General features: G+C 34.3%; 1 protein-coding gene across 1 annotated transcript; it reads right to left on the reverse strand.

Annotated features, from left to right (window-relative positions):
- Positions 1 to 719: 719 nt before the first annotated feature.
- LOC114896261 (60S ribosomal protein L36a-like) lies at positions 720 to 13137 on the reverse strand. The gene is made up of 4 exons (XM_029224227.1): positions 13069 to 13137; positions 6237 to 6346; positions 1110 to 1190; positions 720 to 1008 (listed from the first exon to the last, which is right to left on the reverse strand). The coding sequence occupies exons 1-4, from the start codon at positions 13135 to 13137 to the stop codon at positions 732 to 734; spliced, it is 537 nt and encodes a 178-aa protein (XP_029080060.1). The 3' UTR covers positions 720 to 731.
- Positions 13138 to 72089: the final 58952 nt, after the last annotated feature.

Raw genomic sequence — 72089 nt, forward strand, 5'->3', positions numbered from 1 at the left:
TGAAAATAGTGACTGAAGCTGAAAACATGTGGTTTTTGAACATATTTTTTATATTTCATGTATTTTAAAATTTCCCAGATTTTGAAGATAAGAATTCTTATAAGACCTCATTTAATGCATCTTAGGAAATGCTTTTGTTTTTTTAAAAAAAATCACAAGTAAAACATATAATTGTCAAACAAATTTCTCTCTATGACAACATGATAGGCTTTGTTGATAGCAAGAAAGAGAGAATATGATACATCTTGTCTCCGATAAAGCAGCTCCGTCTCTTCCAAATGTCACTTTTTAAAAAATTATCAGCACTGAATATGTTTTACATAATATGGTTGTGTAGGTATTCTACTAGTCAGGAACTTAAATTCAGTGATCAGCAATCTGTAATTAGTATTGTTTCAGGGGAAGTTTTCCAGTTCTTCTGCCAATCTTTGCCTGATACAATCTAACATTTTTAGCAATAACTTATAAAGTAGAACTGCAACTTAGTTGGCTAAAATTTGAGAAATTATAAAATAGTGTTGGAATAAAAACAATTTTGAGAAATCCCTTTCATAATCAATGCAGCCACAATCTCCCCTGAGAATCTATTTTGACCTACAATTCTAGATGAGGGGTCTCTCCTAATGTGTTCATCAGAAACCATGCATTACCCTCTATCTCAGTATTTTATTTTTTCTGAAGGAAGCAATCTCAAATTTTTATTGTCTTCATAATAAAACAAAATATGAAGCTCAGAACTGGATCACTTGGTGCTTTCTCTTCTTATCTCCTCCCAGCTCAAAATGCTTGCATCTCTTAATAGCCAGCATTCTCTTAGATCTGCAGTTGGGTTCAACACATTCAAACCTCAGCACAGTCTTCTTTGTAGTTTTAGCCTTTTTCTGGAAAATCAGCTTAGTCTGCCCACCATAGTCACTCTGCTTCCTGTCATAAAGCCGCTTTCCCCAGGCATACAGAGACTCCTTGCCCTTCTTGTATTGTGTCACTTTGTGGGGTTGGTGCTTGCCCTACTAAGTCTTGTTTACAAATCAGAGGCATGAAGGAACAGCACAGAAGCGAGCTGTAACAGATTCATTTCTGTCTGAGCTCAGGGAGTTTTAAGTTCCTTAAGCTCCTTACAGAAAGTCCAGCAGGTTTTAGGAATATTCACCGTGTTTGTGAGAGCACCATCAACACGGAAAGAGAGAGACCTGGAGGTAAACTGAAGTACCTCAGTATTTTATACACTAGCAGTTCACTTGTCTGTCCCCTTCTTTTGAGTGACAGCTCCTGGAAAGTGGGTAATGTCTTACATATCTGAATCTCCAACAACTTATATGTTTGAACTTAATAATTTTATATTGAATTAATGAAACATGCCAAATTTTCATATAATGTTTACCCAGAGGTGTTTATTAGTTTCAGCGGAGGAAGTAATTTAATGAAGGTTAAAGTTTGGAACACTCATGATTTTTATCAGGTCATTAAAAATGAGGTTTCATAGAAATGCAGAGCAATAGGTACGTGGATATGAATTTTCTGAGTTAGAAATCTCTAAAAAGTGAGGGTACATTATCCATTTATGTAGTTGACAAATATTTATTAGACACCTTCCTATGCCAGCCTCTTTCCAAAATGGTAGGGGACAATGTAGAAACAACAGTTGTCCTGTGATCACAATTTTTATGTTTGAATAGGCAAGAAAGACAATAACAATGTAAAGCACTAAATGGATAGTACTCCAGAAAGTGTTAGAAACTCAAAAAAAACTTGATTTTATTTTAGATTGAGTAGTCAGGATATTCTCTATATCACTGACATCTAAGAAGAAATATAAATCAAAGAGAAAGTTGTACAAACATCTCACGAGAGAACATTCTAAGAAGAGGAAACAGAAAATACCAAAAACCTGAGGTGAGAGAATGCCTCACATATTTAAAAAAGAGTAAGGCATCTGACACAGCAAGGAATGGTGACCTCAGAAAAAGTGGGAAGACATTTGATTAGAGATAGCAGGCTCTACAGTAGTTGACCACTTACAGGGATGGGGGAGGAAAACATTTTCTTCAACCCTTTTATGGTCCTTGTCTGGGACTGAAGATTAAACTGACAAAGACAGAACAAGAGAAAAGCATACAAATTTAATTGAAATTTTACATGTACATGGGAAACTTCACAGGAGAATAAGGACTTGGGGAAGTGACCAGAACAAGAAGTGTTTATTCCTTTTAGACAAATAAACAAACAAACAAAAAAAATTAGCTTGTGCAGAACTGAAAGGCAAAGGGGCAGTAAATGGTGAAGAAGTAACTGGGAAGATAAGGGTTATTTAACAAAATTTGTTTGTATAGATTTCTCATCCCCAAATTCCCTTTCCCTGGTGGCAGAATATATTCCTCCTCAGTATAGGGAAGGTTCTATGACCTGTTTCTCAGAAAAAGTGTGAGGGGAGGGAAGTCAGCGACCTTCCTGCTTCTGGCATTTTCTGAAATTCCTTCCGCTCAAGATATTCAAGGTGCCAACATGCCATATTTTAGGGAGGTGTGTTCCGAACCTTATCATAGATCATGTAAGCATTTGGGTTTGAATCTAAGAATAGTGTGAAATTTGTCATTGAGGTTTCTGAGCAACACTTTGACATGCTCTACCTTATGATTTTGAAAAGTCTTTACTGTTTTGTGGGAAATGTACATCTCCAAGAGAGGAATCAGGGAGACCAATCAGGAGATGTTTACCAGAGTCCAGGTGGCTGGACATGAATAGCAAAGGTGAAAGGGATGGGAAACAGCCAGATTCTATATGGTTTATGTTGGTAGAGCTGAATAAATTCTGATTGATTGGATAAGAATGTAAACAAGTAAATCACCGATGATCCCAGATACCTCGGGCTGAAACAACTGGAAACTGTTGTTTCCATTCCCTTTATTAGTATCATTCTGACTAATAAAGTTACAAACTTAGAGCTGAAGACAAAAATTTATTTAGTTTAATAACAGGAAATGTTTATTTTAATTTCTTACTCTAATTTCAATATCTAGAAATAAATTATATTATTAACTTCCTGTGGAAAGTTATTATGTGATAAATCTAAATTTTAAAACTTGGCAAATTTTAATACTGCAAATGATTTAAAGAAAAGTGTCCATCTAATATTTTATAATGCAATAAATAAGCTAACACTATTTATCTTTGAATCTTATGATTTGTGATAACTATATATATATATATTATTTTTTTTGATCTTTGCCCACAGTTTCTGACACACAGCTCCAAAAACTTTTGTCATTTTCTATATAAGAGATATAGGGCATCATTTGTTAGAATATTAATTTTTCTTCTCAGTCCTGAAATAGCTCCAGATCAGGCTGATTTTTATACCTATTTTTATTTTTATCAAAATTTCTGATTTTCTTTGCTCACAGTTCAGTGATGAAATTAGTCTCACTTCTTATTTTTGTGGTGAACTTTCTTCCTTACTTTATTATTCTTCCTATTCATAATCATGTACTGTTTGGGGAGCCAAATTTTACCTAGAATCCCACCTTCAACTTCCCAGTTTTCAGTGTTCTGTACTTTGAGTTAAGAAGCTTTTAAAGTGAAAACAATTATCTATGATACCTTATGGTATCAGTAAAATTTGTATTTAAATTTCTTTGGTTTTAGTTGTGGATGATAAGCACACACCTGCACCTACACACATGTATGCACACATGAACACATGCACACAGAATCATAGGTAAGAAAGTGGAGGTACAATATGATTTTACTATTAGATTATCTAGTTTGTACCACTTAAATATGTATACATCATATATAAAATATATATGTGTATATAAAACATAAAGTAAATATATATTTTATAATGTATTTTTAACAATCAAAGTAATTTTTCACCTTGAAATCTCTTTTTAACTCCAGACAGTAACATTTGTCAGGAATTTGGGGTACTTGTTTAATAAAGATTTTGTATGTTTCAAAGATCTTACTTTCATGAGTAAGATATTTTCCTGAGGGAGTACTTTATCTAAGTTATATACACTGCCACCTTTATTAGGTTGGTCTTACCTTAGGTATGGTTAGGGAATCATTTCTGTGCAAATAGCAAGGATTTCCCTCTAGGTCTATGCTTTTATCAGTGTATAAGAAGGATTCATTTCCAAAATTAATACACTGCTAAGGTATACCTGAAACCCTAGAGAAGGTGAAGTGTCTGTTATAGCACAGAAGTGGTATTCAAACAGAACCTTACTTGACTGATAACAATCCTAGATTTCTGCTTTGCCTTCCAGAAAGTTCAGAATTCCATTAAATGCTGAAATGCAATAACAAACTCAGGCAGATGTGCCATACACCTAATTCTTCTCTTTGTTCTTTAGATTTGGGTCTCTGTAATTTTTAAAAAATATTCTTATTTTTTAAAAAAATTAGTATTGACAGACGTTTCAAATTGAAACTTGGTAGAATATAAATCATAGTTTTTTAATGATAAAAATATTATTTTACTTTCAGCAAAAAGTCTTTCATGTTGTTTTGGCCTTGATTAAGTACTAATAAACATTATTTTGGACTGTTAATACCATTATCTAGTCAGAGGCTAATATTTGTGCATTATTTAATAAGAAAGCAAAAGACTATTGAAGCCCATGGTTTCCACCTCATGCTGTAGAGAACTATAAGTAGCATCATTCTATCATTATCACTAAAAGAAGCTTGGCTAACTTCAAATTCATACCTTTTTGCGAATGCATTAGAACACTGTGGTCACAGAGCACAAGTAATGCCCCCAAATCTAAGGAGAGACAGTGTTTTCAGGGAGAGAGGAGCCAAGATCTTGCACTTTTCTTTGAATATAAAATATGTATACATATAGCTGACTCACTTTGTTGTACAACAGAAACTAACACAACATTGTAAAGCAATTATACTCCAGTAAATATATATAAAAAAAAAAAGAATATGTAGAAATATAAATAAATTAATTAATTAAATTAAATGAGACACCAATATGAACAGTTTAAGTAGAATAGTCAACAAACTGGTGAAGGCTGTGTGTGGACTGGTGAGATAGTGTGAAAGTTGGAGGAATCTACCATCTTGCAGTCTATTTCTCCAGAAACCCTACAAGGCATTCAGAGAAGGAATCTAATAGAGCCCTAAGAAGTGTCTATTATGGTGCAGACCTGGGGAGAGGAGCAGCACCCATGCAGAATGGGCGAGAAACACTGCTTAAATTCTTATCTGCAATCTCCACTGTGGAATAAAAGTTTTAACCTGACATAGGACATGCAATGGCACTCATGTTCTTAAACATTGTTAAACATTTGTTACAACAAGTGGAAGGAAAAAGAAAGTTGTAAAAATCCATTCTTGACAGAGGAACAGTGTTACATGATGAGCCTATAACTGTAATCAGGTAGGGGCAAACAAACTGAGGAAGGCATACCTCCAAGTCCCAGACACATGGTACAGGTCTAAGATTGAGCCAGAATAACTGATTGCACATACTAAGAAGCCTCCCATAATAAGTAACAACAGAATACTGATGAGGGAGGGATGGGAGAGGAATAATAGTATGCAGGGAGACTGATTCTGAGGCACAGAAGAAAGGAAAATCCTAAAACTAATAATTCAACAGGAATTGATCCAATAAGCCTCACTCCACTGTAGAAACAAAGTAATTCTACAGGAATTTGAAAATTTTGGCACACTGTGGGTAACCATACCAACAACAAATCTTAAGGTTAGTCCATATCTTAACCAGATTAATCATAACCTCCAAGACTAAAATTTTAGCCAAAGGAAAATGTGTTTATTTTCAGGCAAAAACTCTGTTTTACTGTTCTACAGAAAATATTAAGAAGTATATGAAAAGAAAAGAAAAATGGCCACAACTTCAAGAAAAAAGGTAATCATTATTATAGGTCAATACAAATTAAGATAGGACACAGAACTTGGAACTTTTTAACAGGGCATTTAAAACAAATGTGGTGAGGAATGAAGTCAGTAAGATGGCAGACTAGGAGATTTCAGCACTTGTCCTGTTGCAGAAACATCAATTAGAACAACTATCCACAAGTGAGAATATCATTACAAAAGCTACAGAATCCAGGTGAGTGATTACAGCAACTAGGTAGAGAACAGAAGTAAGAAAAGATGCACTGAAGAGGGTGGAAAGGATAGTTTCACTATCTCCCAATCCTGGGGAGGGTAGCACTAAGGTATTCTTGGCATTTGCGGTAAAAGACTGAAGTGAGTACCTGACTTCACTGTGATCCACGGCATCTGGTCTGGTCTGGTGAACTCCAGTCACAGGCCAGCATCCATAGCCCCAGTTCAGCAAACTGGAAGACAGAATAGTGGAGATTCCCTAAACTGAACAGAAAAAAAAAAGTGAATTTAAAAATTTAGGAGACCACAGGGGCAACATCATGTGTACTAACATTTGCATTTTAAGGGTTCCAGAGGAGACAAGACATAGAAAGAGGCAGAGAACTTAACTGAAGAAGTAATAGCTGAAAACTTTCCTAACACTGGAAAGAAAGCAGACATCTAGGTCCAGGAAGCATAGAAACTGCTAAACAAAATCAATCAAAGAGGTCCACATAAAGACATACTGTAATTAAAATGGCAAAATATAAAGATCAACAGAGAATCTTAAAAGCAGCAAGGAAAAAGCATCTAGTTATGTACAAGGGAACTCCCATAAGATTATCAGCTGACATTTTCAGCAAAAACTTTGCAGGTCAGAGGGGAGTGGCTCAGTATATTCAAAGTGATGAAAGGAAGAAACCTACAACCAAGAATACCCTACACAACCAGGCTATGATTCAGATCTGAAGAAGAAATAAAGATAAACAATTTTACAGACTAGAAAAATATAGAAGTGTACAGCACCACAAAACCAGCTTTACAATAGATGTTAAAGGGACTTCTTTAAGGGGAAAAGAAGAGACCAAAGCTAGAAATATAAAAATTAGAAAAGAAAAATATAATTAGTGAAGGCAAACATGCAGTAAAAGTTGTGGGTCAACCACTTATAAATGTAGTTGGAAAGTTAAATGACAAAAGTAGTAAAACCATCTATATATATAATAAGTAGTTAAGATACACACATGTAAAATATCATGCCCAAAACATTAAATAACAAGGGGAGTCAAAATGCAGGGTTGTTAGAATGCATTTGAACTTAAGAGATCATCATCTTAAAGTAATAATTTTACACACACACACACACACACACACACACACATACTCCACAGTTAGAGAGAAAGCGAGTTATATATGAACCTCACAAACCAAAACCTTTTAATGGATACACACATCATAAAAGAGAAACGAATCCAAACATGATACCAAACCACAAGGGAAGACAAGAAGGAAGAAAAATGAAAAAGAAAAAAAAAGAAAAGAAAAAAGGAAATACAAAACTAATTCACAAAGTGTCAATAAAAAGATACCTATCAATAATTACTTTTAATGTAAATGAACTAAATGTTCCAATAAATAAAAATGGAGTGGTTGAATAGGTAAAGAAAATAAGATCTGCATATGTTGTCTGTAAGAGACTCACAAAGACTGAAAGTGAGGGGTTAGGAAGAAAGCTTCCTTGCAACTGGAAACAAAAAGAAAGCTGAGGTAGCAATAATTATACAGACAAAACAGACTTTAAAATGGAGAGTATAACCAGGGATAAAGAATGACATTACATAATGATAAAGGGATCAATCCAAGAAGAAAATATAACATTTGTAAGTATATATGCACCCAAAATAAGAGCAACTAGATACATAAAGCAAACATTTACAGATATAAAGGGAGAAATTGAAAGTAACACAATAATAGAGCAGGACTTTAACAGACCACTGATATCCATAGACAGATAATCCAGACAGAAAATCAAAAAGTATACGTGAGCCATAAATGACACAGTAGATCAGAAGGAATTAGCAGATAATAGAATTTAATCCAAAAGCAGCAAAATACACCTTTTCAAGTATACATGGAATGTTCCCCAGGATAGATCACAAGCTAGAACACAAAACAAGGTTCAATAAATTTTAGGTTGAATTCATGTCAAGCATCTTTTCGGACCACAGTGCTATATAATACTAGAAATAAACTACAAGAAAAAAACTGCAAAAAACAAAAACATGTGGAGGCTAAACAATATGCTGTTGAACAACCAATGGGTCACTCGGGAAATCTAAGAAGAAATAAAAAATAATAACTGGAGAAAAATGAAAACAGAAGCACAATGATCCAAAATCTATGGAACACAGTAAAATCAGTTCTAAGAGGCAAGGATATAGAATTACAAGCCTACCTCAGGAAACAAGAAAAATCTCAAATAAATAACCTAACCTTAAACCTAAATAAACTAGAGAAAGAAGTCCAAATTAAACACAAATTTAGTAGAAAGAAAGACATAATAAAAAACGGAGCACAAATAAATGAAACAGAGACAAAAAAGCAATAGAAAGTATCAATAAAACTAGGAAATTGTTCTTTGAAAAGATAAACAAAATTGATAAAACCTGAGCCAGATTCATCAGTAAAAGAGAGGACATAATTATATAGAATCAGAAATGTAAGAGAAGTTACAACTGACACCACAGCAATACAAAGGATCATAAGAGATCACTAAAAACAATATATGTCAATAAAATGGACAACCTAGGAAATGGATAAATTCCTAGGAATGTCCAATCTCACATGACTGCATCAGGAAAAAACAGAAAATATGAACAGACCATTTATGACTAATGAAATTAAATCAGTACTAAACAAACCCCCAACAAACAAAAGTCCTAGGCCTGATGACTTCACAGGTGAATTCCACCAAACATTTAAAGAAGAGTTAACAACTATCCTTCTCAAACTATCCCACCTCCAAAAAAAAAAAAAAAAAAACAGAAAGGAAAGGAACACTTCCAGACTTATTCTGCAAGTTCTGCAAGGCCAGCATCATCTTGAATACCAAAACCAGAAAATTACACCTCAAAAAATGAAAAAAAAAATATAGGCCAATATCACAGATGCCAACAGGTACAAAAATCCTCAACAAAATGTTAACAAATTAAATTCAACAATTACTAAAGTATGATCCATCATAATCAAATAGAATATTTCTTATGGATGCAAGGATAGTTCATTACACACAAATCAATCTGATACACCACATGAACAAAATGAAGACCAAAAATGATATGATCTTTTCATGGATGCAGAAAAAGCTTTAGACAAGTTCAATATCTATTTATTATAAAATCTCTTAACAAAGTAGTGGTAGAGAGAACATACCACAACACAATAAAGGACATATATGAGAAACCTATAGCCAACATCATACTCAACAGTGAAAAGCTGAAAGCACTTCCTCTAATATCAAATATAAGACAAGTTTGCCCACTCTTGCCACTTCTATTCAACATCATATTAGAAGTCCTAGCCACCACAATCAGACAAGAAAAAGAAATAAAAGTAATCCAAATTGGAAAGGAAGATTTAAAACTGTCACTGTTTGTAGATGACATGATACTGTATAGAGAAAATCTTAAAGACACCATCAAAAGTCTGTTAGAACTAATAAATGAATTCAGTAGAGTTACAGAGCAAGAGAAATTTAGAAAATGGTTCCATTTACAAATGCATCAAAAAGAATAAAATACCTAGGAATAAATCTAACCAAGAAGGTAAAACAGATGTACTTGGAAAATTATAAGACACTGATGAAGGAAATAGAAGATGACACAAAAATGAAGAGATATATTGTGCCTCATGTATAAAAAGAATTAACATTGTTAAAATGAGCATATTACCTAAGGTAATCTAGAGATTCTATGCAATGCCTATCAAAATACCAATGGTGTTTTTCACAAAGCTAGTACAAAAATTCTAAAGTTTGTATGGAACCACAAATACCATAAATAGTCAAAACAGTCTTGAGAAAGAATAAAGATGGAGAAATCATGCTCCCTGCTTTGAAACTATACTACAGTTACAGTAATCCAAACAACTTGTTAATGGCACAAAAAAAGACACATAGATCAATAGAACAGAATGGAAAGCCTACCCACACTTATATGGTCAATTAATCTCCCAGTAAGATAGGCAAGAATGTACAATAGGGAGAAAACAGCCTCTTCAACAAATAGTGTTGGGAAAACTTGAGAGCTACATGTAAAAGAATCAAACTGGCCTACTTTCTCACACTGTATACAAAAATAACTCAAAATGACTTAAAGACTTAAATGTAAGACCTGAAGCCATAAAACTCCCAGAAGAATCATAAGTAGCATGCTCTTTGACATTGGTTTTAGCAATATTTTTTTGGCTATGTCTCTTCAGACAAGGGAAACAAAGTCAAAAGTAAACAAATGAGACTACAGCAAAGATTTATGCAGCAAAGGAAACTATCAATGAAACAAAAAAGTGACCTACTGAATGGCAAAATACATTTACAAATGATATGTCTGATAAGGAAATATTCAAAATATACAAAGAACTCATACAATTCAACATCAAAGCAAACAACCTGATTAAAAAATGGAGAACTTGAATATACATTTTTTCAAAGAAGACAAACAGGTTGTCAACAGACACATGAAAAGATGGTAAACATCATGAATCATCAGGGATTTTAAAACCAAAACTACAATGAGATATCACCTTACACCTGTCAGAATGTCTATTATCAAAAATACAAGAAATTACAAGTGTTGGCAGGGATGTGAAGAAAAGGTTACCCTGTGCACTGTTTGTAGGAACGTAAATTTGTGCAACCACTGTGGAAAACAATACAGAGGTTCCTCAAAAAGTTAAAAATAGAACTACTATATGTTCCACTTCTGAGTATTTTTCTGAAGAAAACAAAAATACTAAATTGAAAACATATCTACATCCCTATGTTCATTGTAGCATTATTTACAATACTCAATATATGGAAGAAGCCAAAGTTTCCACTGATATTGAGTAGATAAATATGATGAGGTATATAAATAAAATATAATATTACTCAGCTGTAAAAAGAATGAAAATGCCATGGATGGCCCTAGAAGATACTACGCTAAGTGAAATAAGCCAGACAGAGAATGAAGAATACCATATGATTTCACATATATGTAGAATCTAAATACAAGACAAATGTACAAATATAACAAAACAGAAACAGATTCATAGATACAGAGAACAAACTGGTGGATTTCAAAGGGAGGCGGGTGAGGATATGAATAAATTAGGTGACGGAGATTAAAAGGTACAAAATTCTAGTTATAAAATAAATAATTCATGGTGATGTAACATACAACACAGTGAATATAGTCAATAATATTATAATAATTTTGTATGGTAACAGGTTGTATGTAGACTTATTTGGTGATTATTTTGTAATATAGAAAAATATTGAATCACTATGCTATATACCTGAAATGAAAATGATATTGTAGGTCACTTACATGTCAATTAAAAGAGGACAGAAGTTACTTAAAAAAAGAAATTGAGATCTATGAACCCTCTGATGAAGATTTTAAAATAGTCACTCAGTAACCTTTAATTTTCAACCTTTTGTAGCTCTCTTGACTCAATTAACATAGGTGTTGGTGGTGTTTTTGAAGTGTCTTGCTGGAGTCGTGGGAAGTCTAGGGATACTGTGGTGGAAGAGGCCATGAGAGTGTTGGAAATAGTCATTATACATGAGATTGTAGTGGTGTTGTAGTGGAAGAACTGCAGGTGAGTACAGTGGATGTGTGACCAAAAATGTTAAGTGAAACCACTGGTGTAACCAGAAAAGCAGATGTTCAGCAGAAATCATGGGTGGACATGTAAGTACACAAAATCAGAAAGTCATAGGGAATAGACAAGGGCGAGCAGTATAATTGGGGAGTATTTCTAGGCAGGGTTTCTGTCTGGTTCTGACTGCACATTTTGCCTGCTGTAATGGGGAAACATGATGCAAAGCTGCAGTCAGCAGAGGACATACAGTTTGACAGACATCTTGGTATAGGAAATATCAGCAGAAGAACAAAGGATTCCAGTGGAATCTCTTATTTCATTAGGGCAGTACATTTAATCCATTGTTCCTGGATAGTCTCAGTCCCCATTGTGTTGTCTCACTGAGTTTGCTGTGAACTCAGTAGTAAGGCCATCTGGGTGAGTGGCTAGGTCTCTGACTGGTGATATGTCTCTGGGGAGTTATCTCTGGTGTAGGGACATAAGTCATCTTCATTGATGAACTCTTAGGCTGGGGTGATGCTGCCTGGAAGAGCATTCTCTCCAGTGATGAGTCCATCTCACTCAGCGGTGAGGATCTCTAAAGCATTGGCCCCTTAGGGGGTGGGGTCCTCTCATGGAGTTATCCAGTTGGGGTAGTGGTCATGGGCTGAGGGTAAGCTTGTCTTATGTAACTTGAAGTCATTTCTGAGGACATAAATTTTTTAGAGCTTCCTGTAGTCATCAGCGGCAAATTTATCAAAGGGATGGGTGACTGCCCTTTCACCCTCCAATGAGCTCATTAGAAGCATATATTCAGATTCTGGGTACATGTATCCAGGCTAAGGGAGACCTCATGGATGCTATTTAGACATCTCTTGGACAAGACTGTGAGGACGATGGATAAATCATGGGAACAAAGTACCTGTAACTAGCTGAGTTTTATGTATGGGCAATCAGGGTGCCAGTTAGTTTGTAGAAATATTTGATGTAAAGAAATTGGGGGTGCCAAGTATCATTTAAACAGCATGTCCAGAAGAAGCCCTGTGTGTGAAGTGATTTAATCCTTTTGCCACTCAGACTTAGTGGCACACCTTCCTGAGCCCTTCCAACAGGGCTTTGCCAACATTTCCTGCTTTTCTACCCTGTAGTGCAATTGCATTCTGAAGTGGCATTATTCCAACGCTGATCCTGGGTGATGGTTAGTCCCAAGGGATCTACCAGTAACTCAATCACCCAGGCAGCACACATCAGTAAGAATAGCCATAGCTGTACAGAGCACTGCCATTAGATGAGCTTAGGCCAGGCTCCTTCTAGATGAGTTACGTGTATGTTGACTAGTGACTGAGTGTGATTGTTCCTGGCAAGAAAGTCATGGGTTACCTCATCCAGCATGGGGTAAGGATAAGACTTGTACTTTTCTTGCCATGCTCTCATCTTCAATATGCTCATGTCTACCAATAGTTTCTTTCCCTCTTTTAGACACCCAAACTGTGCAACTCGTTGGTCTTGAGGCAATGGTTTCCACTTCCCATAAATTAGTAGAGAGATTTAGTTTCATTAGCCAGTCCTTGTAGCCACTACACTGAAGACAAGCAGTTACCATAGAGGTGGCTCCTTTTGGAGAGTCCTTAAAATTGCCAAGGTTTCCAAAGACATGTTTTTGGACTAACGTGTAGGCTTTGGTACTGAGGGACATTCAATGATGAGAAGATAGTATTGGACTATCTGGTCTGATCAGGTGACCAGTGTGAAGTAGTTTGTAAAATGATCCAAAAATCATAAGAAGGGTAAGTCAAATCAGAGAATAAAATAAAAACAACATTGCCTTGGATAGTAAAAGCTTAAGGTTTGCCAGAGATGACAAAAAGTAGAATTTTAGGGGGTGTGTAATAGATGTTATGTGTGGTATGAAGGCCCTGGGGGACAAGAATTAAGCAGGAGCAAACTGGGGCAAAAGTTTGGTCCAGGGGCTTCCCTGGCGGCGCAGTGGTTGAGAATCTGCCTGCCAATGCAGGGGACACGGGTTCGAGCCCTGGTCTGGGGAGATCCCACAGGCCGCGGAGCAACTAGGCCTGTGAGCCACAACTACTGAGCCTGCGTATCTGGAGCCTGTGCTCCGCAACAAAAGAGGTCGTGATAGTGAGAGGCCCACACACCACGATGAAGAGTGGCCCTCGCTTGCCGCAACTAGAAAAAGCCCTCGCACAGAAACGAAGACCCAACACAGCCAAAAATAAATAAATAAGTTATAGTATCTTTGATTGATAGTCCAGCCTCACCCTTGGGAAAAAAAAAAAAAAAAGTTTGGTCCATTTTGAGGTCCCCTTGGTGGAAAGTAATTTAAGTAGTGTGTCTTTAAGAAGGCCATTATGATGCTCAATGAGGCCAGCCATCTGGGGGCTGTAGCTGAAATTAAAGTTCCAAAGAGAGTCCACTGTTGAGTCTTCTGAGATGAAGTGCGTACCTTGGTCAAAATCTGATCTCCAATATCTGGAGATCAAAAGAAAGAGAATAAATTTAATAAGAACAGAGATTTACTGTTTTGAAGAGGAATTCCAAGTGCGAGTTTCCAAAAAAGAGTTCTGTGTAGGTATTGATTATTACGCTGGTCAGCAGTGTACCTGGAATCCAGCAGGGGGAGAGTGGATCAATGAAGTCAATCTTCTGGTGGGAGTATGGTCAGTCTACCCAGGGAATGTGTCCCCATTTGGGTACCCTCTGTTGTTTGGTTTGGGAGCAGAGAGTACATTCCTCTATCACAACTTTGGTTGCTACAGAGGAGAGAGGGATGCCCTTCACAGGAGCCCAAATTGTTAAGGCATGGATTCTCCTGTGACCTGTGACCCAGAGGTTGTGTGGGCCAATTTAATGACCTGGTGGGAAGGGTCAGGACCTTTAGGAGCTTGTACCAGGCAGAGTGTGGAGGGCTTAGTGAGCGAGTTTGCAATGTTGTTGAAAATAAGGTTAATAAGAGCAGAAGTTTGGGTAACAAACTAGGAATCAGGGACTCTGCTAGTTCCTTCCTTATATAGGCACCTCAAATGGGCTTGCCTTGTATGAGAAAATTGTCCTTCAGCCATTGGTTAAATAAACTGCAAGGCCCTTAGCAATAGCCTAGGAGTTTGTGAAAATGTGGATCCGTGAAAGGCCTCTTTTAATGGCCTCCTTGAGGACTAGTAAACAGCTACAAGTTCCACCAATCAGCCAGAGTCAAGAGTGTCCTCTTCAACTAAACATTCCACCTGAGCTCAGGTGGAATGCTGTGGCCCTCCAAGGAGCTGCCAGAGAAAGGAACATTTACTCCCTGACCAGCTCAAACAGTTGGCACCAAGGCACTCCTCAAATATCCAGAGGAGAAGAAAGCAGGGGTGCTGATATCAATTCTCCAAGGCTCTCAGCAGGGGACTGAACATGGGGGAAGCCACAGTCTCTGTAATTGGAGAGGCCTTCAGTGTTAGATTTAGCCTTCTTCCATTTTGCCAAAGATGCACCAGTGGCTGTGCTGACCTTCTGTGCTGAGGCATCTCTAACATAGAGCATTATAGGAACTTAGGTATGGGGCAGTATTGTGTGGGGTCTGGTTAGGGCCTTGATTTGTAGAAGACTCACATAAGATGCCAAAAGTTGGAGCTCAAGGGAATATACTGGGCTGCCACAGGGTGTAGGCACTTAGTCCTAAACCACATAGGAAGCCAGGTAGATTCATGTTTGGTCCAGAGAGTCCAGGGAGGTACAGCTGGGTGTGGCCAGGGCTCAATTCTCAATGTGGAGCCAGGTGAGACTAAAGGTAAGTCTTGTTGGACTGTCTATTTGCAGCTTCTAAAGAGCACTGTTGGGCCTTGCCCCAATGGGAGGTTGCAGACATGCATGTGGTTTCATGGGCAAGGAATTAGTGAGACATGAAGGGTGTGCTGCCTTCATAATATGAAAAGGCCTAGTATGTGTGGTGCCCACTGAGTGTAGTGTAGTATAGTGGGTTTGATAGTGAAAAGTTGATGTTGGTGGCTGGGGGGATCTCTTGGTCCTTGGAGGGTCAGGTGATGCTCAGAAAGGTGGCAGATGAAGCTGGGCCTTGGATCTTGTCAAGGGGGATTGGCTAACCACATTGGTGAACATGATGTGTGAAGGTGTGCAAATCTGCCTGTACTGCTTCCTCAGAGATCCCTCTGCATAATGCCATCAATATATTGTCAAAAATGGCAATTTTCTGATTGTAAAGTGTTTATATCAAGGCAACAGATATTACGTGTGATTGCAGTGCTGTTTAAGTATCCCATTGGGAACCATTTAAATGTGCACCAAACCCCTTCAAAAGTGAAAGCAAATCGGACCTGTGATTTCTCCACGATGGGAACAGCATAGAACATACTAGCTAGGTCAGTGACTGTGAAGTCTCCTTGGGCCAGTTTTGTGTCCTCAATCTATTCTATAATTTTAGATATTGGAACCTTAATAGCAGGAACTGTACATTGAAGTTTCTATAGTCAGTGAGGAAATGCCTCTAGTTGGTGGCTGGCTTAAGTTTTGGGCAAATGGGACTTTTGAAAGGGGACATTGTGGGTTTAATCACTCTTGTCCCAAGCATATCTTTAAACACAGGTGTAGACCTTCAGTGCCTTATTTAAGTCAGTATTAGGGGGTATTTATCATCTTGGCCAGAGGAGGAAGAGTCACCTTTGTCCATCTGCAAGGCCCACCATGAAGGCCAAGCACTTGGTCTTGTTCAATTCAGGATGGTGTCACACAAATGCATCTATGATCTATGCCTATATGATAAAGAGAAAGCCAAGTCAATCACCACCAGCAGAGGCTGTTTAATGAAAGCATGTGCCCAGGTCCTACCCCTCTCTATGTCTACACTCTGCCTTGACCTCCCTGTGTAGACCCTTGAGGTATGTGGCTCCTTGAGGCCTCTTGGGGCCTTGTACTTTATTCAGGACCTGTGAGTAATAAACTTCCCTATTTCAATTTCTCCTGTGGTCTTCAGTTGAATAATTGCTCACCATTCAGCACCCTGTGTTCCACTAAACAAAAACTAGTGAATATTACAAAAAATAAACAGATATAGAGAAAATACTAGCAGTTACCATGGGGAGAGGTGTGGAGGAGAGGGGCAAAAGAAGAATAGGGAATTAAGAGGTACAAACTACTATGTATAAAATAAATAAGCTATAAGGATATATTGTACATCCCAGAGAATATAGCTAATATTTTACAGTAATATAAATGGAGTATAACCTTTAAAAATTGTGAATCTCTATGCTGTACATCTAAAACATATAATATAGTACATCAACTATACCTCAAAAAAAAAAAAAGTTAAACTACAACAACAACAGCCAAATGTTAATTTGGCAGTCATAACAGTGGTATGTAGTTTGATTAGATCAGCCACAATCTTTGTTCTTTGTTATGTCCCTTTGTCTCATAAGAAAACAAAATTTGCCTGGAATGCTACTTTTGATAACAGACTGTGTGAGTTTCCATGCCTTTAAGTGATCTGTATTTACTTTTGAAATCGTTTTTTCACCTTAGCTCAAGAAATAATTGTTTCACAGTGACCTATGATTCTATCTGACTGGGTGTTTTAAAACTTCTTGAAATTTTTGACAGACTTCCCAAATACCAAATTCTAATTAAAGTTCTTTTGACCTCCAGCTAACTTTGGGGTGCTTCAAAGGGCCCTTGGAAAATCCCAAAGAGAGATCCTAAACTAATTGGGTTCGTATGTTAAATGATATGGGAAACACTATCCAATCTCGCTGTTGCCTATGTCAGATGGAATCATCAGGCTTTCCCCAAATTTATCACAGCCACCAAACAGATAAGGGAAAGGATTTTGGGTTCTTCTGCTGTCTAGTCTTTCACCTTACTCTATGTTCAAAAAATCCCCTGTGGGAATACTCCCATCTCTATGCCCTCAGGTTCTGATGCCCATGGCATTTTCCAAAGCACCCAACTCCAATTCCTCCAAGAGTCCCTTTTTGCACCTCCAGGACCCTCTTGATTCCAGGCCTTGGCAGCCCATACCTTTTCTAGAGACTACCTATTGGGCTGGCCACTTCCAAGCAGCCCACATCCTAGGCTTTATAGATGCTCAATCTCGAGAAATACAACCCAACATCAGGAAATTTTTAAAAAATTTTTTTTTCTTTTTTTTTTTTTTTTTTTTGCTGTACGCAGGCCTCTCACTGTTGTGGCCTCTCCCATTGCGGAGCACAGGCTCCAGACGCACAGGCTCAGTGGCCATGGCTCATGGGCCCAGCTGCTCCGCGGCATATGGGATCCTCCTGGACCAGGGCACAAACCCGCGTGCCCTGCATCGGCAGGCAGACTCTCAACCACTGAACCACCAGGGAAGCCCCAGGAAAATTTTTATAGGACATAAGCATTATAGATAACAGATCGACCTCACAGAAAGTCTTGGCAACACACTGGCACTGGTTCAAACGTTCACTAATGGGGACCTCTTGCACAAGGGAGGGGGGTGACCGGAGGTGTCTGCTTAAGCGATGGGAGAGTAGAAGATGCTCAAAATCCCATTAGGTGAGAAAGAAATTCAGAGGACACTCTAGCCCCCTTCTGACAAAAGCCTCCTGGTAAAACGTCTCTGGGATGCTGGTGGACCAGGTGGTCCTTGATGTGGCAGGTAAGAAAATCATTTTTTTAATTGATATGGGAGCCAGTTACTCTGTCCTGATTTCTCACACTGGGTCTCTTTCTTTCAAAACCTGTACTGTGACTGATGTTGATGGAAAGCCTCACACCTGTTACTTCACTGGAACTCTCACTTGTCAATTTGAACAGCATTTGATCTCACATGCCGTTTTAGTTGTGCCTAAGTGTCCTACCCCATTTCTGGGGAGAGACCTTCTGGGCTCCCTTGGAGCCGTATCATGGTTAGGAGGCCCCAAGCAGCCCCTTTTCTTGACTCTGGACTCTGACTAAGACAAAGCAGCTGGAAGGACAAGGGCCTATTCCTAGCCATATTCTACATGCAGTAAACCCTGCAGTTTGGGACAAAGGAATCCCTGGGAAGGCTTTCACATGCCCAACGTGTAAAAATTAGCCTTAAGCCAGAAGTCGCTTATCCTAAGAAGAGAAAATACCCCATAAAGTTGGAAGCAAATAAATGTTGGCAACCCCTCATAGATAAATTCTTAAAACATGGCCTCTTAGTGACCTGACAGTCTCCATGCAATACCCTTATTCTGCCAGTTGTTAAGCTAAACGGGGAATATTGAATGGTACAAGATCTTAGAGTAGTATATGAGGCAGTGGTCCCTGTACATCCCCTTGTGGCCAATCCTTATATTAGTCCAGATTCCTGGAGATGCCAAATGGTTTACTGTGCTTGACCTCAAGGATGACTTCTTTTGCATCCCAGTTCATCCCTCATTTCAGCATCTGTTTGCCTTTGAGTGGACTAACCTCTACTCGGGCCAGATGCAAGAATATACCTGGAGAGTATTGCCTCAGGTGTTTTGGGAAAGTCCACAATTGTTCGCCCAGGCCCTAGGAAAATAACTAAGGGAAATACACTTAAAAGAAGGGGCCATTCTACAGTATGTAGATGACATATTAATATGTAGTCCCACCATGGAGGCCTCAGATCAGAATACCATTGAAGACATTAATTTCCTTGGTGCCTAAGGCTACAGGATCTCCCAGAAAGAAAGAAAAAAAAAAAGCACAAATCTCAAAGCAAAAAGTTAAATATCTGGGATAAATTATAAACCCTGGAAGCAGACAGTTTTCTCCAGATAGAAAACAAGCTATATTAGGTCTAAACACCCCAAAGACAAAAAAAAAAAAAAAAAAAAAAAAATCTTTGTACTTTCTTATGCATGGCAAGATTTTGCAGAATTTGGATTCCAGGATTCAGACTAATGGCAAAGCCTTTATATGAAGCTACTAAAGTCCTAGATACAGAGCCATTACTTTGGAATGGGGAACAAGAAAGGGCTTTTAATAATATCAAACAGGTGCTCACCAGAGCTCCTGCTTTGGGTCTCTGCAATTAAAAAGAAAAAAAATTATCTTGTATGTGGCTGAAAAATAGAGGGCAGCTCTGGGGGTCCTTGTGCAAAAGCTAGGAAAAGTTCCTCAGCCTTAGTCTATTTTTCCAAACAACTAGATTCCTTGGCTCGAGGTTGGCCTGGCTGCCTCTGGGCAGTAGCTGCCACTACTTTATTAGTGGAAGAAGCTAAAAAGCTTACCTTTGGACAGTCACTAGAAGTCCAGACCCTTCATCAAGTACAAGGGATTCTGGAGATTGAAGGCCACCGTTGGCTAACTGGAGGCCACCTAACTAAGTAAGAAACTTTACCCCTTGACTCCCAAGAGGTAACCCTCAAAACTTTCCACACCTTCAACCCAGCTATACTAACGCCTGTGGAAAGCCCAGAACAAACACATTCCTGCCTTGAAACCCTTGACCAGGTTTATGCCTGTAGGCCTGATCTAACAGACCAGGCCATAGAAAACCCTGAGGAAGAATGGTTTACTGATGGCAGTAGTTTTCTTAAAGATGGAGTCATGAGGGCAGGGTATGTTATTGTGAGCACTTAGAGTGTTATAGAAGCAAAACCTTTGCCACCTAACAATTCAGCCCAGAAGACTCAGCTAATAGCCTTAACTTGGACCTTAATCTTGGGGGAAGGAAAAATTATAAATATGTAAATTCTTGAAATATACCTTCCTTGTTTTATATGCCCATGCAGCTATCTGGAAAGAAAGAGGACTGTGAATACAAAAAATTCCCCTGTAAAATATGGGGCTGAGGTTTTACATCTCATAGAAGTGGCTCAAAAACCAAAACTAGTAGCAGTCGTTCACTGTCACGGGCACCAAAAGGAAAATTCTCAAATTATCCAAGGGAACAACAGGGCAGATTTGGAAGCAAAGGAAGCAGCTGTAATGCCCATACCAGGTAGAAACCAACACTGAGAAAATTCGACTACAAACCACTTGGCTTCAGCAAACAATTAACCACCAATCCTTGCTATTCAATATGGGCACGGAAACTGAAAACTGGTTCTCTAGTTTTTCCTCTTGGATTCCATGAGGTATAAAAAACTTTCAGGAAGGAGATTTTTATTTTCTTATAACCCTTTTCTTTTCAGTCATACTGATTTATGCCATATTTTGTCTAGTGCTCCATTGTCTTCCCTACTATTGTGAACCTGTGACTCAGACTTTTTGGTCCAAGAAGGAGAAATGGGGAAAACAGGTTCAGGCCTTCCATTCTAAAAATAGAGAAACATGTTAAACTTTAACCCTGATATTAACAAAAATATACACCCAAGGAGAATGGCTTTTTGGCAGGGGCAACGTCACCTCCCTTGTCTGGTCAACAGTTAAGGAAGTCCAAATTTAACCTGGTTCTTTCCCTTTCTAGGTCCTTTAATGGCTATTGTTGTTCTCCTTTTTAACCCTTGTTTGTTTAAGCTTTTGATTGAGTTTGTGTCTTCTAGCCTACAACAATTAGAAGTAAGGCTCATGATGGAGTAAGGAATTCAGCCCATCCAGTGGAAAGTGGCCCAGATCCCTACAGGCCCTTGCAACAGTCAGCAAGTGATGTCTACACCTCTAGGGCAGGCTAGGATCTGCGGTACCTGTCCAGCAGGAAGAATTTTCAGAAGAAGAGAACTTCGGCCCCTTACCCCTTAAGAACAATGGTGTAGAGTCTCTCAGGGGGAATGAGACTGGCCTGGGACCTGGGACACTTTGCTGCAGTTCTGCAAAGCTTGTACCTGGACATAACTCTCCTTGAGCTACAAAATACAAAGAAACTATATGGGACTAAAAACAGCTGTGTGCATACACAGTTGGGGCAAATTCTGGACCCATAAGATACAAAAAAAACAGAGTAAAACAAAAAAACAACTGCCATTTCTGAAGAGCTGGGAGAAAAAACAGGGTTTTGGGAGCAAAAGCAGGGAACTGAGCATGCCCCTGCACACACAACCACCTAAGGGATGGGCAAAACTCCTAAGCCACCCCTCCAGCCCGACCCCTGGACACACCCCTACACTCATCCCATATAAGGAACAAGCTTGCCCACCTCCACAAGCAAGCAAGCCAGGGAACCTGTTGTTTGCTCTCTCCCACTCCCTCCCTGCTGCAGCAGGGACCCCAATAAATCCTTGCCTGAATTTCTTGTCTGGCCTCTAGTCAATTCCTATTGATTGGGGAAGGCCAAGAACCCTGTGGGTATCACTAATATGCTGAGTTTTAAGGAAAAGACCTAAAACAGTTAGGGGGTATTGCCTGAATTTTCCCTTATGCTTAATTTTTTAAAGAATATGGCATGGTTTTGGAATGCTGATGAAAAATATGAGGCTTTAAAATAGTTCACTTACTTCCCCTGAGGGATAAGATTAACACTATTCAATTATTAAATTTTCTTTAAAATTATTATTTTTTATGAATAAACACGAGTTTAAAAAGCTGAATTAAACTCCAGCCGTACTCTATGTAGTGGGGAAACAAATTGAGGTATTTGCATTCAGACAAAACTTTGAACTTTAGCTCTACCACTTACTATCTTCTGACTTTAAGCTTATTAAATATCTTCTGTTGAAGGTTGGTATCTGTGGAATAATTTTAATAATTTACAACTTATTTCAATTCTCCCTCAATTCTTCAAAGTAGTTTAACCGAAGTAAGCAGTTGTTTTAAACATCAGGCAATTACAAAGGGAAAGAAGCCTATTAATCAGGATAATAGACTCAAAAGAAAAAAAAAATAGAAATGACCAGATTCTCCAGACCCTTTTTCTTATTCCACTACCCTAATCCCAGGTTAGAAGATTCCTCTGGAATAGGAGGATAGACCAAAATTCCTTTGGGATGAATAGTTCTTAAAACAGGTGTTTCTTAATGATTCCTCCCAGGCTGGATGTATCTGCTTGTATTTGCATCTTTTGTTTCATGGCAAATATTACTGTCGAAAAGTCTTTAAAATTATATACAAAATTACCTATGTGTGACTAAAATTATATTTATTTCCTAAATGTTTTTCCCAACTTCTAAGATCAGATATTCATAAACATAACTTTAAGAAATGATCTACCTCATCCTTCACGAGTCTCTATTTCGTCATATATGAGAAAGGAAACCATCATTTATCTTCTTTCAGGAGTTTGTGTGAAGAAGAAATATTACAGGGGAAATGAAACTTACAGAGTCTTCTAGACTTCTGCATATTTTGAATCATTATCCCTAGGGCAGTCTGGAGAATTTCATGTCCTAAGCTTCTGGTTTTTGTTTGTTTGTTTTAATATATATACACATTTGGAAACTGTTGCTATATACCAAAGATATGTGCTTCTATAATTACACGAAATTTCACTTTCCTAGATGATTTTATAATGATAAATAAAGGTCTAACTCCTCTTTGATCCTTCTTTAAATTCACTTCTAAATTCTTTTGTTTTTCCCTGTGAGCTCATCATATGTGAGAGGATGGAAGACTACAATACATGGGCATGTGCTCTTTTCTATTTCAAATAGCAAGTTTAATAAGAAAAAATAATGTAATTTTTAATATTCTATAGCAACTTTTACATTATATGCAAAGGGGTACCTGATTAATCATATACTATGTAATAATACAATGGCTTTGTTACAAACATTTCTAGAAAACTTACATAAGTGGCTTGTGCTTACTTAAAATTTTAATTGATGTAAGTGAATTCATCCCTTAAGGCATGTTAAGAGATTCTCGTTAATTTGCAGTTAAATCTGGGCTAGTAAAACATATAGCCACTTATAGTACAGTAAGTACAGTAAGTATAAAATGACATAAGACACTGAAAATCTGATTTCAATATATTTTTGTATCCCATTTCATGTGTAATCACAAATACTATTTATATTTACTGAGTTTGCAGTCATCACTAGTTCAGTCATTTTATAATGATATTTCCATGATTTTTGTATGATTATGGAATGCATAACTAAAATAATGTACTATTTAAAAAATCCAAGTATTGTTCTCTGTGTGTGTGTCCACACACAAACACACACACACGTGCAGATACTTTTGTAACTGCACAGGAGTTCTCTGATATATTCTTTACAAATGCACACATGGGGAAATTGACTAAAATACATATTAAAGTATGAAGTGTAATTTATGTTGTGTATGAACTATAATTTTATTTTTAATTGAAGGGGAATATTATAATTGGGTTTTTGTAAAAGCAGCCCTTAAAGTAGCATCTGAGTGTGTGGTTTCTATTTGGGTGGTGATCATAGAAATCATAGTAACAGAACAGGGAAGTGAGAAAAAGACAACTATCCATCAGAAATTGTTAAGAAATTGATTATTCTGTAGGCAACTGGGGCTCCATCTCACTGGGTACTCTGTAGAAGGCCATGTAGAGTGTACTCAGAATTGTTCCACTGAGGGTTAAAGAAGTTGGGACTGTGATTCACCAACTCTAGAACCTAACTGGCTGAAGGTTGCTCCTGGAATGTTAAATCTTTGCACTTTTATCACTGGGTGGACCAGAAAAGCTCCTGCAGCCAGAGGAAGTCCCTAGGCAGAGAGACAATAAGGTGGGCCAAGGGAAATTGGTGAGACATCAATGGCATCTGCAAAAGATATCACCTCTTGACCCACTCAGCTCCACTTGCATCCCACGTTAGATTAATAACATCCTTTCACTGATTCTACACGTTGATGCCTGACCATGATTTCTAATAAAAATAATTATAACAAGGTTAGCAGGGAAAATGACATTCCCGCTCACAGCTTGTGTTCAGCCCAGATTTGATAATCATCACTTCTCTTTCTCATATACGTTCTAGGTCATCCTTATCATTTTCCTGCATGCCTGGTTATCTAAGTTGCTTATTTGTTAGGGTCAATCATACCTCTAACTATGGAGTGTCTGAGACTGCTGGATATGATGCCCTTGCCATGCTGTGGTGTTGCCCCAGGCATGTACCAATAAGTATTCCAGTGAAGCCTTGGAGCCACAGACTTCCTTTACACTGCTTCCACTATGTAACAGCAGTACTGACTCTTCATGATATCCAGGATTGACAAGTCCTACCAGCTCTATAGCTCCTCCATTTTCCTGCTGACTTCAGCATTAGGAGACCCAAATGATCAGTTATCAGTCCTAAATCTAGATCTAGGTTCTGTGGAACACACCCTGTGTCCTCTGGAGGAAATATTCCACCTCTAGTTATCTAGACCCCTAAAACTACAGAGACTGATTTGCAAGGGAAACATACATTTCCAAATAAGTCAGTACAGATTTGGTGAGAGTGACCAGTTTTATTTTCACTATTTGGTTTCTGAACAAAGGCAGAAAATCAAATAAACACTAACTAAGACTATTAGTTTAATGTAGACATTGCATTTGGGCACAACTGCTATAATGTTCCTAGATATCCTCAAATCGGAATTTTAACTGATCCTTTAAAAGGGCATTCTAATGGTTTATCATGAATGTAGCTTCTGAGTAATATATAATAGGGCAGGTGAATCCTTTATTGCAGTGTACATTCTTCTACCTCCTACATGACAATGTCAGCCTCTTGGTCTGAGATGTTGTTCCACAGGATAACATTTTAGTTAATCAAACATTCTCTGATCTTTCTAAATGTAGTAGTGGTAGAACAAATGTTGCCAAGGAAAGAGAAATGCATAACTATAACACATACTGATCCCAGTCAAGACAAATCATTAACATCTCAAGTTGGAAGTGGTCTTACATATAAAAAATCACTTTCCACAAAGTGCCTGGTGGATTTCCTCAATGGATTGTGTGCTTTTTAGAGCTCAGCATTGGTCTCTGCTGCAGGTGAGTTAGACACTGAGCACCAGTAGTAGCTGGATCATCTCCGAAAAGGGAGAACCCATGCTGTTGAGCCCATGCATAGTCTCCATCCCTGCCATCATGACCACTTTATTCATGGACCCATTGTGCAGACACTGAAGTGATTGAAGCCTGCCTTGCACTGGAAAGGTCATTTTGCGCACCTGAAGATTAATTAAGCACCTCCTATGGAGTAATTGCTATCTGGAGGGCATTCAAGGTAGACACAAAATTCTGCATGCTTTTCCCCCTCCTATAGGTCCTGATCTCATCTAGTAAAGACAACACATCTGAAACGGCGGCTGCAATTGGGATTAACAGTTGAATATAGTGGTCCACAATTCATCCTCTTTGATCTTTATAGTTTTTGGAAGGTCCATTTCTGGGAATGAAATTGGTTTTTGACAGAGATCTTCTTTATACATCCTTTAAGTTTTGATATTGATAAATGGCATTGTTTCTGATCTAGTATTGTGAACTGAAGAAAGAGACCAATTGTTAGGAGATTCCATGGGTTTTCCTGCACATTAATATTCTTACTCCACAGAAAGTGCAACTGCAAGGATTTTCTGTTGCTTACCTGAATATTCTTTTCACAAGTCCTTGACTTTTTTAGTTGTTAACTATACAAGCCATACAACTTTCTTATTTTAACATCATTTACTTTGACCCTAGAAGCATCTTGCTTTCAAGCTTAACCACTACCCATTACCAGTCATCACACAACTTCAGAAATAAAAAGTTTTAACAGTGATTACAGACCCTTGCAGGCACCCCTACAACCATTATATTCCTCTTCTGCACCATCAGGAGAAACTTTATACTGAATTTTGTAGTAGTTTTCCCCTTGAAGTCTTTATTTTACTCTGTTTCTAGAAAATATGTTACTAAGCTTTGCATTTTTTACATAAATACAAACATAGTGTATGTATTTTTCTGTTACTTGATCTTAACCTCTTTTGTTGGAGATTTATTATATTATAAAAATGTAGCACAACTGACTTCAACTTTCTATCGGTTTTCACTTTTGTTCCAAGTCTACATTTTTCTCACCTAGAGCTTGTACTATGTTTATTTTTATTCTTCCAGTTTTCTTGAGATACAATAGACATACAGCACTGTATAAGTTTAAGGTGTAAGCATCATTCCTTGACTTACATACAGCATGAAATGATTACCCCAATAAGTTTAGTGAGCATCCATTGTCTCATATAGATACAAAATAAAAGAAATATTGCTTGTGATAAGAACACTTAGGATTTAATCTCTTTAAAAAATTATTATTATTATCTTTATTAAAGTATGGTTGATTTACATTAGTTTCAGGTATACAACACAATGATACAATATTTTATAGAATATAGCCCATTTAAAGTTATTATAAAATATTGGCTATATTCTATGTGCTGTACAATGTATCCTTGTATCTTACTTTATACATCATATTTCGTACCTCTTAATCCCCTACCCTATTTTGCTCCTTTCCCCATCCCTTTCTCCACTGGTAAACAATAGTTTATTCTGTATATCCAAGAGTCTGTTCCTGTTTCAGTATACTTGTTTTAGATTCCACATATACAGGATAATTTACAGTACTTGTCTCTCTCTGTATGACTTATTTTACTAAGCATAATACCCTCCAGCTCTTTCTATGTTGTTGCAAATGGCAAGATTTTATTCTATTTTTATCCCTAAGAAATATATATACTACATATTTAACCATTCATATCTGGATAGCTACTTAGGTTGCTTCCATATCTTGGCTGTTGTAAATAATGATAGTATGAACATTGGGGTGCATGTATCTTTTAAATTTAGTAGTTTTTTTAAAATTCAAACCTAAACCCAGGGGTGGAATTACTGGATCATATGGTAGTTCTATTTTTAACTTTTTAAGGAACCTCCATACTGTTCTCCATAGTGGCTGCACCAATTTACATTCCCACCAACAGCGTAGGAGGGTTTCCTTTTCTCCACATCCTCTCCAACTTTTGTTATTTGTAGACTTTTTCATGATAGCCATTTCTAACAGCTGTGAGGTGATATCTCTATGTGGTTTTATTTTGCATTTCCCTGATAATTAATAATGTTGAGCATCATTTCACATGTCCGTTGGCCATATGTATGTCTTTGGAAAAAAGTCTGTTCAGGGCTTCTGCCCATTTTTAAAATTGGATTATTTTTTTTTTGATATTGAGTTATATGAACTCTTTATATATTTTGGATATTAAGTCCTTATTGGACATATAATTTGCAAATATTTTCTCCCATTCAGTAGGTTTTTTTTTCATTTTGTAGGTGAGTTCCATTGTGCAAAAGATTTCAAGTTTAATTAGACTCCATTTGCTTATTTTTGCTCTTGTTTCCTTTGCCTGTGGAGATAGATCCCAAAAGAAATATTGCTGTGACTTATGTCGAAGAGATTTCTGCCTATGTTTTCTTTTATGAGTTTTGTGCCTCTGGTCTTCCACTTAGGGCATTAATTCATTTTGAATTCATTTGTTCATATGGTGTGATAAAATGATCTAATTTCACTGTTTTACATGTAGCTGTCCAGTTTTCACAGCACCACTTATTGAAGAGACTGTCTTTTTTCCATTGTATATTGTTGCCTCCTTTGTCATAGATTAATTGACCATATGTACGTGGGTTTATTTATGGGCTTTCTATACTTTTCCATTGATCTGTGTGTCTGCTTTTGTGCCAATAATAACTACTTTGATTGTTGTAGCTTTGTAGTATAGTCGGAAGTCAGAGAGCATGATTCTTCCAGTTCTGTCCCCCTTTCTCAGTATCATTTTGGTCATTTGGGGTCTTCTGTGGTTCCATATACATTTTAGGACTATTTGTTCTAGTTCTGTGAAAAATGCTATGGGTATTTTGTTAGGGATTGCATTAAATTTGTAGACTGCTTAGGGTAGAATGGGCATTTTAATAATATTAATACTTCTAATCCATGAACATGAGGTATCTTTCCATTTCTTTGTATCATCTTCAATTTCCTTTACCAATGTTTTATAGTTTTCATAGTATAGGTCTTTCATCTTCTTGGTTAAGTTTATTTCTAGGTACTTTATTATTTTGTTTGTTTTTGTTTGTTTGTTTGTTTTTTGCAGTACACGGGCCTCTCACTGTTGTGGCTTCTTCCGTTGCAGAGCACAGGCTCCAGACGCGCAGGCTCAGTGGCCATGGCTTATGGGCCTAGCCGCTCTGCGGCATGTGGGATCTTCCTGGACTGGGGCACGAACCAGTGTCCCCTGCATCAGCAGGCAGATGCTCAACCACTGCACCACCAGGGAAGCCCTATTTCGAGGTATTTTATTATTTTTGATGCAATTTTAAATTGGATTGTTTTCTTGCTTTTCCTTTCTGATCATTCATTATTAGTGTATAAAAGCAACAGATTTCTGTTTATTAATCTTATATTGTGCAAATTTACTGAATTCATTTATTAGTAGGATAATTTTTTGGTGAAGTCTTTAGGGTTTTTATATACAGTATTTTGTCACCTGCAAATACTGACAGTTTTACCTCTTTCTTTCCAATCTGGATGACTTTTATTTCTTTTTCTTCTCTGCCTTGGACTTCCATACTATGTTACATAGAAATGGTGTGAGTGGGCATCCTTGTCTTATTCCTGATTTTAGAGGAAATCTTTCCACTTTACATAATTGAGTTTGATGTTAACTGTGAGTGTGTTATAATTGGTCTTTATTATGATGAGATATGTTCCCTCTACACCAACTTTGATGAGAGTTTTTATTAATAATGGATGTTGAATTTTGTCAAATGCTGTTTCTGCATCTATTGAGATGATCATGTTATTTTTTTCTTTCCTATTGTTAATATGATATATCACATTGATTGATTTGTGGATATTGAACCATCCTTGCATCTCTGGAATAAATCTCACTGGACCATGGTGTAAGATATTGTTGATATATTGTTGAATTTGGTTTGTTAATATTTTGTTGAATGTTTTTAAAACCTTTTTTTTCTTAGAGATAATGGCCTTTTCTTTTTTGTGTGTTGTCTGTCTGGTTTTGGTATCTGGGTAATGGTGGCTACATAGAATAAACTTGAGAATGTTCCTTCCTCTTCAATATTTTTGGATAGTTTGAGAATGATAAATATTAGTTCTTCTTTATATGGTTGATAGAATTTCCCTGTGAAGCCATCTGAACCTGGAATTCTTTTAGCTGGGAGATTTTTTATTACTGATTAAATTTTACTACTAGTAATCAGTCTGTTCAGATTATCTAGTTCTTCCTGATTCAGTCTTGCCAAGTTGTATGATTTTAGGAATTCACTTATTTCTTCTAGATTGTCCCAGTTGTTGGCATATATCCATTCCTACTGTTCTCTTATGATTTTTTGTACCTCTGTAATGTTGATTGTAATTTCTTCTCTTTTATTTCTTATTTTATTTTGGTCTTCCCTTTTTTTCTTAATGAGCCTGGCTAAAGGCTTATCAATTTTCTTTATCTTTTCATAAAAGCAACTCTTATTTGTATTCCTTTCTTCTTTCTTTTTTTTCTATCTCTATTTTACTTATTTCCATTCTGATCTTTACTGTTTTCTTCCTTCTGCTGGTTTTGGGCTTTGTTTGTTCTTTTTCTAATTTTTTTACATAGTAGTTTAGGTTGTTTGAGATTTTTCTTATTTCTTGAGATTGGCCTGTAACACTGTAAAATTTCCTCCTTTTTTCTGTGTTCCATAGATTTTGGAAAGTTGTGTTTTAATTTCATTTGTCTCAAGGCATTTTGTAATTTCCTCTTTGATTCTTCATTGACCCATTGTTTTTTTAATAATATATTGTTTAGTCTCCATGTGTTCTTGTTTTTCCTATTTTTCTTCCTGTAATTGATTTCTGATTTCATACCATTCTCATTACAAAAGATGCTTGATATAATTTCTATCCTGTTAAATTTGTTAAGATTTGTTTTGTCACCTAGCATGTCATCTCTCCTAGAGAATGTGTCATGTGCACTTGTAAAGAACGTATATTCTGCTGCTTCGGGGTGGAATGTTTTCTCCATATCTATAAAGACTGTCTTGCCTAATGTGTCTCTTAAATTCAGTGTTCCCTTATTGTTTTTCTGTCTGGATGATCTGTCCATTGATGTAAATGGGATGTTAAATACCCCTACTGTTATTGTGTTACTGTCAATTTCTCCCTTTATATCTGTTAATATTGGGTTTATGTATTAGGTGCTCCAATTTTGGATGCATATGTATTGACAATTGTTATTATCTTCTTATTGGATTGATTATTTTATCATTATGAAATATCCTTTATTGTCTCCTGTCATAGTCTTTTTTAAACATTTTTTTTGTTGACATAAGTATTGCTATTCCAGCTTTTTTTTTTTTTTTTCATTTTCACGGAATACCTTTTTCTAACCCCTCCCTTTCAGTCTGAGTGAGTCTCTTGTAGGCCACATATATAAGCCTTTTTTCTTTTAACCCATTCATTAAAAAATCCATATTAATAAAAAGAAATAGCCTTTCTGTGTCTTTTTATTAAAGCATTTAGGTGATTTACATTAAAGGTAGTTGTTGATAAATATATTTATGACCATTTGTTTATTGCTGTCTTGTTGTTTTTTAGTTTTTTTGGTTGTTGCTCTTTTCTTCTTTTGTGCTCTTCCCATTTGATTTAATAACTCTCTTTAGTGTTATATTTTTATTCCTTCTTCTTTTTTTGTGTGTGTATCTATTATAGGTTTATGGTTTGTGGTTAACATGAGGTTCATACATAAATACAGATACAATTATAAATATAAATATGTTAATGATCTCATAAGTTCAAATGCATTCTAACAAACCTGAATTTTTATTCCCCTTCCCACATCACTATTTTTGACATCATATTTCACATATCCTTCTTTTGTATATCCTTTACTACTTATTGTGGATATAGATGATTTTATTACTTTTGTCTTTTAACTTTCACAGTAACATTATAAGTGTTTTGTCTACTATCTTTATATTTTTCTTTACCAGTGAGATTTTTCCTTTCATAACTTTTATATTTCAAGTTATGCTTTTTCTTTTCTGTTTAGAGAAGTCCTTAGTGGATGTCTAAGTTTCCTCCTGTCTCTCTGGGATCAACAAGTGTGTCTGGCCCAGGAACATTTATTGCTGATTGTGCACTGGGTCTTGGAAACTGAGATTTTACATGTGTCCTTTAAGGCAAAAGTGTGTTTCTTTCAGCCCTCTATCTCTTTTGTATACAATCCCTATGGCCTTCAATGACAGACATTCTAAGTATTCATCTTCCCAGTGCAGAACCCTTGAGCTGGGGAACCCAGTGTGAGCCTTGGACCTCTTGTTTCTTGGGGATACTCTTCTGTAATTGTAATTACCCTCAGATATGTGGTTTACCTACACAGGGATGTGGACTTTTGACTATCCTTGGCCTTTACCCTTCCTACCCATCTCATTGTGTTTCCTTCTTTGTATTTTTAGTTGTGGAAAATATTTTCTGCTAGTTTTCAAGTATTTCTCACTGATGGTTGTTCTGTAAATAGTTTTAATTTTTGTGTGCTCATGGGAGAAAGTGAGTTCAGAGTCTTCCTACTCTGCCAGCCTGGCCACTTCTTTTTACAGTGTTTCTTGGCATCTAATAGAAAATGTCCTCTTGCCTTCTTTTTTTTTTCTCTAGTGTGGTTTATCCTTGACTATCAGCTGTTGCAACAAAAATTGTTGCAATATTAATTAAGATTGCATGAAATCTATAGACAAATTTAGAGGAAATTTTACTCAGTTTCCAATGTGTAAATAGATGTGTGTTTGTATATGTGTGTGTATATATATATGTATATGTATATATATATACACACATGTATGCTTTTATTAATTAATTAACTTACTAATAAGAAAATCATTTGTTTTGCAGTTTATTTTACAATATGGTTTTATAATATAAAGCTAATTGATAAAAGATTTATAATATTAATATCATAATCAATATTATTTTATAAAATACTAATAACCTGTTATATGTGATATTAATATACCCTTTCAAATAAATGTTTATAATTTATTAAAAAATCATTTTATGGATTTATTTTTGTGTTGTCTTTTTTAGTAAGTATAAATGATAATTTTAAAAATCACTTTAACTGAATAATTGTTTCTTGTGGATAAAACACAGTAGAGTTTACAAAATATTTTTTATTCATCAAAATTTCTAAAATTCTTTAACTCTAATAATTTATCTGTGGCTTTTTTGCACATTTCTAAACACACAATATGATAACCAATTAATTTATCCCCTTGAGAAGAAGTGGTCATATTGAACACCTTAGGTTGTTCTTGATATTAAGAAATGCTTTCAAAATTTGACCATTTTGTCTGATATTGTCTTAAGGATTTATTTTCTGTCTCTTTGTAAAGGGAATTTATCAAGATAAGTTTTTTTTTTTAATTCCTAACTTACAAAACTTTCTTCCTTTTTAGAAAATTTTGAATTAATCTAAATTTTAATTTTTTTTCTGGAACTATAGGAAATAAATAATATAGTTTTCTCCTTTAATTTATTAGTGTTAAATCATATAATCTGATTTTCTTATGTAGGCACATTTATTAATGTTGGTATAAACTCAAACTTCCAATGAAAATATAGTATATCAAGTGCATTTTTCCCACCAGTGTATTTGTAAACATAAAATGTTACTGCTGAATGGAGTTATATGGGGATACTTTTCTGGAAATTTATTAATAATTTTAGTTTTGTGATCAGTAATATTTAGTTATTGTTTTATGTTTTTAAGTGATAACTTTAAGTGATAACTAGAAAATTTTAGAATAAATACAAAGGATTTTTATTTCCTTCTGCAGGTTCTTCTAGTGGTTCTCTTTATGTGATTATCATTCAGCTTATTTTTATTTTCTACTTGAATAAAAGTTACTCTGGCAATAAAGGCAAGTGAGATAGAATAAGGAACTTTTTAATTTAGTTACTTGTCCTCCCCTGACTGGAATTAAAAAAAAAAAATTCCCATTTTGTTTCAACTATTTTAAATTGTGTTATTTATCTTCCCCCTAGTTTTATTGAAGCAGAATTGACAAAAATTGTATATATTTAAAATGTGCTACTGAATGATTTGATATGCATTTGTGTTGTGAAATAGCCATCATGACCAAGTTAGTAAACATATGTGTTACCTCACATAATTACCATTTTCTTCCTTCCTTTCTTTCTTCCTTTCTTTCTTTCTTTCTTTCTTTCAGAACACTTAAGATCTAAGATCTACTCTCTAGCAAATTTAAATATACAACAGTGTTAACTATGGTCACATTTTTGTACATTTGATCTCTAAAACTTAGGCATCTTTCATAAGTAAACACGTTCTTTGACCAAAATTTTCTTATCTATCCCTCCCTCCAGTTCTTGGTAAGCACCATTTTACTGTCTGTTTCCATGGGTTTGATTATTTTAGATTCCACATATAAGTAATATCATGCAGTATTTGTTTTTTAATTTGTGGTCCTTTTCTTGCATATTCTTAGTAAGCAGGTGCTTCAATTCCTTTAAAGATAGTATTTATTAAGATTGAAAATATTTGAAAGAGTCTATATAATTATTAATGTGTATCTCTCTGTCTTTATCACTCTCTCTATATATATGTATATATACTTTATATATATACTTTGTACCCCATCAAAATAAATATGTCTTTCTATATATAAGTATACATTCATATAAAAGCTTATTATACTAATATCTGTTGATATAATTAGCCATATGCATGAATGCACATACATCCCTTTAAAAATATTAACAACAGGAAGAGAACATTCAGTACAGTATCAATTAGGTACCATATTCTCTTCTGAATTTGAGGTTAATCATTTATGGCAAGACATATGATACTTGAAAATATGTTTATAGAATAAGCAATAAATATTGTACCTCTGTTAAAGTGTCTTTTGCCAATTACTAAAACATAACTGTTACAAAGTTAAACGTAAACTGTAAATCTAATAATATTTTAAATTTAGATACATTTCAATTTTATAATTTGGGTTTTATATTATCAAATATATTTTCATGATTGCACTGCTTTACTGAGATATAACTTTCATGTGATACAACTTTAAGAGTGATTGATGCAGTAGTGAAATTATTTAAACATCTAACATTGACATTTAAATGAAAAATAAAATTACATATATGTAGTTTATAGATGACTGGATAGGTTATGTAGAAAAACCTATAGAATCTACAAAAATGCTAGATTTAATAAGTAAATTTTTCAAGACAAGAAAGTAGTTAAATTTTTAAAAATCAACTCTATTTTTACATCATAGATATAAGCAATTGGCAAATAAAATTACCAAAACAATCCATCAAAATAGCATCAAACTGTAAAATTGCCCTTACTTTTCTTCTTCTCAAATGGTAAATTCATTATGTTGAGCAGAACATGTGGGAGTCCATCGTAGTGGTGGTGGAAGGGAGCCATGATGACTTCAGGAGTGTTGTCAGAGCTGAGGCTGAATCAGGAAGCCTCTCCAGGGAGAGGAAATTGTGGTCTATCGTGGAATATTAGAGTCTGACTGGTATAAGGAAGGTTTCCCACTCTGGAGTGAAAGAGCCCAAGTAGGGAGAGAAGAGTGTCCATATGGGATGGAACAGCTTGTAGAGAAATAAGGATGTACATGTAAAGTCAAAATCACTGGATACTCAATGCAAAAACCATAAAAATTCAACCACTATCTCAATTGAAACACATACAAAAATTGAAGTGGGTCATGGACATAAACCTAAAACTATGAATCACAAGGTTTCTGAAGAAAATATAAATGTCTTTGTAACCTTGAGGAAGGCAAAATTTTCATGGACATAACACCAATGTATTAATCATAAAGGAAACAAAATTATAAACTGAAACTTTCTCTTTATTTTTCTTCTAGATTGATTATGGTTTTAACTTTCACATTTTAAAATTAATTTTTGAATATACTATGAGGTAGAGTCAATATTTATGTTTCTTTCAGTAAGAATATCCAGTTGTTCCAGCACAGTCTGGACATTATTTTGTACATTGAATTGCATTGGTGTCTTTGTTGACAATTGAGTGAGCTCATATGTGTGTGTCTGTTTCCATACTCACTATTCTATTCTGACACTATTATTTCAATGCTTCTTGTAATTTCATAGTAAGTCTTAGAATGAGGCAGTATAAATACTCTTATTTCAAGTTAATATAGACCCGTTGCATTTCCATATACATTTTAGGACCATTTTGTCAATTAAAATAAGTAGTGCTTGACATTTTTATTGGAATGACATTAAACATATGTTAATTTGGAAAGAATTTAAACCTTAACAATATGGTCTCTTCCAATTCACATGAATGAGGTATTTATTCATTTATTTAGGTTTTCTTTATTTTTTCCTAGTGTCCATGACTCTTATGTCTCATGGTTCCTCCTGTCTAATCTCCTGCTTCATTCTTTCTTTTGCTTTATAGATTTTATTTTCTTCCTTCGTTTGGTTTCTTTGCATTTTCCATATATATTAGTTTCCTGTTGATGCTGTTACAAACCACAATCATAGTGACTTAAAAGAGAACAAAGTCTTATCTTATAATTCAGTAAGTCAGTAGTCAAAAATTAATCTCTCTTCCCATCATCTTTGTTTGTTATTTTATCTCCTTCTCTGACTCTGAACTTCCTGCCCGCCTCTTACAAAGGCCCTTGTGATTATGTAGGGTCTATTCAGATAATTCAGGACAATTTCATCTCAAGGCCTTCAATGTAATCATATCTGCATGGTGTCTTTTTCCATCTGAAGTAACTGATCCATAGGTTTTGAGAATCAGGATGTGAATATCTTTGGTGGGCCATTATTCTGTCTACCACACCAACCAGTGTTTCCTGACTGTAGCAGGAAGTGGGGTTGAAGTAATAAAAATGATCCATATAATAAAGGAGCCTTATAAATACTATTCAGGAAATCTGACTATCCAAAGAAATGAGTCACAATTCAAAATTTTTAATAAAGGGAATGATGTATTTGTATATGAGGTTTAGCAAGAGCACATTTTCCAGTGTGGCAAATGATCTAGCAAGAGAAATATTACAGGCAAAGGAGCAGTTAGGAGACCACTGTAGTGATAAAACAAGAGACCTGTGTTCTGTTACAATAGTCACAATCCAGATGGAGAAAAGTAGACAGAATAAAGACAATGAAAGGTCTTGACAAGTCAACTGTCCTGGTCTATTAGACATTCATTTAATTTGAGAAAAACCTTTATTCTACTGCTTGAATTTTTGATATTATGAATCAAAGGAGTAAAAGCATAAAACAATCCTACAATCCTCAATGTGTATAAATTTTGCAGTGCACCCCTATCTTCTTTCTCCTATTCATTATAGCATAGAATCAGCTATACGTAAACCCTGACACCTACCTCTAACTTGACAGATTACTAATAAATGGGCATGTGGTTTCAGTTAAAAAATGAATAATGCTCTAGTCTAGTCTATATGTACTTATAATCAACAATGATGTCTAGTACAATTTAAAGTTTAATAGGATAGAACTCACACAAAGTGTTCTTACCACAGTAAAATAAAATATAATTTAATTTAAAAATAGTTTTCTGTGAGTGGCAAACACTAAATAGAAGAGTAAACAATGAAATTATGAGATAGTAAGTAGATATTAGAGAAGAAACTAAGGGTTTCCTGTTTATATTTTTATTCTTTAGGACAGCAGACTTAATTTGTTCTTAGTAACAAGGCACTTCTGATTTCCTTCTATCAGCTTTAAATTTACTGGAAAGTCAACCACTAAGTTTAGCAATTAGTTCACTTTCAGTTCTCATTTCTTTGTTTCTGGTGTTTTTGTTTCTGAGTGTGTGTGTGTGTTCCCATAGATATTTTAGTGTGAATTTGAGAAAACCTGAAAGTTGCATCAGGGGCTAGATATTGTTTTAAAATAGAAATGCCTCTTCTTTTTTATGTCAGGTAGAACATTCTTTTCAAGTTACATTTCATTTAGATCAGAGATTCATTATGGAAACAATTCTTTATAACACTTTATTTCATAATTCTTATTGGAAAGCCAAAAATATTCCTCCCAGTGTCCTCGGGAAAAAGACCTGTTAATGTTTTCTTGACTAATGTTAATGTTCAAGCATCCTAAGCTTACAAATTAAGGCTTAATAACCCCCCTTTGTCAGCAGCTAAACTAGAGATTCCAAGGTGTTCACCAGAAATTTCAAATTGTTAATCATATATCCAAATCCACAATAATCCAGCAAAATGCCAACTTTTGCAAATTAACTCTTTGCAATTTTCCTAAGTAGCTAATGGATCCTCATCCGGCTTTACATATTGCTGTCCACTAATGGTCATAGCCAAAAGAAATGAGGCATGAGCTGGACAAAAGTTGATAAGAAGCGTACAGTAAAAGGACAACACTATTTTTTTCCTATTTATCAAATTTGTTTTTTCTCATCTTTCATTATAAATTTATTAGTAAAACATGGAAAGGAAAACATTCTCTACAAGCTAATTTCAGTGTACAAACAACTTGCAAATATCAATATCTACATAAAAAGTTATACTGTCAAAGTTATAAAGGACATTATTTTACTTTCATTTAGGATAAATTTGCATTTTTAGTTAAAAATTAAGAAAATAGCATCATTGTACAACACTGATAAAAAAGGTCAAATTTCTGGTTTATAATCTCATGGAGCATAATGCAGTCTGATTTATGGAAATTCTTAGCAAATTGCTACACTGTTGTGTTAGTACTAACATCACCCCAATTAATAAACTTGACAAAAGTTAATGGTATCAGCAAATAAGATCATTTTGTTTACAAGAAACTTAATAGAGGATGGTAAAAGAGTTTTGCCAGCACTTTTAGCTTCTTTATGTGATCCTGGAGGATATTTCCATATTACTTTCCATACAAACTCATTAAATGATAGTTTTATTCTCAAAATATCATTATTATAAGATAGGTTAATTATATTCATACTAATTAAACTATATGCTGGTCAAACTATTCATTGTATACTACTTTACACTGAGGCTAATAACTGAAATAGTCTATATAATATCTTCATAGTATCATATTTCATACTCAGAAACCTCAATAAATAGTTCTCATAAATAAACCTATAGATTCTACTGGAAAACCACAGGTTATCTTTCATTTCTATCTATAAAATAGGAAAATAACAGACACAAAAAGATGCTCAAAATCATTAAAAATCAGAGAAATGCAAATAAAAATCACAGTGAGCTATCACCTCACACCTGTCAGAATGGCTATCATCAAGCAGAACACAAATAACAAATGTTGGCAAGGATGTGGAGAAAAGAGAAAAAGAGAACACTTGTACACTGTTGGTGGGAATGTAAATTAGTGCAACCCCTGTGGGAAACAGTATGGAGGTTTCCCAAAAAACTAAAAATAGAACTACCATGGGATCCAACAAATCCACTCTGGGTATTTATCTGAAAAACATGAAAACATTAATTTGGAAAGATAAATGTATCCCAATGTTCACAGCAGCATTATTTACAATAGCCAAGACATGGAAGCAACCTAAGTGTCCATCAACAGATGAATGGATAAAGAAGATGTGATATATATATATTATATATATATGTATATATATATATATATACTACTCAGCCATAAAAAATAATAAAATTTTGCCATTTGCAGCAACATGGATACATGGATGAACTTGGAGGGTATTATGTTAAGTGCAATAAGTCAGATAGAGAAAGACAAATACTGCATGTTATCACTTATCTGTGGAATCTAAAAGAAATAACAAATGAATAAATATAACAAAACAGAAAGAGACTCACAGATATAGAGAAAAAACTAGTGGTTACCAGTGGGGAGAGGAAAGTGAGCAGGGACAAGAAAGGTGTAGGGGATTAAGATTGTAATAAGTACAAACTATTATGTATAGAATAAATAAACTACAAGAATATATATAGTACAATACAGGGAATACAATCAATATTTTATAATAACTATAAATGGAGTATAACCTTTAAAAATTGTGAATCAGTATGTTGTACACGTGAAACTTATATGATATTATACATCAACTATAACTCAACAAAAAATTAAATAAATAAAAACATAAATAAAATTATCTATCATGTAAAATATATTTGCATATTGCCATGGGTCATCTAATACAGTAAATATTCTTATTATCTAAAAAGCTGATTATAAAGAAAAAAATCCAGATTATTAATAAGTATACCTGTACTTTAGTTTTGGTCAATTATCAACATTTAGCAAATCATTTAATCTTCCCTGAGAACATTTTACTTATCTGTAGGATGAGAAGGGTATATACAGATCATGACCTCTAAGTTATCACTTTTATTTTGCAATTATGTTAGGTCTGATTTTGTAAAAACCTTTACCTTAATTAACTGTGATGCTCACTGAAGACATTACACATAAAAATTTCCACATATGTTTCTAAGGTATAGGGATTTTCATACATTTCAGAAATTATTTCAATATCTGTTATAAAAATAAGATAAATACTTATTTTTATTGGGTACCCACTAACTTTCAGTAACTGAAAAGGATGTACATATATTAAACAATTTAAAGCTCAACACATATAATTGTTCCTCTTTTATTATTTGAGGAAATGAGAGCTAAGAATATTTTACTATTTTCTGTGGTAAGGCAGCAAGTAAAAATTTGAAGTTTTATTTATCCAACTCCTTAATTGCAGTGCTACATTGTTTTCCAAAACTGAGGAAGGGAGACAGATGTTTGTTCATTGATACAACACAAAAGTTTGATTTATTAAGTTCTTCATGAAGCAGTTTATTGTTTCAGGTTTTCTTAAGAATTGGAGATTTCCCTATAAATAATCTAAAATTCTATAATTACTTTTCTTAAATTTTAATTATCAACAATAAAAGTGAATTATTAACAATTTGTTATGTGAAATCCAAATGGATCCATGAGAATTTTAAAGTTCAAATGCCTGTTTAAAACTTATTGCTTACTGCTGAATTGCTCTATAATTCAATCTAATTAGATTTAACAGGTAGAAAAGCTTTTAGTCAGAAAAAAAGAAAATGGGTGAAGTATTTCTGAAACATCATTATTAATGTCAGAGGTAAAAATTTATTTAGTATAGATCTCACTTCTTCTAAGTCAGAAGTAAGTACAAAATTTATTTAATATTGAGATCTCACTTCTAAGAGGTAATTGTAATAATAGAAGAAAAAGGAGAGGAAAACTATTTTTAGAACTCATTTGTTATTTATTTTCTAGAAAGTTGTTTAAAAGTCTCCTACTCTGAATAACGCAAATAATAATGTATGTATTCATTATTCTAGTTTGAAATGAATTAATTTATACTTTGTCTGTAATTACTTTATGATTGATGAGATTTTTTATGTTATTTGATAATTTATTATTCATCACCAAAGATTGAGAAGTATAAAAGTTAATAAAATTTTGCCTAAAATATTTATGTATATTACTGACTCAATCGACAAGCATTGTAAATTTGAGTAACTCTTAAACTGAAGTTAAAAGCAAGAGCACAATGACATTAAAAATTGTGTGACATAACTTCAATTTACTTGATTACTGTTAAAAGTTAAATTCTAGGGGCTTCCTGGTGGAGCAATGGTTAGGAATCCACTTGCCAATGCAGGGGACATGGGTTTGAGCCCTGCTCCAGGATGATTCCACATGCCACAGAGTAACTAAACTCGTGTGCCACAACTACTGAGCCTGTGTGCCACAACTACTGAAGCCTGCACACCTAGAGACCACGTTCCACAGCAAGAGAAGCCACCACAATGAGAAGCCCTTGCACCGCAATGAAGAGTAGCCCCTGCTCGCTGCAACTAGAGAAAGCCTGCATGCAGCAACAAAGACCCAATGCAGTGAAAAATAAATAAATAAATAAATAAATAAATAAATAAATAATTAATTTGTTTTTGAAAAGTTAAATTCTATTTTTTAAGGAAGTAGTCATGAACTGCTGATTATCATTCTAATGAGGAATTTGTGTCAATTTCCCTAAACTTTAAATGTTCTATGAAAACTATAAAACATGATATATGGGACTCTGAAAATAATAATATTGATCATATTAAAAGAGTTTATATGCTCTAGTGTTATCATTAAAAAAGTCATTCCAACTTAATAAATATGCAGACTACAAAAACAGAACATTTTCATTTACTGAAATTATTCATTATAACCAATGAATGTAAAATTGTGTTTTTTTTATATGTGGTTCCATTAACAAATTGTGCTTGGTTATAAAGTACAAAAATCTCATTTTGAATATTAGTGAAAATTAAATATATAATCCTATCAGAAACTTTTGGGAATTTGGAAGGGTCCATTCTCCAACTCAAATTACATATAACAAATATGTTTCAATGTTTATTCCAGAACAGTTTATTACTATAACCATTTCACTTATGGGAGCAACAATTTTATTAACTACCTATTCTACTTTTGTAAAGACCATGTTGAATATCCTTTACTTAAGTCTGTGCTTATCTTTAGTTATCTCTTAGGATAACTCATAGGAAGAGTTATTGTTTAACATCTGCATATTCAAGGCTTTCAGGACACACTACTAAATTGTCTTCAGAAATGTCAATGTACTCTTTTCACAACTACAAGCCTTGTCTCATCTGATCTTAGACTACGCTACCTCACAACACTGGCTTTCTTTTAGTCCAATTGACATACTAGGCACCCATTTCCTTTGTAAGCCATTCACACATGTCACTCTTGCTACATGGAGTGCTGGTTCCTCAAATCGCTCCATTGCTAATTTCTACTTTTTATGCAGATATTTATTTAAATATACATTCCCAGAGAAGCCCGTGATGGTCTTTCAACTCTCCAAGTTATATGGTAGTATGGTACTCTGTGCTTCTCAACACTTACATTTCTAAATGTAAATATGTATAACTAAAAAGCTTTTGATAGTATTGTGTTTGTGTATAATACTATCAAACATCTTTTCAGAGTCTATATTAATGACTGTATGATACTTTTCTTAGATCCATTAATGTAGTTAATTATATAAAGTAGTTTCCTAATATTTAATAATCCTTACATTCCACTCTATTGTGTGTATTACATATAAGGTGACACAGATTTATAATTTAATGTGATGTTAAAATTTCTGTTCACTAATGTTTTATTTAGGTTTGATTGCATGGATATTTTAAGTGAGATAGTATCTGCTTGTTTATCTATCTGGAGCTATATTTATTAGCTTAAAATTTGAATGTAAGGGGTTTCCCTGGTGGTGCAGTAGTTAAGAATCTGCCTGCCAATGCAGGGGACACGGGTTCGAGCCCTGGTCTGGGAAGATCCCACATGTTGCGGAGCAACAAAGCCCGTGTGCCACAACTACTTAGCCTGCACTCTACAGCCCACGAGCCATAACTACTGAGCCTGCGAGCCACAACTACTGAAGACCATACTCATAGAGCCCATGCTCCACAACAAGAGAAGCCACTGCAATGAGAAGCACGCACACCACAGCAAAGAGTAGCCCCATCTCACCACAACTAGAGAAAGCTCACGTGCAGCAATGAGACCCAATGCAGCCATAAATTAATTAATTAATTTAAAAATATTGAATGTCATAATTTCTTCAGAAATGTGGAAATTTTCAAACTTTTTACCTTCTCTGGACCTATTATGAAATATCATGATCTTTTGTCCTTTGAAGGTTTTATAAAATTGACCTAAAATAATCTGAGCTTGGGGTTTTCTTGTGAGTCAATTCTTTGATAAGTTTATATATTTTCTTTTATGAAATTGCTTTGTATATGCTTTTAGACTTCAAATTGTATAACTTTTTCCCTAGGACTTAATCTGAATCATCTGGTTTTGCAAATATTTTGCATGGAGTTCAAAGTACATGCCAAGCTTAAAACTCATGGGTGAAATAAATGATGATGTTTTAAGCTAGTAAATTTGTGGGTGTTTTCATGCATTACTAGGTAATTCATACAGAATATTTATGGTTACTTCTTAAACAAGATGGAAAAAAGCAACAACACTAGGAAGTAAATGAGAAAGGAAATTTGACCATTGCACAAACTCTGTTCATTGTAATTGTTTCAGTTGCAGACTCTTTCACCAGCAGGCAACATTTAGAGAACTTTGAAATGATTTGACAGTGTAATATTATGACTACTGAATCTCATTTTTAAAATAGTTTTTTCATTTGGTATATCTTTACTTTTTAATTTTATAGTCTTTTTTCTGCATTAATGTTAAAGTATCCGTTGACAGTGACTGTATTTTTTAATGATGTGTGGTGAGAGAAGTAGTGAAATGGACTATACTAAAATTAAAATACATGTATCTATTCATTAAAATATACTTCAGCAGTAAAATGAGAGCCACAGGATGAGAAATGTTTGCAACATATTAGTTGCCAAGCGGTTTTATGTTAAGAAATCATAAATGTTTGCAAAAAATCAAATCAACTAGAAAAATAGGCAAAAGAAAAGTGCAAATAGACAATTTATGAGGATTCCCAATGCCATGTAACACGAGCATTGCTCTACCTCATGATCATCATGGGAATTCATATTAAAATCACAACAAACACAGCATATGGGCACACATTTTAAAGCCTCATAATCCTAAACATGGGCAAGGACGTTGACCAAGAGGAGCACTTGGAACAAGACTGCTCAACACTTTAGAAAGCTCATGGGCAGAATACACTAAAGTGGAGAACTCCTAGTCTTAGAAATCAACAACATCCTCATGTGCCACCCAAATCAGAGGAAGTTCTTAGCACAATTTGTATGGTTGCACAGTGAAAACAGGCAAAGGTCCACCTTCACCCCTTTGGATAAAGGAACAGTGGTGCATCCAGGCAGTGGCGGAGTGATCAGCAGTGAAGACCATCAAAGCACCATTTCAGCCACCTGGGTGGACTCAGTACTCAGGACAGCACCCCATCCTCTCTGGTTCCCCAGGGGATCTGCAGGATGCTAAAGGGACAAACTCCTCTACAAATTCACTAAGGTTCAGGGCTGGAGTAGTTCTTGTCCACAAAGCCATCCTCTTCTTGGTACCCAGATATTATGAAGGACACAGAGGACCTCCTAAGGGGTCTTGGAGTAAGAGTCACCCTGTGAAGTTAGAATTGCTCAGTGTCTACAAGGGGTCCCAGGCAGGGGCAGGGGCAGCTGCCACTTCCTGCTGTGCACCCTGCACAGGGACTCCCCAGGCCTGGTCGTGGCAGGAGATGGTGGATTGGCTGCAAGACTCCCAAAGGGCTGGGCAGAAGCAGGCTACAGAAACCTAGCCCCACCCCAGGAACACATGACTTCAGGACACAGAATGAACTCCATGACCTTGTCCAGCCATGCAGTCACTGGTGTTACTGCTGTAGCTGGTTACTTCCTCGAGTGCTTAGCCAATCAGTTCTTCTTCTTTTTTTAAATTTTTATTGGAGTATAGTTGCTTTACAATGTTGTGTCAGTTTCTACTGTATAGCAAAGTGAATCAGCTCTACGTATAGATATATCCCGTGTTTTTTGGATTTCCTTCCATTTAGGTCATCACAGAGCACTGAGCAGAGTTCCCTGGACTACAGAATACATTCTCACTAGGTATCGATTTTATGCATAGTATCAATAGTGTATATAAGTCAATCTCAATTTCCCAATTCATCCCACCCTCCCTTTCGCCCTTGGTATCCATAAGTTTGTTCTCTACATCTGTGTCTCTATTTCTGCTTTGTAAATAAGATCGTCTATACCATTTTTTCAGATGCCATAATATGAGTTAATATACGGTATTTGTTTTGCTCTTTCTGACTGTATGACAGTCTCTAGGTGCATCCACCTCTCTACAAATGACCCAATTTCATTCCTTTTTATGGCTGAGTAATATTCCATTGTATAGCCCATTGGTTCTTGAACCACACCTGCATTTGGTACTCACTCTTCTCAAAGTATTTCTCCAGCTCCCTGCACTGTCCCTGACTGTAGACTGTGTGCTCTCAATGCCTCCACTGCCGCCTGGTGGCACCTGGGGATGGTGCATGGCCCATGAAATATTTAAGTTCTTGCATGCTCCTTCCTGCCCTGTTTCCTGCAAAGGAGGTTCTACACACAAGGCCCAGGAAATAAACCCTATCCTCCATGCTGTGCATACAAGGTTGGTGCTGGTACCTTCTTTATCACCATAGTTATGTAGATAGACCACTATTGCTTAAGCACACGTAGTAATAAGCAGGAAACTTTGAATATAACTAGAGAATTTAAACCATGTAATTAACAACATTTATAAATATCTGCAATTTAAACATAATATCATAGACATTTGATTCAACCTTCCACCCCTTCTGCTTTGGAACAACTGCTGTGAGTATGAGTTAGAAATATATTGCAGAAATGAAAATGTTCATTAACAAGTCAATGTTTTTTTTTGTTTGTTTTGTTTTGTTTGTTTTGTTTTGTAGTACGCAGGCCTCTCACTGTTGTGGCCTCTCCCTTTGCGGAGCACAGGCTCCGGACGTGCAGGCTCAGCAGCCATGGCTCGCAGGCCTAGCCACTCCATGACATGTTGGATCTTCCCAGACCGGGGCACGAACCCGTGTCCCCTGCATTGGCAGGCGGACTCTCGACCACTGTGCCACCAGGGAAGCCCAACAAGTCAGTGTTTTAATTTCATATTTTATCATTCAACTTGTCAAATGCCTAGAACTTTTCCTCACTATCACAGTGAGAACATGACTTTATAAATACATCACTTATTTTGACATAACATAATTTGGCAGTGCTTTCAGTTCTTCAGAAAGAAAGATTTCCAAAATTGAAACATTATTAATTCTCTTAACTTGTGCATCAATCCCACTTGGATGACATAACAACAAGGGAAATGCTGTAAAGATATGGGGATAATAACAGAGAAGGATCTCTGAAAGAGACAAAATGCCTCACTTTGACACCCATAATTCTAAGATGGTCCACAAGATTTCCACTCCTCAGTATAATATAATGCTTTCCCCTTGAGTGTCAGCGAGGCATGTAAATACCATGGAATATATCTATGATTAGGCTATGTTATACGGCAAAGTTAAGGGATTTTGCAGATGTAATTGAGTTTCCTAATCAGTTAAGATATAAAAAGGGAATTTATCTTGGGTGAGTCTAAACTAATGACTTGAGCCCTTTGTAAATAAGTTCTAGAGTCAGAAACAGAAAAATTCATGAAAATTCACAACAGAGGAGACTTCTTGGTTGGCCTTGAAGTATCGAACTTCCCTGTTGTAGTGAGGATCACATGTCATGGAATGGCAGGTGTCCTTTTCAGGCTAGAGCCATGGTCATATGGCTGCAAGACACTAAATTGTGACAACAACCAGGGAATTTAGAAGAGGATCCTCAGGTTCAGATTAGGTCACAGACCCATCCAAGACCTTAATTTTAGCCTAATGCGACCCTGAGCAGAAAACTACCTAATCTGTAGAGTAAATCAATCCTTTATTCTTGAAAATAGAGTTGTATTGAGCTGCTGTAGTTTTCTATTAACTTTACTATTGTCAGTCATGAGAGGAAGGGCTGGTAAAGGAGGTCTCAAATTTGTTTCCACAAAATATCTCCATTCAAACACTCTGGGACTCATTCCTTCAAATTTATGTTATAACTTTCAGTTAAGGACTTGGTGAGAATGTGAATTCAAATTACATTGTAATTCTGTAGCCACAGTATCAAATTTTGGGTTTAATTTTTAACTACATTACCTTGGGACTAAAAGAGAAGAAAATGTTTTTAACTGAACCATAGAATCTCTGGGTTCACTGACCTTGCCCTGAGCTGAATTGAAACCCTAAACTGTTAATTTGCCTTCTGAAAATAATCCTCTGAATTTAGAAACACTAAGCCCAACTGAGATATAATACTCAGTATCAATTTTGAAGCCATCTAAACTGTTGGCATACAATTGTTTATAGCATTACTATGTATCTCCTTTTAGCTAACATTTCCAGAGTACTCTGTACACTTTCCTTTATATTAACCCATAGTCCAATAATTACAAATGTCACTGTTATAATGTAGTTTTTAATCAAAATTTAATTTATTTTTCCAGTTATTTAATCTGTGTGAGGTTTGGATTTAGTATCCTTTTTGATCTCAAGACAATATTATAAGAATGGCTCTGTTGTCTATAGGAATTTCCTCTCCTTTTCTAAAACACTCACTCACTTTTTTTTGTTGTTTTACATTTCACCATGCTTTCTCTTCTTGTAACTGTCAATTTTGTGAACCATTGCTGGCATTCTCTGTCTTACAGAGAAGAGAGACATGGTAAAAGTAAATGAGTTACAAGTTTAAAATGAGTTATTTTTTGGTTCAGTGAACACATGCCTACTATTTAGGGCTAAAGATAAAATCACAAAGTCAACAGAACACCACTGGATAAAGCATAATTTACTGTATCCTTCCCTAGTAAAGTCTGGGATAGAAATGCTCACAATGCCCATTTCTTCACTTGGTAGAAATGTAAAGTACATTGGAGCCAGCTTAGAACAAAATAAAAATTTGCACTTCGGATGATACAATAAATAAAGTTTGGAAATCCTATTTAAGATGAAGATAATTTTTAATCTTCATTTTAAAAGAATTGAAATTAAATAGAATTGTAACAATTCTATGATGTGTGGGTTTCTCTTTCTTCATACTACCTTTTGACTAAATTTAATAAAGTCTCCTTTAGGTTTTTTCTTTTTTTTTCTTTTAAGGCTGAAATACTGCTTTAGAAATTTAGCCAACACTGAGTTTATGAAGATATTCTCATGTTGTTTTGAAGCTTTATTGTTTTATCTTTCACATTTATATCTATATTCCTTTGAATTTTTTACATGGTACAGAAAAAGGTTATTATTATTTTTATAAATGCAAATATCCAATAGACTCAGGACAGCTTAATGAAACGATTATCAGTGCCTATACTTTAGGGCATATTGTTTTTATTAATTATATGACCATAAATATGTGGATTTATTTCTGAATTTTCTGTTCTGTCCCATTTGTCACTTTTCTATGTTTGCATTCTTCTCATTCCCTTTTATATTTTCATGTTTCCATTTTTATATCATTTTCGTATTTCCTGAAGAATTTTGTTCATGTAAACTTATTTTCACTTTTAGTGCAGTTTTACTGGAAAAATATTAAAAATTTTTATGGTTGAAAATATGTTTATATAGGCATTTTTTTTGGTTTTTTTTTTTTTTTTTGCAGTACGCAGGACTCTCACTTTTGTGGCCTCTCCTGTTGCGGAGCACAGGCTCCAGACGTGCAGGCTCAGCGGCCATGGCTCATGGGCCCAGCTGCTCCACGGCATGTGGGATCTTCCTGGACTGGGGCACAAACCCGTGCCCCCTGCATCGGCAGGCTGTCTCTCAAACACTGTGCCACCAGGGAAGCCCTATAGGCACTGTTTTGAGAATTTTTCTGAATTTAAAATTTGAGATTGATAGTTGTTATCCCTCCATCTTTTAAAACATTTTCGTATGATGTTCTGCTTTCACCCTTTATTGTGAGCAGTTCATTGTCAGTTTTATACTTGCTACTTTGTAGTTAAACTGTGGACCCACCAACGCTAACTGCTTTTAATATATTTTCACTCCATTTCATTTTCTGGATTTTTACCACAGCATGCTGACATTCTTTTCTTTCTTTCTGGTACTCAAATTTATTTATATTAAGCTTTTGCAACATGCCCCAGATTTCTTTTACAAGTTTTACTGTATTTCTCCTTTTTTTCTTTCTGTGTTTCAATCCATATACATTCTCCTAACATATCCTCTAGCTTACTTTTCTTTTCCTCAGCTTTAACATACTCTGAAACACATCTATTACATTTTTATTTCCGTGATTGGATTTTTTATTTGTAGCATTTTAATTTGTTGGTTTTTAAATTTTTTAAATTATTTTTTATTTGAATTTTATTTATTTTTATACAACAGGTTCTTATTAGTTATCTATTTTATACATGTTAGTGTATATACACTTAAATTCTCTGGTGAAATTAACTTTCATTCTCTTTTCATCTTTCTATGTTCTGGAACAATTTAATCATAATTAATTTAAAGTTGCTTTCTGGATGAATTTGTTTTTTGCGGTACATGGGCCTCTCACTGCTGTGATCTCTCCTGTTGCAGAGCACAGGCTCCGGACGCGCAGGCTCAGCGGCCATGGCTCATGGGCCCAGCCGCTCCATGGCATGTGGGGTCTTCCCGGACCGGGGCGTGAACCCATGTCCCCTGCATCGGCAGGTGGACTCTCAACCACTGTGCCACCAGGGAAGCCCTCTGGATCAATTTTGACTCTCTCTCTATTGTCTTTTTCTCTTGTTTGTCATTTGACCCTGCTTACTTGAATGCCTGGTAACTTTTGAGAAAATGCTAGACATTGAGTATTAAAATATAAGAGGTACTAGGTGATGTTTAGTCTCTTTGAGCAAAGGGACATCACCTTGATCCAGTCCAGGCTAGGATTCAGATTTTGTAGAGATCAGTCATTTCTAGTTTTGCCTTACTTCCATAGCCTTCAGTAATAGCATGGGTATTTACCAGTGTTCCTTTATCTTGTCATGCCCTGAAATTCAACACCTGTCTCCTTTGAAGTTAAAATGAGGTCTGAAAAATGCTGACGTCTTTGATTACTGATTTAACCTTCTAGCATCTAATTTTGTCTTATTTCTCAAACACTTTTCTCATGCCATATAACTTAGGATTCAGAAAGTTTCTCAAGGAGAAGAGAACATAACAATTTTAGAATCTATGGTTCCATCCTCTATAGCTTGAATCCTCAATACCCAGGTGCCCTGGGAGCCTTGAATTCCAACTTCTATCACCTAAGATCATTGAGGTTAATGTAAGCTTAAAGCTGCTTCTTTCAACCTCTTAGTCCCCTCAACAAGTCAGCAAATGATTCATCGGCAAAGAGGCAAATGTGAAGCCCACCCCATGCCTTCCTCTTTTGAAAAGTATTCTAATATTTTATTAGTGGTAATATAAATTATAACTCATTTGAGATAATTAGAAAATTGCTAATCAAAATTTGAGCTTAATAAGAACCAATACAAATGGACAATACATCAGAGACAATCTATCTCCAGGCTTATACCTTAGGGGTGATTTTGCACATGTGCACAGGGTGATATATGCCATTAAAAGAGAACATTTCTCAAACTCATAAACATCCATCAATAAGAAAATGAATAAATAATAGGGGTTATATTCATACAATAGAATGTTTACCACGGGATGCACATTTCCAGAATAGCAGCATACGTATCTCTAAGTAATCTCTCTCCAGCAAAACAACGTTGACTGGTGAAAATTATTTTAAAAATATATTTAAGACTTTTTTAAAATGCTAGAAATTTTCCAAAGGACAAACGGCAAGTGAATAAATATTTATTCAAAACAGTCTACTAAATAAGGTAAGAACAGCAAGAGTCTGACATCTGAGATGCAAACATCTCTCTCCCTGACCCAGCTCAACAAGATGGAAGTTCTATTCTTGGCAGCTGCAAGCAAGAATATGAGGATCCTTCTTTCCCGGCTACCAGTCAGGGGCTATGGTACCTCCTCAAGAGAGACAGGCTGCCAAGATTTATCATCTTTCCCAGCTCAGTGTCATAGAAGCTTTATTCCAAAGAGAAACTGTGGGATCTGTGGCTCCCTTCCCCTCCCATCTGCAATCCATGGGGTAGAAACTCTACCCCAAGTACAGAAATCTGAGCATCTAATCCTGACATGCCATCACCTTAGTTTGCTTGTAGGGTGGAGGACCCCATTAGGAGAGGCAAGCCAAGAGAAGCAGGGGCTACCATCTCTGCCTAGTACCCTGCTTGTAGTGTATGGTGTCACTGGGGAGGAATGGGCATTACCCTGTCTCCAGCTCCAAAGCAGTGTACAGATGTTTTGCTGAGGGGGAAATGTAGGTCTTAAGACAGAGATAAGTAGCTTTCCCTAGGTGGACTGACTTTATTTGGAACAGAGCTCCAGGAAGTTAAAGTCTGAGGGCACTGGTGAAAGCAATGGAGATTTTGCATAAAAGAAACTAAGAGGAGTCAAGTAATTCCATGATAGCACAATGTTAAAGCATAAAAGAACTAAAAGAATGTTAACAAAGAACATCAGGGAAATAACCAGCCAAGAGGAGTCTTCCTGAGCTCAGAAAAAAGCTCAAAGACTGGCCATAAAGGGACCTAGATTGAATTGGGTCAGACTATAGAACAACATACGTCTCAGGACATTGTCAAAAACAGTAATCAAAAACAGCAGTCATCTGACATTTATTGAGAGTTAGAGCTGAGTGTAATACCAATGGCAGTGGATCAGCTAAAACTTAAAAGGGAGATCAGGGAGAGACAGCCAATGAGAACCCTGCAAAAATCACTGCCATCCCATGTTGATTGTGACAATACATTCGACTTCACCCTGTAACTGTGACACTTTAGAGGAAATAGACCTCACTGAAATAGTCCATTCAAGTCACTAAACAATTAATTGAGCAAGCAATGTAAATAGCAACAAGAAGCTCCAGAAGGGAGTGGGGTTTCACATGCAGAGTTATTTAGAGATATTCTCTGAAATGCTCAGTTTTTAACAACAACAAAATGAGACATGTAAACAAGCAGAAAAATGCCACCCATTCACGGAAAAATAATATAAGTAGGCTATAGAACTGCCTTTGAGGGAACCCAGAATAAGCAGCTATTATAAATATCTTCAAAGAGCAAAAGTAAAGAATATATTTTAGCAATGTCTCATAGAGAATATCAGTAAAGAAATACAAATTAAAAAAACAAACAAAAAGAACCAAACGTAAATGCTGGAGCTGAAGAGTCTAATAATAAAGGCGAAAAATTCACTAGAAAGGCTCAATAGTAGATTTAAGCTGAAGAATAAAATACTGACAAATCATTAAAGATTCTTCATTCTGAAGAACAGAAAGAGAAAAGAATGAAGAAAGTAAACAGAGCCTCATAGAAGTGTTGAACATCAGTATATGCACCAGCATATGCCTAATGGGAGTATCAGAAATTGAAGCTATAAGGGCTTAAATTTTCACAAGTTTGATTTAAAAAGCATTAATGTTACTATACATGCATGAAGTTCAACAAACTTCAGACAAGAATAAATTTAATGAGACAGTAAAGATTTGTACACTGAATATCACAATCATTGTTGAAAGAGATTTAAAAAGATAACTAATTTTAATGTCATCCCATATTATGGATCAGGAGATTGCTCAGTTTTTTTAATGCTGATAAAATGCTGCTATTCTCCAATATACTCTAGAGATTCATTATAACCTCCTTCAAAATGCCATATGTTTTTATGTTTGTTTGTTTTTTTCAGAAATTATCAAACTGCCAAAATTGGTATGGAAATTCAGGGGATCCAGAATAACCAAAATAATCTTGAAAAAAGAAAAATAAAGTTGGAGGATTCACACTTCCTGTTTTGAAACTACTACAAAGCTATAGTAATGAAACTAGTGGGGTGATGAATGCCATCAGGCTAGATTTATGGATCAGTGTAATAAAATTGAGAGTGCAGAAATAAGCCCTTAAACCTATGGCCAATTGATTATTAACAAGAGTGCTATACTGTCAGGACACATCTGGATTATTGCTTTCAATTTAGGCATATCAGTGTAACTGGACATACATTTCCAGATTTCATTGAGGGAAGAGGACATGCATCTGGAGAAAGATCATGCAGCATTTAGAAACCTAATCATATGAAATGGCTAAAGAAGTTGAAGTTGTGTAGTTTGACCTAAAGAAGAAAATATATGAAAATTTGGGACAGCTTTCTTTAAATATCAGAAAGTTCACCAAACATCTATATTTAATTACATAGAAGGGTAAAAGTAGAGCAAACAAACCTCCATTTGAAGAGTCATTACTTCAGCCTTAAAAAAAAATGTTACAGTAACAGAACTGTACAAGATGAAATAAGCATTTACTAGGAGAATGAACAGGGAGAGTCTGGTTGAGAAGCTGCCACAGATATTATAGAGAAGATATAGTTACTTTTCTATTTCTTATTTATTTTTGATTGAAATAAAATTGCTATGCAATTTTATGCTAGTTTCAGTTTACTACATATTGATTCAATATGTACATTACAGAATGGTCACCACAATAAGTCTAGTAGCCCTCTGTCCCATTACAAAGCTATTACCATATTATTGACCACATTCTCTATGCAGTATGTTGTATCCCTGTGACTTATTTATTATATTACTGGAGGTTCATATGTCTTAATTCCTTTCACTTGTTTTGCCCATCTCCCTGACACCCTACCTTCTAGCAACCTCCAGTTTGCTCTCTTTATCTATGAGTCTGTTTTCATTTTGTTTTTCTTATACAATGTATGTTTTATATTCCATGTATAAGTGAGATCATGCAGTATTTGTCCTTCTCTTTCTGACTTACTTTGCTTAGTATAATAATCTCCATGTCCATCTGTGTTGTCACAAATAGCCATATTTCATTATTTCTTTATGGCTGAGTAGTATTCCATTGTATATATACACCATATCTTTATCCATTCATCTGTTGATGGACACTTAGTTTGTTTCCATGTTTGGCTATTGTAAATAGTGCTGTATTGAGCACTGAGTTGCATATGTCTTTTTGAATTAGTGTTTTTGTTTTTTTGGGGTGAATACTCAAAAGTGAAATTGGTGTACGATATGACAGTTCTATTTTAATTTTTTAAGGTACCCCATGATATTTACCATAGTGGCTGCACCAATTTATAATCCCAGTAAAATTTCAAGAAGGTTCGTTTTTCTCCACATTTTTGACGTTATTTATTTATTTATTTATTTAGAAAATAGCCATTCTAACAGGTGTGAGCGGGTATCTTAGTTTGGTTTTGATTTTCATTTCCCTGAGGATTAATTATATTAAGCATTTTTCTATGTGCCTTTTGGCTATCTGCATGTCTTTTTTGGAAAAAATTTTATTTCCTCTGCCCATTTTTTAAACTGTTTTTGTTAAATTGAGTTGTATGAGTTCTTTCTATATTTTTTTATATTGACCCCTATCACATGTTATTTGCAAATATCTTTCCTCTTTATAGTAAGCTGCCTTTTTGTTTTGTTGATAGTTTCCTTTGCTGTGAAGCCTTCTATTTTTTTTTTTTTTAAAGGAGATGTTGGGAGTAGGAGTTTATTAATTAATTTATTTATTTTTGCTGTGTTGGGTCTTCATTTCTGTGCAAGGGTTTTCTCTTGTTGTGGCAAGCGGGGGTCACTCTTCATCGCGGTGCATGGGCCTCTCACTATTGCAGCCTCTCTTGTTGCGGAGCACGGGCTCCAGATGTGCAGGCTCAGTAGTTGTGGCTCACGGGCCCAGTTGCTCTGCAGAATGTGGGATCTTCCCAGACCAGGGCTCGAACCCGTGTCCCCTGCATTAGCAGGCAGATTTTCAACCACTGTGCCACCAGGGAAGCCCGAAAGCCTTCTATTTTGAGGTAGTGCCACTTATTTAGTTTTGATTTGTTTCCTTTGCTTGAAGAGACAGATACAAAAAATATTGCTAAGGGTTCTAATATTGCTAAATATGTCAAAGAGTGTACTGCCTATAATTTCTTCTAGGAAGTTTATGTTTTAAGATCTTACATTTAAGTCTTTAATCCATTTTAAGTTTATTTTTCTATATGGTGTGAGAAATTAGCTCAGCTTGATTTTTTGCATGTAGCAGTCCAGTTTTCCCAGCACCACTTATTAAAGAGGCTGTTTTTTTTTTCCCCAGTGTATATTCTAGTCTCCTTTGTCATAGATTAATTGACTATATAATGTGGGCTCATTTCTAGGTTCTCTATTCGGTTTTACTGATACATGCGCCTGTTTATATGGCAGTACCATACTGTTTTGATTGATTACTGTAACTCTGTAGTATAGTTTGAAATTAGGGAGTGTGATAATGCCAGCTTTGTTCTTTTTTCTCAAGATTGTCTTAGCTATTCAAGGTCATTTGTGATTGAATACAAATTTTAGAATTCTTTGTTTTAGTTCTGTGAAAATGCCATTAGTATTTTGATACGAACTGATTAAATCTGCAGATTACCTTGAGTAGCATGGCCATTTTTGACAATGTTAATTCTTCTAATCCATAAGCACAATATATCTTTCCATTTGTTTGTGTCATCTTCAGGTTTTTTTGTCAATGTTCTAGTTTTCAGAGTACAGGTCTTTCAACTCTTTAGTTAGACTTATTCCTATATATTTTTAAAAATATTTGATGCAATTTTTTCTTAATTTCTCTTTCTGATAGTTAATTAATGTTTAAAAACACAACAGGTTTCTGTGTATAATTTTGTATTCTGAAAATTTACTGAATTCATTTATTAGTTTTAATATATTTTTGGTGGACTCTTTAGGATTTTCTATATGTAGCATCATGTCATTTGCAGTCAGTAATAGTTTTTCTTTTTCCTTTCCAATTCAGATTCATTTTATTTCTTTTTTTTCTTATTAATGTCACTAGAACTTCCAATAATATGTTGAATAAAAGTAGCAAGAATGGGCATCCTTGTTGTGTTCCTGATTTTAGAAGAAATGTTTTTGGCTTTTCACTGCTGAGTATTGTTGACTGCAGGTTTTTCATGTGATCTTTATTATGGTGAGGTATGTTCCCTTTATACCCACTTAATTGAAAGATTTTTTTTATAAATGTATGTTGAATTTTGACAAATCTTTTTTACATCTAATTATATGATATCATGATTTTGGTCCTTCGGTTTTCTATGTTGTGTATCATATTGTTTGATTTGCTGATATTCAACCTTTTTGCATCCCTGGAATAAAACCCACTTTATCATGGTGCATGAAAATTTTAATTGTTGAATTCAGTTTGCTAATATATTGATGAAAAATTTTGCACCTATTTTCATCAATGATATTGTTCTCTCTTATTTATTTTTTTGTGGTATCTTTGTCTGGTTTGGGAATCAGGGTGATACTGCTTGTGTAGGATGAGTTTGGATGCATTCCTTCCTCTTCAGCTTTTTGGTATATTTATAAAAGGAGAGACATTAATTCTTTGTTAAATGATTTGTAGAATTCACCTGTGAAGCTCTCTGGTCCAACATTTTATTGGGTGGGAGAGTTTTCTTTTTGTTTTTGTTTTTAACTGATTCAATTATATCACTGTTAATTGGTCTGTTCATATTTTCTGTTTCTCCTTGATTCAGTTTTGAGAGATTGTACCTTTCTAGAAACTTATCAATTTCTTGTAGATTGTCCATTTTTATTGACATATGATTATTCATAGTAATCTCTTCTGATCATTTGTATTTGAATTGTATCAGTTGTAAAATCTCCTTTTTCATTTCTTATTTTGATAATTTGAGTTCACTATATTTTTTTCTTCATAAGTCTAGCTAAAGGTTTATCAATTTTGTTTATCTTTTCAAAGAACCAGCTTTTAGGTTATTGGTCTTTTGTATCATTTTTAGTCTCTATTTTATTTCTGCTCTGATCTTTACATTTTCTTTTCTTCTACTAACTTTGTTCTTTGCTTACTCTTTTTCTAATTTCTTTAGGTGTAGTATTTAGTTGCTTATTTGAATTTATTTTTTCCTGAGGTAGGTGTGTATCACTATAACCTTCCCTCTTAGACCTGTGTGTGCTGCAATTGTGTTTGCTGAATTTGGCTCTTTGTGTTTCCATCTTCGTTTGTCTCCAGGTATTTTTGAATTCCTCTTTAATTTCTGCAGTGAGTTTGTTTAGTAGCACATTGTGTAACCTCCACACGTTTGGGGGTTTTTCTTGTTTTTTGTTTTTTGTTTTTTTTGTGGTACACAGGCCTCTCACTGTTGTGGCTTCTCCCATTGCCAGAGCACAGGCTCTGGACGTGCAGGCTCAGTGGCCTTGGCTCACGGACACAGCCGCTCCATGGCATGTGGGATCATCCCGGACCGGGGCATGAACCATGTCTCCTGCATCGGCAGGTGGACTCTCAACCACTGCACCACCAGGGAAGCCCACGTTTGTGTTTTTAACTTGTAGTTTATTCTTAGTCTCATAGCACTGTGGCCAGGACAAATGTTTGACATGATTTCAATCCTCCTAAATTGTTGAGATATCAATTTTGCCCTAGTATATGATATACCCTGGAGAATATTTCAGGTGTACTTGTAAAGAATGTGTATTCTGCTCCTTTTGGATAGAATGTTCTCTATATATCTTTTAAGTTCATCTCAACAAACGTGTTATTTAAGACCTGTGTTTCCTTATTGATTTTCTGTCTGAATTATCTATGAATGCAAGTGGAGTGTTAAAAGTACCCTACTCTTATTGTATTACTGTCAGTTTCTCCCTTTATATCTGTTTATATTCCGTTATGCTTTTAGGTGCCCCTTCTTTTGGTGAAAATATGTTTACAATTGTTACATCTTCTTGCTGGTTTGATTACCTGATTATTTAGTAATGGCATCCTTCTTAACTTATTATGGTCTTTGTCTTAAAGTATGTTTTGCCTGTTATATTTATTGCTACCTCAGCCTTCTTTTTGTTTCCATTTGCAAGAAAACCTATTTTTCTATCCCCTCATTTAAAGTCTCTCTGTATATTAAGACATGGAGTGAGTATCTTGCATATATATGGGTCTTATTTTTTTCTTAATACATTCAGCTACTCTGTGTATTTACATTAAAAAATAATTATTGATTGTGGGTACTTTTTGCCATTTTTGCTTTCCTTTTGCTTTTGTAGTTCTTTTGTCTCCTTTGCTGTTCCTTTGCATTCTTCCCTTGTGAGTGATGGCCATCTGTATTGTCATACTTGGATTCATTCCTCTGTTTGAGTATGAATCTAATAGGTTATTGGTTTGTGGTTATCGTGAGGTTCAGACAGAAATATATATATAATTGGCATGTATAATATATGATATATATACATAAATATATATAAATGAAACATATTTATATATTTTAAATAAATACCTATTTTATATTATGTATCAGATATTACTAATGTAAAATGTATTATAATATATCATACATATATTATATAATATATTATATAATATATTATGTATAATATATGACTAATAATTATAACTTATAATATATAATTCATAATAACTTGTAATAAATATTGTAATATTGTATACCATTATATATTATATAGGAAAATATATATGCAAATATAAACATATAAATATACAAATACATAAATATAAATAAATAAAATATGTTATATTATAATATTATATACATTATAATATACTACATAGTATTATTATATATTATTATTGTATTATTATATATTATATACAATATAATATAATAAAATAAAATTATAATATAATAATATAAACAACATATATATTACATATAATATATAAAATACAAAATATATTATAATGCAATATAAAATAAAATATTACAAAATATATTAATCTATTATATATAAATAAACTATTTGCATATTATAATATATAATATTATATCACATTATAATACATATAATAGATAATATATAAAAATATAATAATATATAACATATAAGTTTATTAAACATATAATAAATATGTATATAATATATAAAATAAACATAATATAACATACTATATATTATATCTTATAATGTATATAAAATTTTATAATTGTATAATTTTATAATGTATGTATGTATAATTATATAATATAGATTATAAATTATACACTTTACATTTTAATATAGTAAGGTATACAATACATTATATTATAAATTATATATTATAATTATATTTTTATTTATATATATTTATAAATATTTTATATTATATGTAATATATATTAATATATAATAATTTACAATATATATTAATGTATATGTATATAGTGTAAATATAATATAAATATAGAAGTAACATAAATTGATATGAAAGAAAATAATATAAACAATATTCTATATATTATACTATAATAATATATTTTTATATTATAAATAAAATATATTATAAAATTTTATATTAGTATCACTATTAATATTATTATATTAATAATAATATATATTATATCAGATATTATGTAATGTATAATATATTCTATTATCTTATCTTTTATTATACATTAATATATATTATTATATATTATATACAATATATACACTAATGTTTGTTGTGTATATTTTATATTGTATATATTTTATTGTGTATTATAATGTATATATTATACACATTATTATATATATTAAACAGAATTTCTGCTTAAAATCATCTAACAGCCTTATATATTATTTAAATATTTATATATTATATTTATATATTTATGTATTAAATATATAATATACATTTATATAGTTACATTATTAAATTATATAATATAATTACATTATATTTTATATTTGTATTAATTTAGTATATGTTATTATATACTGTATTGTTATATTATTATATAAACTACACATATGAAATTTATAATATAATATGTAATAAAATATAAATATTATATAAATATATTATATAATTTAATATCATATATTATACGTATGTAAATATTTATATTATATTATACTTTTTAATAATAACTATAATATTGTAATTATTGTATTTATATTAAAATATTATATTATAATGAGCAGTATTAATTTATTATACTATTATATAATACTTATTTAACATAATTTTATTATATTTGGTTATATATCCATATTATTCATATATATTATATTTTTATAATATATTATATTAAATATATTATGCAAATATTTATCAGATATATGCTATATATGTATAGTGAATATATTGATTGTATTAATATAATTAATATATTATATATTAATATATAATTATATATTTTATGTAATATAATTAATATTTTATAGTATAATTATATAATATATTTAAGGTATTGTTTTATTACATATAAATATATATAATTTATAGAATACATTATATATTATATATAATATATAATTATATATTATATATGTTAGTGTCAAACATAATATATGATAATATATCACATATTATATAATAAAATATGTATTTTATTATATATATTACCTCATATATATGTATTATGTATACTATGCTTTTAATAATATACATATTATATTTTATGTGCATTATATAATGTTTATAATATATATGTATATAATATATAATGTGTAGAATATATGTGCATATTTTATACATGAAATATACAGCTATAATTTCTATATAATATATAATATGTGATATATTACATATAATATGTAATATATATTGTACATAATATATTATGTATAATATATTTTATAATATATATTATATACCTAGTGTACATATTATCTACATATTTATATTTTACATAATTATATATTATATATAATTATATTATATGTATTACATTATGTGTATAATACTTATAATAACTCTGGTTTTGTATATATTAAGGAGAGTTTCTGATTAAAATTCAGCTTACAGCTTTTTAGGAGAATGTGTATATATATATATATATATACACACACACATATATATGTATATATATTTTTATATTTTATATATATAGTTATTTTAAGTTGTTGATCTCTGAAATTTGAATGCCTTCCAGCAGCCCTGCATTTTTACTTCCTCCCTTTATGTTTAATAATTTTGACATATGTTACATCCTTTCATTTTGTGTGCCCCTTAACTGCTTATTGTGGATTTAATTACTTTTACCAGTTTTGTGTATAATCTTTCCTACTAGCTTTATATGTGATTGATGTATGTTTACTATGTGTTTGCCTTTAGCAGATAGATTATTCCTCTTGTAGGTTTTATATTTCTAGTTATGTTCTTTTCTTTTCTGCTTAGAGAAGATCTTTTAACAGTTCTTGTATAATCAGTTTAGTGGTTCTGAACTTTCATAGTTCTTGCCTGCTTATGAAACTTTTTACCTGTCCTTAAAATCTGATGATAGACTTTCCAGGTAGAGTATTCTTGGTTGTAGGTTTTATTTCTTTTCATCACTTGTGATATATCTTGCCACTTCCTTCTGGCCTGCAGAGTTCCTGCTTAAAGTTCAGCTGACAGCCATATGGGATTTCCCTATACAGAACTAATTGCTTTTCCCTTGCTGCCTTCTGATTCTCACATGATCTTCAACTTTCACCATTTTAATCATGTTGTATCTTGTTGTGGACCTGTTTTTATTCATTTTAACTGGGACTCTCTGTTTCCTCTACCAGGTTAGGTAAGTTTGTTTCCTTTACCAGTTTAGGAAAGTTTTGAGCTATTAGTTTTTCAGATAAATTCTCTGTCCCTTTCTCTCTCTCTTTTCCTTCTCCATCCCTATAAGGTGAACGTTAGAATGTGCATGATATTTTCCCATAAGTCTGTTAAACTCTTCTCATTGTTTTTTTTCTTTTCAGCTTGCGAGATTTTCACTACTCTGTTTTCCAATTTTCTAATTTGTTCTGCTATATATCAGCTAATCTCTTTTGATTCCATCTATTGTATTTTTTAAAAGTTTTAGTTATTGTGTTCTTAAGCTCTGTTTGTTTCTCTTCATATATTCTATTTCTTTGTTAAACTTTTCCCTGTGTTCATCCATTCTTCTCCTGAAGTCATTGACATCTTTATGACCATTACCTTGAACCCTTTGTCAGGTAGATTGCTTATCTCCAGTTTGTTTATTTCTTTTTCAAAAGTTACATAAGCTTTTTCTTCCCCCTTCATTTGGAACCCAGTCCTCTGTCTCCTCATTTTGCTGAATCATGTGTGTTTGTTTTATATATTAGGCAGGTCAGTTATGTTTCCCAATATTGGAGAAGTATCCTTATATAAGAGATATTATGGGGCCAAGCAGCACACTCTCCTCTGGTCTCTAGAGCTTTGTGCTTTAAGTGTGCTCCCAAATTGCCTGCATGAGCCTCTCGGCTGTGGAGGGGCTGACTCCTGTGCATGTGGTGATGGGTGAGGATAGCCCTTGGTCTTGTTGGCTCCAAGCTGTGAGTCGTGCTTTGAATTCTGACCTGCTAGTGGGTGGGTCCATGTCTTGGCATAGATGCTAGCTGACCTGGAACATTCCAGAGCTGGTGCCGGCCCATGGGTGGCAGGGCTGGGTCTCAGTACTGCTGACTGTATGGCCTGGAGGGAATTAAGGCAGATGCCAGCCTCCTGCTGAGTTGGCAATCCCCTGAGGTAATATGCTAGTGCGCAGGCCTCAAACTATCACTTGCCTCTCCATCGTCCTCATGGTAACAACTCCCTAAGATGGTTGCCTCCAACCTGTATATCCCCAGTAGGGTCAGTTGCCTCTTGCCTCTCTGGCAGGCTGACCAAAATCAGCATGTGTGTCTCCCCATGTCCCTTTCAGTCTACTGACTCTACACTGGGACTCAGAGAGTGTGAGATTTTGCACTTTAAAGACAAAGTGTCATATGTGGCCTTTATTATGTTGAGGTAGTCTCCCTCTATGCCTACTTTCTGGAGGGTTTTTATCATAAATCGGTGTTGAATTTTGTTGAAAGCTTTTTCTGCATCTATTGAGATGATCACGTGTTTTTTTATCGTTCAGTTTGTTAATGAGGTGTATCACATTGATTGATTTGCATACATTGAAGAATCCTTGCATCCCTGGGATAAACCCCACTTGATCATGTTGTATGACCCTTATAATGTGCTGTTGTATTCTGTTTGCTAGTATTTTGTTGATAATTTTTGCATCTATGTTTATATGCATGCAATATCACTGACCTGATATTAGATCTATGCATCTGATATCAGGTCAATGATATTGACCTGGAGTTTTCTGGAAGACCTAAATAGACATTTCTCCAAAGAAAACATTCAGATTGCCAACAAACACATGAAAGGATGTTCAACATCACTAATCATTATACAAATGCAAATCAAAACCACAGTGAGGTATCACCTCACACTGGTCAGACTGGCCATCAACAAAAAATCTACAAAGAATAAATGCTGGAGAGGGTGTGGAGAAAAGGGAACCCTTTTGCACTGTTGGAGGGAATGTAAATACAGCCAACATGGAGAACAGTATGGAGGTTCCTTAAAAATCTACAAATAGAACTACCATATGACCCAGCAATACCACTGCTGGACATATACCCTTAGAAAACCATAATTCAAAAAGAGACACATACCACAATGTTCACTACAGTAGGATTTTCCACAGCCAGGACATGGAAGCAGCCTAAGTGTCCATCGACAGATGAATGGGTACTGAAGATGTGACACATATATACAATGGAATATTACTCAGGCATAAAAAGAAATGAAATTGAGTTATTTGTAGTGAGGTAGATGGACCTAGAGTCTGTCATACAGGATGAAGTAAGTCAGAAAGAGAACAACAAATACTGCATGCTAACACACATATATGGAATCTAAAAAAAAAAAAATGTTCTGATGAATCTAAGGGAAGGACAGGAATAAAAACACAGATGTATAGAATGGACTTGAGGACACGGGGAGGGGGAAGGGTAAACTGGGATGAAGTGACAGGGTAAACTGGGATGAAGTGACAGAGTAGCACTGACATATATACACTACCAAATATAAAATAGCTAGCTAGTGGGAAGCAGCCACATAGCACAGGGAGATCAGCTCGGTGCTTTGTGACCATCTAGAGGGGTGGAATAGGGAGGGTGGGAGGGAGATGCAAGAGGGAGGAGATATGAGGATATATGTATATGTGTAGCTGATTCACTTTGTTATACAGCAGAAACTAGCACACCATTGTAAAGCAATTATACTCTGAGAAAGATGTTAAGAAAAAAAAAAAAAGAACCAAGTCTGTGTTTCCTACAGCCCTCTGGTTCTCCCATATGCAAACCTCACTGGCCTTTAATGCTAGAGTTCTGGGGACTTGTCTTCCCACTGCAGGACCCCGGCCTGAGGAGTCTAACGGGAGGCTCTGACTCCTCACTCGCATTGGGCATCATCTACTCAGGAGTGTAGGTGCTGACTGTACTTCATCTCTGCCCCTCCTACCCATCTCAGTGTTGTTACTTTTGTATATATTTAGTCATGGAAAATATTTTCTGCTAGTTTTCAGATTGTTTCATCAATAGTTGCTCTGTTAACAGTTGTAATTTTGGTGTCCTGTGGGAGGAGCTGAGCTCAGGGTCTTCCTACTCCAACATCTTGGCCACATCTGTAGAGGAGATATATTTATATAAAATAGAAATCTACAGCTATTCTGCATGTTCCTTCTGAGTATAAATGTCAAAGACTATCATTCAGGTAACTTTTAGTAGCTATACCCATACTGGTAAATACGTACTTTGAACTAGAGCATTATAATACTAGAGTATTATAAGAAAGAATGTATTAATTTGCCTTTCCAATATTTTGCATAATAAATAATTCCTTGAAAAAAATTTTCAACAGCAATCCCTACTAACAATAATCAAAGTAAACCAATTCAATTTCCAGATAAGGAAATGCTTTTACAGAGTTGTCTATTTAAGGAAAATTCAAGACTAGAAGAATTTGATTATCCTGCTGTCTTTTGTCATCTCTTTTTTTCTAGATAATTTCCCTTTTGGTTTTCTTTACAGATTAGGTTTTTCTGAATGATATTTGAATTATGCTATTTAATTAATTTTAGCTCATGCCAAAGCCAGTGAATATATGATTACAGTATTATTTAGAAAGGAATCTATATGTTTCATTTTTGGGTTTTTTGGGTTTTTTTTTTTGCAATTTAGAGAAAATTAAAAACGTATGTATGAGAGAAAAATGGGATAAAGACTACTTCTCCCCCTTTATCCTTAGATAGATACTTCCTACTGATCTTACTTTGAATTTTAAAAAAATAAAAATTTAAAAAATTACTTTGAATTTAAAAAAAATTCTCCATCATGAAAGAAAAAGTTTTTGTTTTGATAGCCTAGGCAGTTTGAAATGAAGTAAGAATGTATCTTGTCACGACAAGGCTTGTGTTTGATTGTAAATGCTTATTTGAATACATGTTCCAAAAAAACCCCTACCACTATCAACATGGGAGTTAGACAGAAGAGTAAGGAGGAGGAAAATTATCTTAACTCAGTTCTCCATAGCCCACTCACAGAGAACAATTGATTAAAGGCTATTAATTCAGTCTATAAAGAAAAATGCAAGCCACACGTTAAGTATGTTGGACAAAAGAAGAAATAGAGATATACACCACATTTCTTTTTAACCCTCAACTACTTGTCCCAAGACAATGTATGGCTATGGTCCTGAGAATATCCTTCAGGAACAGTGTGAGCAGTAACATATGTTATGTTTAGGATTCTTTTTAAATGGTTTGATGGACAGCTGGTTTCTTATGCATTCACTTGTTTACAAAGATAAAATCAAAGTAGCATGTTGGTATTCAGTGGGTTATTAAAGAAACAGGATAAACTCTCAACAAGTTTCATTCGAGGATTACAAAATCTCAAGAGAAGCACTCTCCTCTTGGGTTAGGATATTTCACATTTTAAAATTAGGTAATAAGACAGAAATTTCATTTTCTAGGTGATATAGATGCCCGTGTTATTCTGCTGCTTTTTAATTTATGGATTCAAATCAATCTAACACACTAATTATATTATATCAGCACATTGCTTGTGAGACATATTTCTTATTTTACATACATTATGGTTTATTTTTTGTATGGAATTCCTAATATTTGATTTTGCTTTCAAGAAGGGAGCAGAGTTTTTAACATTTCCTATAAACTTTCATAGGGGAAAATTATTTGACAGTTATTACACTCAATCCTAATGGTCTTGTTTTATTCAAGGCAGATTTAATAGGAAGGTCTACCATGTTCTTTTATAGCATTAAGCAGCAACTTGGAGCAATTTTGGAGAAACTTGATTAGTAGAAACTTTGCAAGTATTACAGGATCCATTTGTTGAACTAAAGTAAAATGCATTATACTGCATTGTGACTTACCTGAGAACTATCATCAATGATGCCATTGCTAACTTTATGCTGATGGGGAGAGAATAAATTACTAAATGTATAGCTTGAGCTCAATATTCTTGAGGCAAATATAGCTCAACCCCAATTCCTAGAGTGCTTACCTCACTGGAGGAACCTATTTTTTGCCCAAGTTTGTTACAGTAGAAGCAGAAACTTAGTTTCCTTTGATTCACTACTTTAACTCACTGATGGGAATAAAGTAAGATGAGAAACTACTTTTTGTATTTGTATCAGCAATGGTAAATTCACTTTTGTTACACCTTGGTTTTCTATCATAGAACTTGAATATCAGAAATGAACCTTTCTTTCCTCATATCCAAGGTGCTCTAAGAAATGTCCTGTAGTTCTTGACATTGTACATGAATTACATCAGATGACTATGGGAGACATAGCTTTTCATGGGTGTTTAGTAAAAGTAAAATAAAACAGAATAAAGAAATTAACAAAGTTAGAAAGATCAAGCACAATTCTTTGTGAATAGGTAGTCTCGGCTACATTCAGAACCAGGGGCCATGGTTCCATACTGAGAAAATGGCTGCCACCATCAAGAATGATGCTGAGCTGGGGTCCAGGGTTTCTGGAGAAGAGTAAGTTAAAATGCCACTATTCTTCCCCACAATTTTTTTTTTTTTTTTTTTTTTGCGGTACACAGGCCTCTTACTGTTGTGGCCTCTCCCGTTGCAGAGCACAGGCTCTGGACAATGCAGGCTCAGTGGCCATGGCTCACAGGCCTAGCTGCTCTGCAGCATGTGGGATCTTCTCAGATCTGGGCACGAAGCCGTGTCCCCTGCATCGGCAGGCGGACTCTCAACCACTGAACCACCAGGGAAGCCCTCCCCACAATTTTTAAGTTGTCCTTTTCTCTGTTCAGCTATTTTTGCTTGGTTTTTGCAAAGTTTTGCCTCTCTTCAGAGTTGGGGCAAAGTTGGTTTTGACAGTTTCTGCTTGTATGTCCATGTTTCTGTGGAGGGATGAGCATTGGGAACTACTGACTCCACCCTTTTGCTGATATTACTTTCTCTCTTTCCAAATCATTTTATTTGCATTTCCTATGTGTGTGTGTGTGTGTGTGTGTGTGTGTATTTTTTCTGTTTCATATTTAATTTTAGTAACAATTTACTTTTTAATATTCAGTTAAAGTTACTTACCAATATAACTTCTAACATTTTTTTCTAGGTCATATCATCTTACAAAGCTTGGGTGCAGACACTCCCACTTTGGAGGTTAATAAAAAAAAATATTGAAACCTACTTTGTTCAAACAAATAACTACCACAGAAGATTTTCCTTTCATTTTGTGATTCTCAAAATCTGCCAGTATGTAAATATATTCAGATATTTAAAATATTTCAAATGGTCCAAACTGGAAAAAATTATTTTGACAACAAACTGTGGTATGATGTCAGATCATGCTTATAGCTATATCTTATTTTCTTTTTAATTCTTCAAAATATGCTAGACTACACATAAAAAGTATAATGACATTATTATAAGCCACTACATGAAGGTTCAGAAGCATAAAATATCTCACATCATGAAAGCTCGTAAAGATAAATTTTTGGGAGGAGAATTTTAACTCTGAAATGTTATATAGAATGTCATATTGAGTGCCATAATCCTACAGGTTGAAACTGGAAACATGTAAGACAACAAGGAAAACAAGATGAACAATTGTAGTCCAGTTAAAGTTTATATAATAAACTAAAGCATCTAGATATATTCTAATGTCAACTAATCAAATTATGTAATTTTACTACATAGAATTAAAAGTTTATAACATATACAATTATAAATTCCCCAAACTTTGCTAAAATGGAAAAAAAAATCAAATAAGTTACTAACCTTTACTTAGGATTCTTTAGTTTGTCTTTAGAGCATCATTTGTAACACTATTCATTGTCAGTGGTTGACTTCTTAGTGTTCTCCATGGTGCCTTTTGTTCACAGAACAAAACTGTCAATTTTATGATGGTTTTAAAATTTTTTAATTTAGTGCATTAAAATTACAAATTCCAAAGCATACTTTTTTCTTAAGATTTTCTTTTTAGTTTAAAAATCTAGTTAGCTATGTAAAAACATAGAAAAATTTTAATAATCATCTTTAATTGGGGTGTTTATAATTTAACTAATTTTCCTTAAACTTTGACTTACACTTAAAGAATCAAGCATTTGACTTCCTTTTTAAGAACTCAGATATGTGTCTTGGAAATAAAATCTTCCAAAATACTGAAAAAGTTTGTAAATCTAATAAATTTAACATAAATAAAATGAATATGATGACTCAAGATCTCCTATATATTCCAATAGTGTGTATGATCATAGTAAGGAAACAACTTAAAATTTTAAATCCATTACATAAGAATTTATTTTAAATTTGCATGACAGGATAGTTTATTACTCTAATAAGGCAATATTTTAAAAATTTAGTACAAACTAAACATGCACAGATTATTTTTCTTCTCAAAATACTAAACTACAGGTTTCATTAACATTAATATCTATATAGTAAATTCAAAAACTCCTTAACTTAAAAAAAATACCTCCCAGGAAAACAATTATCTTCTCATTTACTGAGTATATTATTATCTGCTCTATATGTTGTGATATGTGATAGAAAGATGTAGACATCTAGGATAACACCTAGGATAATATTTTTCAGGGTCTTAACTCTCAGATCCCATTTTTAGGACAATTATGTCAAAAACTGTCAAACATGAAGAAGGTGTTTGTTATATTCTTTAAAGGCATTGTTTTCTTCACTAATAAAGAATTTAATTTTGGTTTTGCTCTTTTTGGTTTTGTAGTTTTTTACCTTTTGAAGATATTTAATTCTTTTCATATTTTGTAATGATACATTCAAACCATTCCACTCAGTCCTCTGTACACTTATGTATATTTTATAATCCTTTCAACTGGAACCTCCCAGCCATTTTCTTATTATCTGGTAGGATTGCAACATTTTATTCAAGTGACATCTGATTGGATTCTATAAATTGCAAGATTGCCTGAATCTGTCGTTACAGCTTCCCAAATCCTCTAGTGACATCTTTCTATGGCTAATACAATTATACTATACAAAGCTTTATGATCCTGTAACACTGGCCTGGGTGCTTGATCCAATATCTGGTTTTAAGCCCAATCATTTCAAGTAAAATTCTGTAGTTGAAATATTTAAAATATTTGATAAATGAAAGTATTGAATTCTTCTTTATTTCTCTTATACCCCTTTTTTTTGCTTCTTGTTGATTATTGTATAATATTTAAAATTAAAAATATTAAATTATTACTGTGATACAGATACAATAAACAGGTGTTACAATTTTATTTAACTTATTATTAATAATGCCATAACCAGTTCAAAGGAGAATACAGTTGATCACTGAGTTACAATGATTTGACTTATGATTTTTCTACTCTATGATGGTACGAAAGCAATATGCATTCAGTACAAACCATACCTCGAATTTTGAATATTGATCTTTCCCTGATTAGTGATATGTAGTATGATACTCTAGTGATGTGGACACAGGCAGCAAACTTCAGCTTCTGGTCAGCCACATGAGCACCAGGGTAAACAACCGATGCACTTATAACCATTCTATACCCATAAAAACATTCTATTTTTCATTTTCTTTACAGTATTCAGTAAATTACATGAGCTATTCAACACTTCACTATAAAATAGGCTTTGTGTTAGATGATTTTGCCCAACTTTAGACTAATGTAAGTGTTCTGAGCATGTTTACATTAGTCTGGGCTAAGCTATGATGTTTGGTTGGTTAGGTGTATAAAACATATTTTCGACTTACAATGTTTTCAGCTTATGATGGATTTATTGGGACATAGCTGCATCATAAGTCGAGGAAGATCTGTACACAAATGAGACACTTAGAGCTCAGGGATATTAAAATGGACTTGCTAATGGACACGAAAATTTTTCACAATGGGAAAGGCTGCCTTTCTACTGACCAGGGCTCATTTACATGTCTATAATGTAATTATTACTTTGCATTGTTCTAAATTATCTACAATTTACAGAATTGTGAAATAGTTTATATGCAAAAGGCTATTATCAGATAGCCAGAAAGAAGCTGCTCTAAATGATGAATATTTTCCACTGGAGATTTTTAGGAATCTATTCTTTTCTCCTACATTGATCTTTAGTCAAAACATTCCTGTAAACTAAGTATAATTATCTTTCATTCTGAGTAAGACAACATGGATGGTACAATGGTGGTAATAGTTGAATTTTCTTACATCACCCTAGCTAGATGCATCAAAGAATGAAAATTTAAAGCATTATTCTATGAAATTATACTAAACATGGATTTTTAGGTTGAAATTCTTATTGAGATAATTATAGATTAATATGAAGTAATAAAATATAATACCAGAGATCACATACATACTTTAACAAGTTCTCCCCAATGGTAATACTTTACAAAGCCATAGTATAATATCAAAAGCAGGATATTGCTATTAATATAATCTACTCATATTACTTATTTGAAATTTCTCTACATCACCTATTTAATTAAGTATATATCTAATTGACATATAATATTGTAGGGAAAGATTCTTAAAATTATGACCCTTAAGTGTAGAAAACATGGAAGAAATGAGTGCTAGACATAGCACATGGAAAAAATTTTAAATCATTTTAATGATTGTTTTGCAATCCAGATATTTTTATGTATCAAAGAAAGAGTAAAAAAAGTTATCAAGAATAAAATATTTCTCTTTTTTGTGCTACTTTTATCTAAACTTTAATTTATTGAATTTATCATATTTGCCTGTCTATTCACTTATTAAATTTTCAATAATGAGTTTTTCTTCTTATTTAAAAAATAACACTTTTTTTTTTTTTTGGTCTTTTGTATTTTATGTTTGTAACTCTTGCGGTTAATTATTATCAGTGAACAAATATTGGACAGACCATCTTACTTTAGAAATAATATTTCTCCCTTTCAAAGCACACTGCTTGGCATAGTTAGAAAAATCAATCTATAACAACATATATGTAGAAATATGGTCATGTTATAGTTTTTCTAGCCTTTCAAAACATCGTAGCCATTAGCTCTGAAGAATTTGTGAAATATGTTTTCTAATTGATAATTTCTGTTTTGTTCTTACTTTATTATTATTTTTTTTTTTTTGCAGTATATGGGCCTCTCACTGTTGTGGCCTCTCCCGTTGTGGAGCACAGGCTCCGGACGCACAGGCTCAGCAGCCATGGCTCACGAGCCTAGCCGCTCCACAGCACATGGGATCTTCCCGGACCGGGGCATGAACTCGTGTCCCCTGCATTGGCAGGTGGACTCTCAACCACTGCGTCACCAGGGAAGCCCTGTTTTGTTCTTACTTTAAATTAATTGAAGCAATCTTTTAAAAATCAAAATGTCATAAAGATTATTAGACTCAATTCATGATTTTAATTATTTTGCTTTGAATCAGGTGAAAGTATACACTAAGTAATTATTGAAAATGTGTTAAAATTTTATTTCTTATTCCACGTTTTTTTAATGTTCATATATTTTAAACAGATATGAGGTGAATTGGTATTTCCAAATAACTCAAAAATAACCATCTTAACATACACTCCATAA

Source organism: Monodon monoceros, unplaced genomic scaffold (assembly GCF_005190385.1).
Source record: "Monodon monoceros isolate NGI ecotype Baffin Bay Population unplaced genomic scaffold, NGI_Narwhal_1 Super_Scaffold_15, whole genome shotgun sequence".
NCBI lineage: Eukaryota > Metazoa > Chordata > Mammalia > Artiodactyla > Monodontidae > Monodon > Monodon monoceros.

What these genes read in the sequence shown, in the direction of transcription:
- LOC114896261 (XM_029224227.1), bottom strand. Translation starts at nt 13,137, where the DNA reads ATGAGCATATTGAAGATGAGAGCATGGCAAGAAAAGTACAAGTCTTAT. An exon ending in CTTACCCCATGCTGGATGAG is followed by an intron (nt 6,347 to 13,068) that starts GTAACCCATGAC and finishes TGTTCAGTTTAG; the next exon opens with GGAATCTCCACTATTCTGTC. An exon ending in GTGGATCACAGTGAAGTCAG is followed by an intron (nt 1,191 to 6,236) that starts GTACTCACTTCA and finishes GTTTACCTCCAG; the next exon opens with GTCTCTCTCTTTCCGTGTTG.